We start from the raw sequence: 67,077 nt of genomic DNA, 5'->3' as shown, positions 1-67,077 counted from the left end.
TGATTTCTAAATGGGATGTTTTGATCATTTACATTTAATATGATTATTACTGTGGTTATGCTTAAATCTAATTTGTTTTTATCATGCCTTCTTTTATTTCATTTTTCATTTTTTTCTTCCTTTTCGGACAAGTTGAGTATTTTGTATTCTTTTTTTAACTCATTCACAGGCTTACTCATTATAATTCCTTGTTGTATTAGTTGTTGATTTACAGTTGGAAATATACATCTCTGGCTTTTCTTAGCCTACCAGTAAGTTATATTATACTATGTCACATATAGAAAAAAAACTTACAATAGTATGCTTTCATTCCTCCCCCACCTCACAACTTCTGTGTTATTATCATACATTTTACTCATACATATGCAAAGACTGTATAATTATTGATTTTGTTTAAGCAAGCAATTCTATTCTAAGAGCTTTAAATTATCAGAAGGGAAAATCATGATAGGCTCTGTATTTATTGTTTCCAGTGGGTTTTATGTCTTTATGAAGATACGTATTTCCATCTGTCACTATCTTTTACCTGAAGAATTTCCTTGAACATTTCTCGTAAAGTGGGTCTGATCCAGAAAAAGTACAAGTGGTTTTTACAGAAATAATTGGAAATGACTCCTAGAAGTTGAGTTGTTGATTTAAGTGATGTACATTATTTTAGTAAAATTTCACTGACATTCATAAAGGAAATGAAACATAAGTGCATGACTTCATAAATTTCCACAAAATAAACACTCCCAGGTAATCACATAGATCAAGAAAAATAACACTATAAGCAGCTCTAAGAACTCCTCGTGATTCTTCCAATCATTATATCCCACAAGGTTAACTAATTTCCTGACATCTAATATCATACTTCTTTTATAGATGTTTTACAAATATTATGTAAGTAAATGCATGTAGTAAATGTACATCATTGCCTGGTTATTATTTGTAATATTTGTGTTTGATTTTGGTTGGAGAGATTCACCCATGTTTCCTGTGTATCATGTCATGTTCATTTGTATTGTGCTCATTTCCATTAATGTATCTTATTCCAATATATCACTATGGCAAAACTGAGTTATCCATAAACCTTAGATGAACATTTGAGTGCTTTACAGTTTTGTTTTTTGTTATTTGTTTTTTTTGTTTTTTTTGTTTTTTTTTTTTGCTATTTACAAGAGTGGTTTTTGTGAACATTCTTTTTCATATCCTTTGGTAAATATATAAACAAATTTTGATTTAGCATATGTCAAGAAGGGAAATTCCTTGGGCCATGTATGTTCACATAGTAGAACTTTGTAGATGTTGCCAAACAGTTATCCAAACTAATTGATAAAATTTACTCTCTCAAGGGACGCCTGGGTGGCTCAGCAGTTGAGCGCCTGCCTTCAGCCCAGGGCACATCCTGGAGTCTGCATGGAGCCTGTTTCTCTCTCTGCCTATGTCTGCCTCTCTCTGTGTGTCTCTCATGAATAAATAAATAAAATATTTTTAAAAATTTACTCTCTGAAAAGTGCTGTAAGAAATTTCCAATTCATGCACATCCTCAGTAATATTTACCATTGCCTGTTTTCCCTTTAGTCATTATGATAACTACATGGTAATATCTCTGTGGTTTCACTTTAATGGAATAAGTGACTGCATATCCTTTTTGAAGTGCGTGTTCAAGTATATTGTTCACTTATTGCTATTTTATTATAAATTTGTAGAAGCTGTTTAGTATTTGATTAATTTTTAATTCATATCATGTTTTTTAATAAGTAGAAATTCTTAATACTAATTTTCTCTTAGTTATTATTTGTCTCTTAGTTTAGCATTTCTTGGACCCTTCTAAAGGAATATATAGATTCTCCACAATTATCGAAATTTTCTGTGTTTACATGTAGAAACTTAATTTGTATCACTTATACAAATTTAATTGAATATTTTGATATTCAATGAGAAATTGTTACTTATGCATCAAAAAACATGTTCATTGTTTGCATATGCATGTACAATTGAATATTGAAAATAAAATCCAACAAATAATTGAGCAATAATTGAAAAATAAGCAATACCTCTCTACATTGAGGTTTCACATTTGCCATAATCAGGGATTATTAGTGGATCAGGGATGGTTACTGGATGGATCGCTGTTGTAACTTATATCTTCCATTGGATAATTTCTCAACTCATTGGCAAATAGCACATTATAATAAGTTTACAATATGATTTTATATATGTAGCTTAAATTTCGCATATACTTGAAGGTGGGATTACTGTCTTTCTGCTTGATATACGTACTGTTCTTCTAAGCATTGTGATATGACAGGAACTTACATAACATCTTTTCAATCTAGTCTAAGAGTGGTTGCCCTTCATTTGCTTTTCAATCCTTTTTATCATTTTTGCATGCCTAATCATTTTTGTTTGAATGAAAGATGTGCATATACATTTTGTAAAGACTCTAAGTGACATTCATTGAGAGAGGACTCACCATGTTATATGTTAAGTAAATATTACCTTAAATTAGTCAGAAATAGGGATCCCTGGGTGGCGCAGTGGTTTGGCGCCTGCCTTTGGCCCAGGGCGCAATCCTGGAGTCCCGGGGTTGAGTCCCACGTCGGGCTCCCGGTGCATAGAGCCTGCTTCTCTCTCTGCCTGTGTCTCTGCCTCTCTCTCTCTCTGTGTGACTATCATAAATAAATAAAAATTAAAAAAAATTAAAAAAAATTAGTCAGAAATAGAGCTGTGCCATTTGGATTATATAGTCCGAGTACTGTTCTCTTTAATTCTGGTTTGCATGCCATTATTTTGTGTCTAGGATTACACACTTCAACTGAGATCTGATTTTCTGTGGCCCTTTTTGCAATCAAGTTCCAACCTCTGTTTTCCGTTTTCTCACTCCCAAAAGCTGCTTGATAACATTTAGTCTGTTTTCAGAGGTGTTTACTTTAGCTGTTTGCTGCTAACCTTCCTATTTTCAGGATTTGGTAGATTTCTTTAGGGGAAATAGCTGTGGGTTTTGTACGTAAGCAGCCATTCAACTTCTTACTCTGACATCAAGAAACCACCAAAAGTCCTGTCAACTTTCTTGTCCTCCAGCAGCAGTCCTGTACCAAGCAAAGCACACATTTCTCAACCTCTTGCATTTTCCATATTTCACACATTTTTATGAAAGAAAGGGCTGCATGACTGTAACTCACTTTTCCTTGGTTCTTCACTATGCGTTTCAGGATCTTACTGCTTTCACACTTCTTGTATATCTTTAATAAGAGGATTTTAATATTTTATCTAACTTTTTTATTGTTTCCAGCAGTAGTATTGGAATGCCACAAGCTATTATTCCTATCATAACTTATATTGCTGACAGATGTACTGACAGATTGCATTTGGAGAATGGATGTACAATTCATATTTTCTCCAGCATTATTTAATAGTGTCCTTTTTTACTGCATCAAAATTAGCAGAAGTTTGTTTTGTTTTGTTTTTCTTTTCATTGTTCTCATGACATGATTGAAGATGGATTTCATATAGCTACAATTTATTTATATCATACTGGACTCAATTGGTGCATAATTTTATGGTAACCACAGGTTCCTATTCAGTCAAGATTCATATCAGGGAATCCTGAAATACTTTTATAAGTATAATTTACATACATTAGTCATAAGAAAAATCTTGTTTAGTTTTAATAATATCACATTTTGGAGATTCATTAGGAGATAATGATAAGGTCAATGTTTTGACTAGAAAAGAGGTAAAAATAATAATTCAGAAAAACTTCAACCATTTAGAATCTTTGAGAAACTAGGTACAATTAAATTAATAAGAATCTGAATTCAGAATAGTTATAAATCATATATTATTTCCACATACATTAGAGTAATAAAATGTAGCTGGCTTTTCAAAATTCCTTATTATCCTCACAACAAGTTTCCATAAAACATAGTGTAAAACATACGTAAGCAAGACTTTTCTATCTAAACGTTTATTTGTAGTTTCATTGGTAGTATAATAGAAATTTTTTTGGACTTAGAATGTAATCCAATGCATAGCATTGCTGAATTATTGGAATAAGATTTTATTTGTTTGCACTGAGATATGCCTGAGAGCAATTACCCAACTCGTAGTTTATGGAGCCTTTCAGTTGACCAAAATAATAAGTGTTCTGAAAAATATAATATCCTCGACCTTTAATTTTTTTTTTGCTTGTTTCTGAGTTTGAATACTATGTTATAGGCAAGTTTTTGATTAAATCTGCAGTCACTATGACCAAAGTTTCTGATCTTTCCTTGAGTTCTTTTTAAAACTGTTTTCTGCTCAATGCGACTTTACTTCAGGTTTAGAAGGGATTTTTCTGTGTCATACAGAGATTTTTACACTTTCTTTCTTATTAAGACTGACAAGTTACCAGGAAAGTTATGGCAACCAAACAAAAATATCACTCTGTTTACTTTAGAGAGTTATTTTTCTTTGATCTTTTTGGATGATGTACTTGAATTTACTTCTGTTCCACACCTGAGAATTTGCTCATCTGATATTATTTTTTGAGGGTTTTTTTTCTTCATCTGCTCATTTCATTGCTGTTACCACAAATATACCATGACTTTCAGAGTTTTCCCATTTACTTTACACTTTGCAAAGGGATTTTTGTCCTAAGAAAAAGCTTTGGGAAATATTAAATATCAAGTTATGATGTATCAAATTTTAATACATTTAAGAAATCTGTTTTTTTTTTCATTTTTATACTTGATGTTACACAATTGGAAGTATATTGTTTACTGAATCATAATTTTACTGAGACTGAGTTACTTAAGTTAACTGTCATTCAAAATGTTATATAATACCCTACAGGTTACTCAGTAGACATTATAAATAATATAGTTAATTTTGTTAGTGATCTTTAAAAAACCTTGAAGTCTTATTTTATTGTGGCTTCAACTACAGCATGGTTCAGTCTTATAAATAGCAGTTTCTATTAAAGTAGTACATGTTTTCTTAAAATACTGATTTTTCAAATGTTATTGAACCATGAGTATTCTTTTATAGACAAACATGCCACTAATTCAAGATATAGATGTAGTTTGTCCAACAGTGTCCTCAATGAATACACTTAGATGCTCTTTATTTTTCAATTATATATTCCAGAAACTTTTGATTTTTCCAAAAATGTACTTACTAGGAAATCAGATGATGCATAATAATGACATATTACTTGTATTATTATTAAAAATTCTGTATACAAGTGGGTTCATTTTGCAAACATTAATTGAACAATCATATATCTGGAGCTCTGCTACACACTCTCCATTAGAAGTTTGTTAACTACTAGTAGCCACTTTAACTAGTTAATACACTGGGTAAGGAGAAAATAAGCTAACCCATGAATATACGATACTCTCAACTGGATGAGAGAAATTTAGAAATGTGCACTGACACTACAGGGAGCAAAGAAGAACCAAAGAAAATAATAGTAATAACAACAGCAACTACATAACAACACAATGAGAACAACAGCAATAATTAAGGCTGGTTTTCCAAATCTTATAACTGTTTTTAAAAACTTCTGATTCTGTTAGGAACTGCATTTAATAATAGAGATGCTGGCCTATAATGTTTACAGTAAAAATTCAGATCTATAGGATGATATTTTGATAAAATAGATCTAACATAATTGCTAATTTTAAGTTTATGACTAACATACTTAATATTGACAAAATATGTTTTTCTGCCACTGGCATTTCTATACATTTAAATATACATTTGATATAGAAGATATTTTGCAATATTGCCTGTTATTTACTTAAATTTGGGAGACAAATTCACAAGTGGATATTCTCATTTTGCAAATAGCAAAATGCAATGGTAAAATTAATTTCCTAGGTACAATTGAAAGAAAAGCATAACCAAGATTTGCATCACTATGAAGTTCTCTGCTCTCTTGACAGTTCATCTTGCTGCTCTATCAAAAAATAAGATAAGGGATCCCTGGGTGGCACAGCAGTTTGGCGCCTGCCTTTGGCCCAGGGCGCGATCCTGGAAACCCGGGATCGAGTCCCACATCGGGCTCCCGGTACATGGAGCCTGCTTCTCCCTCTGCCTGTGTCTCTGCCTCTCTCTCTCTCTCTGTGACTATCATAAATAAAAAAAAAAAAAAGTCTTTAAAAAAAAAAAAGAAAAAAATAAGATAAAATGGGCAGCCTGGGTGGTCCAGTGGTTTAGCGCTGCCTTTGGCCCAGGGCATGCTCCTGGAGACCTAGGACCGAGTCCCACCTCAGGCTCCCTTCATGGAGTCTGCTTCTCCCTCTGCCTGTGTCTCTGCCTCTCTCTCTATCTCTCTGTGTTTCTCATGAATAAATAAATAAAATCTTAAAAAAATAAGATAAACTGATTTATTACATGGTCAAAAGATGTGCTTACTTAATCGATGATAAAATTTAGTGACAGCCTTATACTTAGAGAAATTGGACATTGTAGGAACCCACAACTTCCAACTACTTAACTTCCACAGCAGGAAGTAACAATTAGCATTCACTCTATGACATTAGAAATTGAAATGCTCCTGGGATAGCTAATGCTATTTATTCTAAGGAGCATATGGTTCCTAGTGTTTGTAGTACTGTTGGATAAATCTGCTTTTTTTGGTCTGCTTTTTTACTGATACCCTATACAACACCTTTTGTGGCAATAGACAGATGGACTTATGCTGAAATTCTGGACACCTGTCACAGGCACAAATGTTAAATTGTCAAAAACTTAGATGAACTTCAGGACTAGAGATTCTCTAGTCTAGTAACTCTTGTTGACTTCTCATTAAAATACCTTTGAAAACTTGCCAAAATGAAAACAAATATTTTTTTTTCCACAGCAGTAGAAATAAGGGTCCGACATGCTGCAATATGGGAATAATTGTCACATAATACAGTGTTACTGGAATAAGCAAAACAATAAATGAGATAAAGGCACATATTTTGCATTTAGTATCGGAAAGGAGAAAAACACATAATGAGAAAGTTAAGAAACAGACACTTCACATCCCTTTCCTATTGCCGTAGGTTTGGAAGTGCAAAACTTACATTTACTTGAATCCAGTTTACTTGTTTTAAAGAATAGATTTCTGACTCACCAGAATAATTTCTCATAGCCCAAACTCTTCTTCTTGAGTGTCTATTTAGAGAATACAAGTGCCAATCTCTACCATGTCAGCAACTAAAACAAAATCTATGATTATACATTATAGCAAGAATGGAGACTAAACGATTCCTGGAAGCTGTATACTTTTTTGGATAGTTGTTCTGCTGTCCTATATCTAAGCTATGAAGAATAATTGCAAGTGGTTCTCAAAATCTGGGAAACAAGTAATGCAACAAGATATGCTCCCATGACATCCAAGTTTAAAAGTGCAGTAAGTTAACTCTAGATAGCTGGTAAGGGTGGCACATAAGAATATTGGATCTGGTTTGAGATAAGAAGAATCCTCTTAGAGAAATGACATGATCAGAAGGGAATTAATTATTGTGCACGAAGTTGGAAAAATGTCTCTTATAATTAAGTAAGCATAGAGAGAAAAAAAAACAGAGGCCATGTTTTGCATCAATAAAACATTTAAAAATGGAAAGAGAACACAAATTTTAGGATTTTTAGAGAAGGTCTTTCTCTGAATACTATTATAATCAGAAACAAAATAAAGCAATGGAAAGTTTTCTGGTTTTTCCTCTTTGCCAAAATACTCCATGGTGCCCCTATAAATAAGAATTCATTATAATGTAGAACAGATTGAAAGGCAAAAGAAAATCCTGATAAAAAATGAGAACAAATAATAATAAGAAAAACCAGCAGAGTCTAAAATTTTAGTAGCATGACTGAATTCATTGTTACAAATCAACAGAAAGGAAACTTAAGTACAGGAAAAGTGTAATCTGTATTTCAAAGGTCAAATAAAAGATGTTCTGTAACACTTAATAGAAAATTAAAATGTGGTCAAAATTATGACTGATGATAATTGATACGTATATACAAAACAGAAATCTAATTTTCGAGTAAAAGGTATTAACATAATTATATTGAGCAAAAGACGGGGTAATAATAATTAGAATTTTTATTGGAGAAAAATAAAATAATGAGCTGAAAAGGCAAACAACAGGCAAAGGAAAATTAGTTGAAATGCAAATGACAACAAAATTACCAGTATCCCTAATCTGTACCATTCTTATCTACATGTCTTAAACAGTCACTTAAATTTCCCCTGAAACAAAAATATCAAACCAAGAGTATAATTCAGAAAGTAAGATGATAGCATCAAGAAAGTAAAAAAAAAAAAAAAAAAAAAAAAAGAAAAAATCTAGTAAAGTAAGTGCAGCCTAAAACAAAATTAAGATTGTGGAGGCCAAGAAAATTAAGGCCATTCCACTTTGAGTTCAGCGCTAGCACAAGTACAGCCCTCCCAGGCCCCTGCGAAGAAGAGCTGAACTTTACCTTACTTCAGTTACAGGAAGAAAACAGCTTACAGCTTAGCGTCCTAGAAAGCCCCATATTAGATAAAAACAGAGCCCAAGCCAAGGGCAGGAAGCCCCTATTAGAATGAGAACAGAGCCCAGGCCAGTGGCAGGAAGCTCCTATTAAAATAAGAACAGAGCTCAATGCCCTTGAAGGCCCCATATCAAAACGTAAACAGAACTTGAGGAATTGCTCCCCCCCTTCTGGAGGTCCCCGAGACCAGTCCTTAAAACTAAGCTGAAACCCACCTCGGGGTCCAGGTCCCTGCTCCACTGCGTCGGGTATACTTGGACCCAAGCTCGAGCTTGTAAATAAACCCTCGTGTGTTTGCATCGGTGTCGGCTCCTTGGTGGTTCCTCGGATTCGCGATCTTGGGCACAACAAAGATAGTATTTTTTATTAGTAACAGTGCAAATATTAAAATACAATGATAATATTCAATTAAAATCCTTAGGTTCCTACTAAGAATGAGAGCACACTGAATTTGATTGTTCTCAAAGATGCTTGCAAGATGAGGGGCATATTTAGGAGAAGTGCAGGAATGAGAGAAGAATCCTGGAGAAGAAAGCAGAAGGCCGTTACCACAGTTTTGAAGAGGTAATATAAAAAAATGAGAGAGAGATTATCTGGCTGTGTGTATATTAGAGTTTTTAAGGTGAAGTGGACCACCTGAAAGAAGCTTTGCCTTTTGACTGAAGTACACATGATTTAGCAAATAGGGGAAGCTTGCCTGAAGGAATGAGAGAGAAGAAATACTTAACCCACTCAATTCCCTATCCTAGGTTTTAACAGCAGCTTTTACTACTTTTCAGTCCATTTCTACAAGCCCATTTACAATGTAACCCATATGTTTATGTGTTTTGAGTTCAGCAGGAAAGAAAGCTTTGCAACAGATTCCGACGGTCTGGCAAAGTGTTGTGACACTGGGGCATGGGATATACCAGATGGTGGATGAAGTGCCTCTGACAAAGGAACGCCATAGGCAAATTATTATGCATACCCCAAGGATTTTGAAGCAAATATAGGCCATCTGATGCAGAAATTTGTGGGGTTTTTTTTGAAAAATAATTCTGCATTAATACTGTGCCTGGTAGAGACTGTTTCGGTACGGACCTCCGGAATACCAAGACCTGGATGTCTGAGCCATCAAGCTATAAATTGAAGTGCTTTAACAGCACTCTGTTGTCAAGTTAAAATTGTGAATAAGAGGTTATAGAAGAGAGCAGATATTGGAGATATAACTACATTGCATAAGGAAGTGCCTCATGGTCTCAAATGTTCATGGAACATCCTCTGTGATTGCTTAAGGAAGCAAATGAAATCAGATCTTGTTTACAGATAGTGCTAATAAGCATGCTGGTACCATGTGAAAGTGAGCAGCTGCAAGAAAATCCTCCAAATGGGGTAAACTTTATATGCTTGATTGCTGACTTATCTAGAGGGAGAGATGAGAAGTATAAGTCTATACCGACTCATGAAATGTGGCTAATAGTTTGATAGATGGTCAAGGACTTGGAAAGAACAAGATTGGAAATTTGATGACAAGGAAGTCCTGGGAAGAGCTATGTTCACCACCATCTGGCAACTTGAGGTTGTTTGTTTCCCCTCAAAAATGCACAACAAAGTAACTCATAGACAAAGGAGTTTCTCCAATATCAGATGATTAAGATAATCTATTCTGCGGGTGTCAGTTATCTTCCCCAGATACTCTTTTCTTTGCTAATAAAGTCATTACAGTATCTTGATGACAATAACGAGGAGATCCTGTGTGAATTCAATAGTTTCCATTCAACAAGGCTGCGCTGGTCATAGCTAACGGAAAACTCTCAATGAGTCCCTTATATGGCACAATTCCCCAGGGGAAACAGCAAGTCACAAGAAAGCAAGTTGATTAAATTGAACCATTTCCATCATGACATTTTTACTTTTATTAGAAGATGCTTATCTTTTACGTATGTATGTACTTATGTATTTTATTTAAATTCAATTTGCTAAAGTATAATATAAAACCTAGGAGATAGTTACCTTTTTAAATATTTTAGAATTAATAGTTAACATTTGCTTGGTTAACATTAGTCAACATTACATTAAATTGGACATGTACAATTTAATATTTTCAGTATATTCACATGGTTGTGCAGTCATAATCGAAATTTTAGAGCCCTTTACATTCCCTGCAGCAATGGTCAGTGGTTATAATTTTTGCATATCCTCATCAACAATTGTTATTTTCCATATTTTTATTATAGCCATCCAGTGAATGTGAAATGGAATCTCATTATGATTTTGATTTGCATTTCCCTGGTAATTAATAGTGAGCATCTTTTCATGTGCTTATTGGCCATTTGACAATTCTTTTTGGAAATATGTCTATTCCAATATTTTAACTATTTCTAAAATTGGATCAAAATTTCTCTTTATATTCTGAAAACAATTTATTCATTAGGTATGTAATTGGAAAATATTTCCTCCCATTCTGTGGTTTGTCTTTTACTTTCTTGCTATTTAAAAGTATTTTAAAAACTTAATAAAACCAAAATTAGATTTTTCCTTTGTTTGTTGTGTGATAGATGTCATACATAAGAAACCAGTGCCAAATCTCAAGTCATCTTTATTTGTCCCAGTTTATTTTAAGGGTTTCATATTTTTAGCTCTTATATTTAGGTCTTTGATATATTCTGATTCAATTTTGCATATGGTATGAGGTACAAATCCAACTTTATTTTTTTGCATGTGGCTAATCAGTTATATCAGTATCATTTATTGAAATGACTTCTTGTCCCTATTTAGTTGTCGGATCATTCTTGTCAAGAATCCATTGATCATAGATACATGTGTTTATTTCTAATGTGTTTATTTCTAATTTCTAGTCACTCATTTATATGTCTGTCCTTAAACTAGTATCACAAAGCTGGATTATTGTAGCTTGGTAATAAATTTTGAAATTAGAAAGTGTAAATCCTTTTTTTTTTTTTCCTGTTCATGATTGTTTTGGCAATGCCGGATCTCTTGTACTTCTAGAAGAATTTTAGAATCAAGTTGTAAATTTATGAAGAAAAAAATCTTGGATTTTGATATAAGGATTGAATTTGTAGATCAATTTAAGGAATAGTGCAGTTTAAAAAATATATTAGTTTTCTGAGTCATTAACATGGTATGTTAAACCTCTACACATTTTAGATAATTTGTTTATTGAGTAACTTGCCTGAACTGATTCTGCAAAGGCTATTTCCCTTTACTGTATAGCCTTTTATGTCTCTGCTCAGATTTCTCCTCCTGTTTTATCTTTTCATGTGTCTATCTAGAATTTGTCCCACGTTGGTATAAGAAACTAATTAGTCAAATTTTGTGCTTAAGCCCTCTTAACTAGTTTGATTTTACTCTTCTTTTTAAAGACTTTATTTATTTATTCATGAGGGACACCAAGAGAGAGACTGAGACATAGGCAGTGGGAGAAGCAGGCTTCCTGTAGACACCCTGATATAGGACTTGATCTGATCCTGGGACTCTGGGATCAGGACCTGAGCCAAAGTCAGACAGATGTCCAACCCCTGAGCCACCCAGGTGCACTTATTTTACTCTTTATTATTGGATGTACAGGTTGGTTGGAGGATGCTGCCACTAAACAAGGTGTTTGTGAGTTTTCTTTATCCCTTAAGTTCCACCGTGGATCTCTAACTTGGAAGTTTCCTCTTTTCATCCCTTAGGTGATACATGAGTATGCACACAATCTTTCAGACATCCAAGGAGAATTATTATTTTATTTTTAAGCCTGCATTCTTAGGAGTCACTCTCTGATCAAAATAGCTTATTGTTTAATGTTAGATCAGTCTGTTTCTGCCCCTTTGGCCAGTTGGTCAGCCCCACCTTAATTGATTTCATGTGTCTTGAAGAATGCTCTCAAGTTGGCCTCACATATGCCTTGGTTGCTCCTGAGTAGGTGCAGGCTAACATATATACACAGCTTTTCTGAAACCTAGAGTTGACTATGATCCCAGGAAGGAAGGCTTTTTTTGTTGTTGTTTGTGTCTTCCATGGTTCAATGGTTCTTTCTACCAAATTTCTGATAGTTCCATGACACAAGCAATGTAGCCAAGCAAACAGATCCTCTGAATTGCTCTTCATCGAGCCCCTCATAGTTTTTAACAACATCCTTAAGCATGGCATTTTCCATTCTCTGATCCAAATAAAACCAATCTTCTCAAGCAAAGCTCTGGAACTCCTCATCATTACGGCCTGCCATTCTATCATGCAGAATCACTACACCACTAGAGGTAAAAGCAAGAACCTGCTTTTTTCTAAGATGATACTCTTGCTCTTTGAATGGACACTTGAATTTAGGGAATAGCAAAACTTGGCCTTAAAAACCTCTGTCTAATGGGGAAGTAAGCTGAGAAAGGGAGGTATGGAATCCCAATATTCTTTATCTGCTGTGATGAGTAGGGCTCAGTCCTATAAATATGCACTTGACTTGGGGAAAGGATATCTGCTCCTTTTAGCCATGCATGCTGGAAATGGAACCTCATGGAGGGCAAGAAACAATAGCTTGAACCTTTGAGGTGAAACTATAGACCCAGACAAGAGGCTTGGAGGATAGGAGAGCCTTGTATTAACAGTGACATATACCCAGGATAGAGTTTCCATAACATGGAAATGACAGAGGAGGGATGTGAGGTAAGACAGCAGACTATACTTCAAATGCTACAAACTTTTATTACTCTCATCAAGATGTAGTAGATTTTTATATCTGAACATTTTTCCCATTTATTATATGCCCCCCAGACAATTTTCAGAGACTTTTAGAGATAATGTTTTTATATTATTGAATGATTTTGCTATGCTGAGAAAAATATCTTGTTGTTATCCTTACTCTACTATTCCAGAAATCACATATTAAAATATCTTAATTTGAGGATATCTAGGGAATTTAATCAGTTAAGCAATAGGCTCATGGTTTCAGCTAAGGTCATGATCTCAGCGTCATGGGATAGAGACCCACAACAGTCTGACTGCTCAACATTGAGTCTACTTGAGGTTCTCTCCCCCTGTCCTTTCTCTCTCTCCCTTTCTCTCTCTTTTTCTCTCCCACTGTCTAAAATAAATAAAATTAAAAAAAAATACTTTGATTTTTCTCCCCTTCCCATGGTGTTTCTGCTATAATCCTAATTTATATATTTATAGAATGCTATTTGCTGTCTTTGTATTCCATACATCATTGCTTCTAAAATGAAGGTGTTCCTGAAATAACTCATTATGATTCAAGGCAATAGTACCTGGGCCACAGACTTTACTAGTCTAACTATGAGCCGAACAGAGTAGATGGTCTGAAAGGACAGTGAGATGACCATTTTGAATGCTTAGTTTAGTCCTAAATGTAATGTATCTGAACCAGTAACAAATAGATGGAACTGTTTATCCTGCAGTCAAATATGTGGGCCAGAAAACCAAATGGTAGATATAAGTATGTCTCATTTTACTCCAAATTATCCACTAAAAAATTGCTACACAAACATGTTCTTCTCTTTATGTGTAACATACATGTCTGCATGTATGTGGGTATGTGTTAAATATAAAATAAATTACCATTTTCTTTCATATTATTTTATTTTCTTATTATTTCATAAATGTGCGTATAGTACATGACCAAATATTTCACTAATTACATATTTAATAAACAGAATAGCTCACTGACATTTTGAAAGAGCTAGAAGAGGAATAAATATAAAAAAATATAAAGTGAGGGCAGCCCGGTGGCTCAGCCGTTTAGCACTGCCTTCAGCCCAGGGTGTGATCCTGGAGACCTGTGATCGAGTCCCACCTCGGGCTCCCTGCATGGAGTCTGCTTCTCCCTCTGCCTGTGTCTCTGCCTCTCTCTCTCTCTGTGTCTCTCATGAATAAATAAATAAACTATTAAAAAACATATAGAAAGTGGCACATAAGTTTGTGTCTGACTTTATGACAGGGGAAAGCATGGCTTTGGTGATATGAGACTTATATCATGTTAGGTGGTGATATGCTGTTGTTACTGTTTAAATTAAGAGATCAGATTATATATATATATATAAAACAACATAATTACACATATATAACATATATAGTATATATTTGCATATATATTCGTCTTCTAAAATATGTATAAGGAGATATTTGTATCTCTTGAGTTTATGAAGCATTGCACGACCCTTTATCTGGTTAACTCATTATCATCTCAGCTTACTTCTATCCAATGCAGAGAGCTCTGGTATAGATTTCTGAGAATCTCTTTAACCTGTGTATTTTGGGTTAAAATTTGCCAATAAGAGGAGCTCACAAGATATTTGAAAGGTGGATGGGAAAGGGACAGGGAAACTTATTTTTGAAGATAGTTGTGGTCAGACAAGATGGCCCTGTAGACTTTTCCATGACTTCCTGATGCTCTATCATGATAACTAGAGGTGTCAGATTTTGCAGTTCTCTATTATGAGCTTGTGTTTTGTTATTTTAAATATATTGGTGGTTTCACAGACCTCTCCACTTGTTCCTGTTTCATAACCATAGAGGTGCTATGCTCCTCAGAACTGGTACTAATGCCACTTTCTCATATCCTCTGGCTATAGTCTTTCAGATCTTCATACCCTAAGCTCCATCCACGTATGTATAAGCCCTTATTCTTACATTTATCCCCTTTATTCCTCTAACACATGTAGTGGTTAGTTTTTCTGATGAAGCTGAGATTAACATAACCACATATGTCCCCTGTAGTAGAAGCGTGGTCAGTTAATAAAATTCTCATATACATTTGCAACAATATGGATGGAACCAGAGAGTATTAGGCTAAGTGAAATATATCAGCTGAAGAAAGACAAACACCATATGATTTCACTCATGTATATTTAAGAAACAAAACAAATGAATAAAGGAAAAAAGAGAGAGACAAATCAAGAAACAGACTCTGAACTATAGAGAACAAATTGATGGCTATGAGAGGGGAAATGGGTGGTGGAATGGGTGAAATAGTGTGTAATTATCCAGATGAGTACTGAGTAATGTATAGAGTTGTTGAAATATGATATTATACACCCAAAACTAATATAACACTGTATGCTCAGTATACTGGAATTAAAATAAAAAACAATAAAATTTTTAAAAATTCTCATGAATAGCTAAATTTATTATTATTAAATGTTTGTATGACATTGATAAATTAGAAAATCAGTTCATGTAAGTTACATATATTTTTTAACAGAATATAATGTAAGTTGCCATTTAATTTAATGAAAAATATTTGCCAAACTAATCATATTAGGCTCCTTTCACAACTGTTTGGGCACTCTTGAATTCCACATGTGTGCTTTCTCCTATAGCCCTCTCCAGTGAAAAGGAGTGAGGAGGTGGGAATGATTGAATTCACGGAAGTTGTATTAATTATACATATTATAATAGCATTTAATAATTAAACTTGTTCTTTTGTATTAAGGCTCAGACTTGTGGATTTACATAGGGAGATATGTAAAGCTTTAAGTTTTGACAATTTTTCCCCTGGAATTCTCATGTCAGATAATGGTCCATTTAAGGAGATTCTGACCCTTTAGAATGGAGGCAAAGCAGTGGAAACAATGCCAATTCACATTGCTGAGGAACTGCTACAAAATGGGATCAAGAGGACTTGTAAAACCTCACGTGGCCAGAAGTGTGGCAAATGGATCTTAACCAGTAGCTTGGCGAGGCCCTTATTATTAGCATGTCAGTAACATGATTCTCCCCACATTTGGACCCCTTAGTTCTTTCATATTTGCCACAACATCATCAATACAAATTAATAAACTTTAACTTAATAATTTATTATTAGCAATAATTAATATCTTATTATTAACAAATTAATAAACCACATTTATTTGAGGCATATTATTTTGGGTTTTTTTTTCAAATAATCCAGTGTAAATCCTTTGCCAGACATCATGAGAAAAAGCAGGAGTGTAAATTCTTGCACATTCCAGTGGACATCCTTTTAGTTGTCAGACACCTAAGTTTGCTTATAAAGTCTGAGAGTAAATCAGTGATAATCAAGGAGCCTGGGAGACTAGACTAATCTAGCCAGGATGATTTCTAAGCATACTAAATATATAAACTGCCTTTCAGGTCTGTATTCTTGGATTTTACAGGGTGTACTTTGAGATCAATTGTTTTTAAAAGGGCAATAGTAAATCTGTTTATATACAAGTCTCAGCTGACTGTACCCAATTTATTACCAGGCCAACATAAGTCACTTACTCGAGTGTGCCAGTTGTATAAAAATATAGTAAAGTGAAAACTTATGGGGATTACAGATGACTAAAGAAATTCTCAGACATGGTGTATTGTTTGGTGTTGTCGATGGGTGAACACACTACAAAATGTGACTTTTATCCAGGATAATCATCAGTCAAGAGCAGTTATATTCCATTCTACAAGAGTAGAACTGTTTGAAGCATTTCCACTCTCACAATCTGATATTTATTTTCAGGCAACCCTCTTAAAAAATTCACTAGAGAATTGAAACAACTAAAACATTCCTCCTTAGGCAAACTCAGTAACCTGGAAGCTTTATACCTTCTAGCACAATTCTGAGCAAACTTCAAAATTATCATCGGTGTGCTGGTGAAACATTGTTGGGAGTACTAAACAGGACTATGAATAATATAAGTAAGTAACAGTTGGGCTTGGTGTTTTTGAGTTACTATTTGTTTCCTGAAGACTTTAGAAAAATTTCTCAACTCAAAGTCTTCAGCTCAGACTAATTTATTTATTGGTTATTTTTACAGATCAGAACAGTGACCGATATGTTTTTTCCTCTTGCACTTAATTTGGAACATAGATAATGTGTTTGTTGTGTATGATATTTATGTTGCTAACAAGCATTTTCTTATTTCCAATTTCATTAGCCTGGAATGCTCCCTTCCACTTTGTTTTTAACAAAGTGTGATTAATGCGGTTAAATAAAATGTGAGTGTGATTATCTCAGATTTAAAAGGTTTCCCATCTAACTGAGATCATTATTTGGATGTCAATAAGCATCTGAAACTTAACCATGTTCAAAATTAAAGTCTTTTCATCCACCTCCTCCTATTCATGTGATATATCTTACTTTCACAGTTTTAGCTATTATTATTATTAGAAATTAAAATGTAACAATAGTTCAAAACCTTGGTGTACTTTTTACTTTTTCTTTCTTACACATTTATAATTCAATTTGTCAGCAAATCTGGTGGGCTGTAGATTCAAAATAATTGGCCATGATCACTGGCACTGTATAGATCTGGTCCAAGTCACCATCATCTCTCACCTGCATTGTTAACGGTCTCCTCACTGGTCTTCTTACACCGGCATTACCCACCTTCATTCTAGCCTCAATACAACTTCAGTGATCCTGTCAAAGTGTTTGGCACTCTTTTGTACTAAAGCCAGCAAAGCTTCACATTTCCCATAGAGAAAAGTCAGATTTCATATAAGTTCCAGTGCAATCTCCAGTGCCTATCCTTTCCCGCCATCTTCTTTCCTATTTGACCTCATTCCTTGTTGCTTGATTACAACCACCACTCTTCTTGCGCCATCTTGGCTTCATTGCTGGTTCCTTACATATACCAGATATTCTATTACCCTAGTGCTTTTGCCCTTTGAATACAATATCTAAAAATTTGCTCCCTCATCTCCATCTAGATTTTAGTCCAAATTTACATTTTTGTAATGAAATCTTTTCTCTCCTCCATATTTAATATTAAATAATTCCCACACCCAATATCTCTTCTGAAGTGTTTTAAACTTTCCATATCTGCTTTTTACAGAACACTTATCACTACCTAACATCATTTATATCTTACATTTTTTTTGTATTATCTTTCCCACTAGTATATAAGCTCCATAAGAAGTTGTTATCTGTTTCTTTTGTTCAACAGTATATCCCTAAGGATTGGAAGACTGGCTGGCACAAAATAATGGTAAATTAATATCTATCAATGAATAATTTAATGAAATATATTTTTTAATAATCATGGACCCAATGCAATTAAAATGTATTTCCTATTCGATAATGGTATGCAATATTAAGAGCTATTAAAAAGGATACCAAAAGTATACAGTTGGGCAATGTATTGCTACCTACAAAACATTTCGAAGCACACACCATCTGAAACACTAGAGACTCCAGTGTAGTTTGCAGATTTCTTCACTCCAAATTATCTCCCAGTGTTTGAGGTTTTAAAATTATTATCATTATTTTTAAAGATTTTATTTATTTATTCATGAAAGATACAGAGAGAGAGAGAGAGAGAGAGAGAGAGAGAGAGAGGCAGAGACGCAGGCAGAAGGAGAAGCAGGCTCCATGCAGGAAGCCTGATGTAGGACTTGATCCTGGGACTCCAGGATCACGCCCTGGGCCGAAGGCAGCTGCTAAACGGCTGAGCCACTAAGGGATCCCTATTATCATTATTTTTAAAGATTTTATTTATTTATTCATGAGAGACACACACAGAGAGGCACAGACATAGGCAGAAGAGAGGCAGGCTCCCTGCAGGGAGCCTGTTGTTGGACTTGATTCTAGGACCCTAGGATCAAGATCTGACCCAAAGGCAGACACTCAAGCACTAAGTCACCCAGGTCCCCCAAGGTTTTAAAATGGTCTTAAAAAATATTCTTGCTTTTCTTTTGGCAAAACTATAGCAGCTAATTTATTTTTATCTATAAAATTAACAGTAAATTTATAATTCTAGTTAGTCATTATTTTCATAAAAGAGGCTTTCTTATGAATACCATGACAAACCTTTGAAGTGTTGATATTTAGTGTGGTCCTTCATCACTAGGTAGAGTAAAAGGCAACTCATTATAAGGGCACACAATTTAAGATACAAAATTATGCTACACTTAACCAAAAATTGGGTATTTTCTAAGTTTTATGGGAAGATAGAATACTTACACCTTGTATGCAACAGAAAAATCTTTCAGTAGAGCAAAAATACAAGTAGCAGCCTTTGGAGATTATTATAATAGTTTTATTATTTAAAAGCAAGAATAAGAGGCACTGGGTGGCTCAGCGGCTGAGCATCTCCCTTTAGCTCAGGTCATGATACCATGGTCCCGGGATCGAGTCCCTTGCAGGGAGCCTGCTTCTCTCTCTGCCTATGTCTCTGCCTCTCTCTCTCTCTTTCTCTCTCTCTCTCTCTCTCTCTGTGTCTCTCATGAATAAATGAATAAAACCTTAAAAAAAAAAGGAAAAGCAAGAATAGGAGTTTGATGTATCCTAATACAAATGGTTCTAAATTACTTAAAGCTCTTATCTTAGAGAGCTACTTAAGCAAAGTAACACTGGCTATAAGAAGACAGTTTAAAATAAAAAAGGAAGATAATCCATTTGGTTGGATTCATTGATTGTTTTTACTTTGAAAATTATGTGCTGAAGCAGGCATCAGGCTACTCAAATGTTGCTTCTGACACACAGCTACTATACACTGCTGTTGAAAAATGTGAAAAATGCCTTCATCAGCTTTGTAGAGTTTGTGTTCTCTTTCTTGAACCAGAGCAAATCATGCCTTCTTACTGCTTTCCATGTTTCTGTCTTCCATCTTATAATAAGAGAAATCAATAGATTTGAACTTGATACCAAAGAAAATTACATTCAAACCTTGATTTTTCTCTATAATTTTATATAATTTGCATTAAAATAAATATAATTAATGGTGTACTGTAAAGCGCAACATTGTATACTTTTTGATACAATAAAATAAAACTTTAAAGAATATTTAAGGATCTCATTTTTAATGTCAATTATCAAGAACAATCAGGACGTTTTTTTGAGACCGCAAAACAAATTCTAATAGAAAATATTTTCCCCGCTGCCAAAAACTAGCAGTGCTGGATTACTCTCAAGATATGTCACTTTTTCTGGCCTGTTTAAAATGTTTATTCTTGGCCTCTAAAGCCCTTTTTTTAATATAAAACTATATAGTTAGTAAGTTCCTTTCCACAGGGAGAGTCATTTTTCATTACTAATTATAATGCAGAATTTCTGTAAAGTTTCAATAAAAATATCTAGGAATGTAGCAGGAGGTTTTGCTTGTTTGTTTGGTGTAATTTATAGCAATTCAGAGATGTCTCGGTAGCTCAGTGGTTGAGTGTCTGTCTTCAGCTCAGGGCATGATCCCGGAGTCTGAGATTGAGTCCCTGCATTGGGATCCCTGCAAGGAGCAGGCTTCTCCCTCTGCCTGTGTCTCTGCCTCTCTCTCTTTCATTCATGAATAAAAAAATAACATATTTAAAAAAAATAAAAATACAGAAATAAAGCAATTCACATAACATAATTTAACTTCACACAAAATATTCTTTTATGACATTGAAATTTAATGTTTATCAACCTAGGTATTATAGTCAGATTTAAATTATCACTTAAAAATACTTTTAGTAGTGAAATAGCATATACATTTGAAAGAAAACATTATTTAAATTATTTTTGTGTCTCTCTTCTTTTACAAAAAAGTAAGCCTTTTTTAGGTTATGCATGGTGGTTCTTATAAACTAAGAGCCAAAGATTAGCTGAATCTTAGATGGAACAAGGACCTAGAAAACTATCATAGTGAGAAAATACAGATGCATTGTCTCTTGTCCTCTCCTTTCTGTGAAAATAGGCCTCATTCTTCTTAAATATTGCAAATTGGTGTGTTTTTTTTTTGCTTTTTTATTCATATGATAGGATATGATTGCTCCACTCTTCCTAAATTTATGTAATATAATGCTAGTCATATCAAAAGTGAGTGAAAAGTGTCGATCAAAATTCTGAGTTTCAGAGAAAGAGAATATGATTGCTTCACTTGAATAATGTTTCCAGGGATGGCCAAATTGGCTTGAGGCAGAGAAGTAAAGTTTATAAAATTTACACATGCCTGTCAAGGGTTTATCTCCACAGATCTAAAGGTATCAAATTTGATAAATGAGATCTGAGTGTCATATAGCTATTATTAAATTACAAACCAATTTTAATCTTTTGAGATTAAAATCCTGTAGTTCAAAAAGGATACTTTAGGGAAAAAAAGATGGAATTGACATGTTAAATTTCATATGTTCTGTATGTGGCAGGAAGACTTAAAGAATTTTTTGTGTTTCTAGGCCCATGAATCACAGAATTTTGAAATAACAACAATACTTACAACTTCAACAGAAAAACACCCATTCAAAAATGCAAACAATGAGGATTATGCACTCTGGTGGAACCCGGGCTCCAATTTTACTAGTTGTATTCTTATGGACATGTTACAAAACTTTGGTTTTTTTTCCCTAGATATTTTATCCTAAAAGCCAGTTTCTTAAGTCCATAGGCTTTTTGGGAAAATTAACTCATGAAATCAGCACCTTGATGGGTTTCTGTAAAGTAGTTTACATGCAAATGGTAAATAAGCAATGATGTTGCTATAGCAAGGAATTTATCCATACTACATTTTCCCTAACATTTTAAAATATATTTTTTGTTCCTCTGGATAAAAGCATCCACACTCAAAGTGAAATACAAACTAGAAATGTCAAAAATGTAACACAGTGAATACTTTACATGATATCCAATCATCTCATGCTCTTTTTGTTCCTCAGTTTGGCACCAGATTCTCTTCTGGATCTGCTTATTTCATAGTTCCAGCAGATTTGTACACTTTCCTCATGTCTCCATAACTAAGCAACCACAGTAATTCCTTGCACCTTCTGTATCAAGTCTCTCCCCCATTTTATTGATTTTAATGTAAAGTATATTATCTACTGTGGTATTTGTAACTTATTAGGAATGTAGCCTGTTTTGTATATAACCTAGTATAATTATTAGAGTTATCGTAATTGTCGGTTCTCCAATTACAAAAATGTATATGATTTAAGTTTTCTGTTCTTCACCTTATATTTAATGCATATTGTGCAGAATCTGAGGTTTCGCTAGAACTCATTTATCACATGACAGCAGAAATAATACATCGAATAATGCTTAGAATATAGAGAACACTCAAGAAATATTACTTATTGTTACCATTGTGCTCTTTCTTTCAAAAGCTAGTACTAAATCAAAAGGAGAAGCAAACAAAATACTAATCTAGTCAACAAAGATTAACTGATTGCTTTTTAAAGTAAAGGCATTTTGCACGTGCTGTGAGTGCAAAGATGAATAGGACATTATCTCTGCCTGGAGGAAGCTCACAAATATATCAGATATCATAACATTAAATGTCATTATTAAAGCATGAATAAACTTCTATGGGCAAAACAACGTAGATTCATACTTTCTAGTCAAGTGGAAAATCCATGTGACACTTTATTGTGGAGCAGGCAATATGTGACAGACTAGCAGAGGGTCTAGATTTGTTCTTATCTTTTTTTTTTGTATATTTTTTTTATTTGAGTTCGATTTGCCAACGTATTGTATAATACCCAGTGCTCATCCCGTCAAGTGCCCCCCTCAGTGCCCATCATCCCGTCATTCCATCCTCCCACCCACCACCCCTTCCACTATCCCTTGTTCGTCTCCCAGAGTTAGGAGTCTCTCATGTTTTGTCACCCTCACTGATATTTCCCACTCAGTTCCCCTCCTTTCCCCTATAATCCCTTTCACTATTTTTTATATTCCCCGTAGGAGTGAAACCATATAATGATTGTCCTTCTCTGATTGACTTATGTCACTCAGCATAGTACCCTCTAGTTCCATCCACATCGAAGCAAATAGTGCATATTTGTTGTTTCTAATGGCTGAGGAATATTGTAAACATAGACCACATCTGCTTTATCCATTCATCTTTCGATGGACACCGAGGCTCCTTCCACAGTTTGGCTATTGTGGACATTGCTGCTAGAAACATCGGGGTGCAGGTGTCTTGGCTTTTCACCGCCTCTGTATCTTTGGGGTAAATCCCCAGCAGCGCAATTTCTGGGTCGTAGGGCAGGTTTATTTTTAACTCTTTGAGGAACCTCCACACAGTTTCCAGAGTGGCTGCACCAGTGCACATTCCCACCAACAGTGTAAGAGGGTTCCCTTTTCTCCGCATCCTCTCCAACATTTGTGGTTTCCTGCCTTGTTAGTTTTCCCCATTCTCACTGGGGTGAGGTGGTATCTCATTGTGGTTTTGATTTGTATTTCCCTGATGGCAAGTGATGCAGAGCATTTTCTCATGTGCGTGTTGGCCATGTCTATGTCTTCCTCTGTGAGATTTCTGTTCATGTCTTTTGCCCATTTCATGATTGGATTGTTTGGTTTCTTTGCTGTTGAGTTTAATAAGTTCTTTATTAATCTTGGAAACTAGCCCTTTATCTGATATGTCATTTGCAAATATCTTCTCCCATTCTGTAGGTTGTCTTTGAGTTTTGTTGACTGTATCCTTTGCTGTGCAAAAGCTTCTTATCTTGATGAAGTCCCAATAGTTCATTTTTGCTTTTGTTTCTTTTGCCTTCGTGGATGTATCTTGCAAGAAGTTACTGTGGCCGAGTTCAAAAAGGGTGTTGCCTGTGTTCTTCTCTAGGATTTTGATGGATTCTTGTCTCACATTAAGATATTTCATCCAAAAAAAAAAAAAAGATATTTCATCCATTTTGAGTTTATCTTTGTGTCTGGTGTAAGAGAATGGTCTAGTTTCATTCTTCTGCATGTGGATGTCCAATTTTCCCAGCACTATTTATTGAAGAGACTGTCCTTTTCCCAGTGGATAGTCTTTCCTGCTTTGTCGAATATTAGTTGACCATAGAGTTGAGGGCCCGTTTCTGGGTTCTCTATTATGTTCCACTGATCTATGTGTCTGTTTTCGTGCCAGGACCACACTGTCTTGATGACCACAGCTTTGTAGTACAACCAACTACAAATTTGGCATTGTGATGCCCCCGGCTCTGGTTTTCTTTTTCAATATTCCCTGGCTATTCAGGGTCTTTTCTGATTCCACACAAATCTCAAAATTATTTGTTCCAACTCTCTGAAGAAAGTCCATGATATTAAAAATAAAAAAAGTCCATGACATTTTGATAGGGATTGCATTGGACATGTAAATTGCCCTGAGTAGCATAGACATTTTCACAGTATTAATTCTTCCAATACATGAGCATGGAATATTTTTCCAACTCTTTTTGTCTTCCTCAGTTTCTTTCAGAGGTGTTCTGTAGTTTTTAGGGCACAGATCCTTTACCTCTTTGGTTAGGTTTATTCCTAGGTATCTAAAGCTTTTGGGTCAATTGTAAATGGGATTGACTCCTTAATTGCTCTTTCTTCAGTCTCATTGTTAGTGTATAGAAATGCCCTTGATTTCTGGGCATTGATTTTGTATCCTGCCACGCTGCCAAATTGCTGTATGAGTTCTAGCAATCTTGGGGTGGGGTCTTTTGGGTTTTCTATGTACCATATCATGTCATCTGCGAAGAGGGAGAGTTTGACTTCTTCTTTGTCATTTTGAATGCCTTTTATGTCTTTTTGTTGTCTGATTGCTGAGGCTAGGACTTCTAGTACTATGTTGAATAGCAGTGGTGAGAGTGGACATCCCTGTAGTGTTCCTGATCTTAGGGAAAAGGCTCTCAGTTTTCCCCCATTGAGAATGATATTTGTTATGGGCTTTTCATAGATGGCTTTTAAGATTCTGAAGAATGTTCCCTCTATCCCTGCACTCTGAAGAGTTGTGATCAGGAATGGATGCTGTATTTTGTCAAATGCTTTCTCTGCATCTATTGAGAGTATCATATGGTTCTTGTTTTTTCTCTTGTTGATATGATCTATCACATTGATTGCTTTAAAATACTTTTTTTTTTAAACACATCATTCCGGTTTCTTTTTTTTTAAGATTTTATTTATTTATTTATGATAGTCACACAGAGAGAGAGAGAGAGAGAGAGGCAGAGACAGGCAGAGGGAGAAGCAGGCTCCGTGCACCGGGAGCCCGACGTGGGATTCGATCCCGGGTCTCCAGGATCGCGCCCTGGGCCAAAGGCAGGCGCCAAACCGCTGCGCCACCCAGGGATCCCGATTGCTTTAAAATTCTTAAACCAGCTTTGCATCCCGGGGATAAATCCCACTTGGTCATGGTGAATAATCTTAATATACTGTTGGATCCTATTGGCTAGTTTCTTGTTGAGAATTTTTGCATCTGTGTTAATAGGGGATATTGGTCTGTATTCTCCTTTTTGGTGAAGTTTTTATCTGGTATTGAGGGTTTAGATTTGAAAGCTGAAGTCGGACTCTCAGTAAAATTTGAACTTCTGGTAAATAATAAATACATTTTTAGTATAAACGTCATAAGCAATATTTGGGGCATATTTATGCTAAAACATATCTGCTGTTTATTACAAATTCAAAATGGCCTAGAGTCCTGGATTTTTGTTTGCTAAATATGGCATCCTTAGATGACACTCAGAAAGAGGAAATATGTTTGCAGAGGCAGTTGGTATTGAAATAAAATAGATGGCTTAGAAGATCTGAAGTGTGATTTGAGGGAGAAATATTTTATATGCAGTGATTAAATAACTTATGAAATTTGGGTTTGGATTTGTCAGCACTAGTCTAACAGAGATTCAGGGCATGAAGGTGGACTCAATGTATTCTAAAGCTTTCCCTCCGCAAAACACACAGATATTGGATAAAGAGTATAACATTGTTATACTCCAACAACAGCAAGGGAGTGGACCATGGTCCTGCTCATCACTGTTCCCCACAAAAAATCAATAAAGTGACACTAACAAGTTCACAAGGATTGAGATGCAAATACTATAAACCTAGAAATTTAGAGATTAATATCCACAGGAGAGAAACAAATTAGAACCAGACATTGCCTTGTACAAAGCTGGATCATTAACCTTGAGAACCACATAAAGAGGAGACTATTCCTCCTCCTACTACTCCATACGATTACAATTTTCAACCCATAACCACACTCATTTTCTTTTTACTTGTTTACATTTCTGGACCAAAAGCAAACTTACCTGAGTAACTGAAATATTTGTTTTGTGTGATTTATTCTTTGCTTCTCAATTCTAGGGTTCATTATCATATGGCAATATTAGCAGAGAATACTCTGAGAATTAAAATGGAATTCAATAAAAGGATCTGGCAAAACACAACATTTCTAAGGAAAACTAGATTAATGCTATGAACCGTAAGTTTATTTGAAACCGGCATCCCCATACAAGCAACTATTATGCACACATATGCATCTCCTTGGAGATGAAAGAATGCTATGTAAGATTAATGTCAACATGAAAACTGCCTCATATATTATGGACTTTGCCCATTTCATTATTGTGCAAATTGAGAAAAGCCAGGAAATTATTTTCAACATACTTTCAATGCATTCAGAAAATGTTGATAGCAAATTCCACTTGAAAACAGTAAAGTTATGAAGTTTTCAGGGTTATTTTCTGTGCTCTTACAGTGATTTATATAATCTCCAGAGGAGCCTCGAAGCCTGAAGGCTAAAGAATATACCACAGTGAGTGTCATGCAATTCATCCACAGATTGTTTTCACTTGCCCTGTATAAGTTGATTTATGTGTCAACTTACCTAAGCTCTTGTGCCCAGTTCTTTGCTCAAACCCTGGCCCAAATGTTGCCGTGAAGGTATTTTGTAGATGTGACTAACATTTAAAATTTATCGATTTTGTTTATTTATTTATTTTTTAATTTATCGATTTTAAACAAAGAAGATTATCCTCCAGAATGTGGGTGAAACTCTCTAGACAAAGGAGTTAAGAAGAAAAACAGATTTCCCAAAGTAGAAGGAATTTCGCCTCAGTTTCCAAGCAGCTAGCCCGCCTTATATTTCAGAGTCAAGATTCAGTATAAACTGATGTTTTATGTTAAATTAAAGCATAGAAAGTGCAGTTATTATAAAACCAAGAATTAAATGGGATTAGTTGGAAATCTGAAATCTTACACGTTTTATACATTGATGAGGCACTCAGTTCTCTGGGGCTGGAAAGCACACAGGTATTCTATTCTTAATTATTTGCTCAGGCAATGTGTTTATGTTTAATTATATTTAAATACTCAGATTCTTTTTAAAAAATAGTCCAAAATATTCATTTCCAAATGTAATGCTTGTTATTATATAATGTGTTGGTTTATCTGTGTGTTCTCTTGTGCAGTCTAACATATGCATGACATCCTGTGCTAAACACTTTCAATTACTTAAACTAATGTCAATCAAGTACAATATGTAAATATATTTTCATTTTTTCCCTTTTTTCTAAATTTTGGAAACTTTTAATTATATTAAAAGATTAATAATATTTTTAAAGAAAAAATAATAGACAAATATATTTCCTTTGACTCTTAGTTTTGAATTTTCTTCTTAGCTAATATGGAAAGAAAATCCTGGAATTCCTTCTGTTGATGGAGCTTGCCAATTGCATGGTTAATTGATTGTTCAGTATGGGTAGTGTTATTATCAATATTGTTATTGTTTTTACTAGCTTTGGTCTTTCAAAAGCTATATCCTCACTTACCAAGGGAGTAATTCTTTATTTAAATTACAAATTAATTTATTTGTATATATACAGAAATATTGCAGGTTTGGTTCCTGATCACTATAATAAAGCAAATATCACAAAAAAGTGAGCCAAATGAATTTTTATTCCATATCTTATATAAAAGTTGTAGTATATGGTAGTCCATTAAGTGTGCAATAAAATTATGTGTAAAAAATATACATATCTTAATTAAAAGATACTTTATTGCTAAAAGACATTAGCCATCATCTGAGCTTTCAGCAAGTTGTAATTACTGATCACAGATCACTATAACAAATATGGTAATAATGAAAAAGTGTGAAATATGAATTACCAAAATGTGACACAGAGACACAAAATGGTGCTGATAGATTTGCTCAATGCAGGGTTGTCACAAACTTTCAATTTGTAAAAAAATAGAAAAACACAATATCTGCAAAGAATGATAAAGCAACGAACAACAAAATGAGTTATGTCTGTATAGAGGTATATTCAGAATGGATGCTTAAGAAATTAATGGTTCATAAATGAAAAATTACTTTATAAATTATAGATGCAGTAATTTATCAAATAAACCAAATAGATTGAATAATTTATTAAAATTACATATCAGTAGGTGAATTTTGCTCTTCTTAAAATCTTAATGGAGAAAACTAAATATCTAGGATATAATCTATTGATGAATTATAATCTTAGATGAAATAATACATATTTAGAAACTATGTATTAGGTATAAAATAGGTCAATCTGAGATTTAATCCACAAAAGGAGCAGCATTTAAAAAATGCAAGGATAATTCTCTTCTCATTACCAGAAAGTGTGAGAAAAACAGTTAAATAAATCACAAGATATAAAATAGACACTTATGTTGTTTATGTTTCTGAGTTTAATGTGTATTTGAGGTAATTACATAGCATGTGGCTTCCTTAACATATTTCCAAACTATTTGAAATTAAAGATACAGCAAATATAAATATACACATACATTTTTGTACACATATATGCACGTTGTAGAACATATATTATTGTACATCATAATGAAGAAAATAAAAATTCACTTTTTCTAATACATGAAATTTGTCACTTAATCTTTCTAAGACAATTTATATTTACTGGGAAATTTAGATGAACTGGGCTCTGTACTTGAATGAGGACATCAGAGATACTACAGATAAGCTCTCTGATTTGGAATCATTAATAATTACCAAAAGAAATATAACATAATGAAGTTTTCAATAAATATTTCACAGAGGTGGATTTTTTCTTTTTTATATTCAGCTGAGAGAATAAATAAGTTTCCAGAGAATGGAAAGGTAAGTAAAGACATTTTTGCATTTGATTTAAGAAAAAATAATCTATATTCTAGAATATCTGAAAAATATGCATCTATGTATTTTTGTGCATATGTGTTTATATTTGAAATATGGCTGTTTATATGTGATAATACACAAAACATTATTTTTACTTACAAGTGCGCTTAATACCTAATGAAAATGAAATGCAATATTGTAACTGATAACAATATTATATTTGTAATTTTGATGATACCATTAAAACATATTGATTTTATAGGAACTTATTTACCAAAGACGGTGCAAAGGATCCTATAAATTCCAGTTAATTTAATTAAAATAAAGCAATATAAACATATTACAGCAACATGGAAAATGGTGATAATTATTCTAGTCTGCAGGAAGTGGGACTACTACACAAGTAGATAAAATCTAAAACTAAGTGGAAGGTTCTACTCAATTGGAGCAAATCATTCCATGCAGTGAATATTCTGAGCAATGCGGGATATTTGAAAATGAATGATGAATTACAAAAACTTGGTCAACAAAGATATGACTGGAGCCAGGAGTATAATGTTCTATAGATGGGTAATAGGAGAGGATATGGTAATAATAGTGATGATAATAATTTTTGAAGCTCAGATAAGTTCAAATTATAAAGACTATCATTTGGCTATTAATTTACTGTGAAAAATAGGAAAAACATAAAACTTTAGTTCAAAGATGCATGAAATTTTGTGTTATAAATTGCTACCTAATACACAGTCTTTAAAGGAAATTTTTTTGAAAAGTATATCAAAATATCTATAGAGGTACATAAATGGTGATTTGTTGGGGAGCTTGAATGGCTCAGTCAAACATTTGCTTTCAGCTCAGGTCTTGATCCCAGAGTCCTGGGATCCAGCCCATGTAAGGATTCCTGCTCAGCGGGGAATCTGTTTCCCTCTCTCCCTCTTCTCCTCCTCCCACTTGCATGCACTCTCTCTCTCAAATAAATAAAAAAAAATCTCATAAAAAATATATACATACATACATACATAATGTTGATGTTATTGTTAAGATAGTGCTAACATTTTATTTTCATGAAATTATTTATTATGAAAATATATATTTAGAGACATGGGTGTTATATCTATATAGAAGGAAATAAAGATGCAAAAATATATAAATAGGGAAGACAGGATAAAAAGGAGAGGTGAAAGAAATGAAAAGAGAAAAGAAGGAAGAAGCAGTCAAAGGAACAAACCAAAATGACTAATAGGGGGAAATGTTTGAGTATGCTCCAATATAAATGCATATTTATTAAATTAAAATGCAATCTATTAAATTTTTAAAATTGTTTTTATATTACCATGTAATTCACATTTTATAAAAAAAAAATCATTAGAGTAGAAATTGAAATTTCTCCTTATATAATTGAAACACACTCTTATACTACATCCCAGGGCCAACCACAGTATTTAGATATATCCTTTCAGATATTTAAATACATTTGTTATATGCATACAGAAATATATGTTGTATATATGCTATATATTAAAGGGGATCATATTAGTGATACTAGTATTTAGCTCTCCAAGAAGACTTTTTAAAATTTTATAGAAAACTAAACCTAAATATATATCTCCATGAATTTTCACAAACTGAACAGCTATGAAACCAGGAACAAGATTAAGAAAGAGTTTTGCCCATACTCAAGTAGCCTTTTCCTATCCTTCAGGTTACTACCACCACTTTCTCCTAGACAAGCAATATTTCAGTTTCTTACAGAATATGTTTAATTGTTTTATACTTTATATAAATTAACTCATGTAAAGTAGAGGCTTTTTTATCTGGCTGCTTTAACTCACCTTTATGCTTGTGAGATACATACACATTGTTGCACATAGTTGTGGATCATTCGTTCTCATTTACTAGATATGCCAGCGAGTGATTATACTGCAATTTATGTACCCTTATTTGTCATCCTGCTGTGCTGATATGAACACTCAGATGCCCGTCATTAGAGAATCGATATACCTGTTCTGTAGGCTCTATACTTAGAAATGGAAATTCTGATTCACAGGGTTTACATACGTCCAGCTTTAATAGATCTTACCAAACATTCTCCCAAAATGGTTTTACCAATTTACTCTCTTCATTTATATATGAGAATTCTGGTAGCAATACATCTTTGTTTTGTATGCATTTGTCTTTTAAAAATTTTGGCTTTTCTGATAGGCTATTGTGGTGTCTAATGTTACATCATTATTTGCAAAGTCTAATATATATTGGACATTATTTTTTAGAGCAGCTTTATGTTCACAGCAAATTTTGGAGACATGTATAGATATTATCCAAATATCCCCCTTCACACATGGATAGTGGTATATTTATTATGATTGATGAACCAATATTGATAAATCATTACTGCCCAGAGTTAATAGATCACACTGTGATACCTTCTTCATGTACATTCTGAGTTTGGACAAATGTATAATGACATGTCTCTACCACTTCAGTATCATATAGGAAAGCATCACTACCCTAAAATCCTTTGTGCTTGGCCTATTCATCCCTTCTTCTTTCCTAAACCCTGGACACCTCTGATCTTTTTAATGACTTCATAGTCTTTTTCTTCTACACAATGTCCTATAGTTGGAATCATACAGTAGGTAATTTTTCAGATTGGCTTGATGCGCCATAGTTTATTTATCAACTTAAAAACATTTTGGTTGCTTCAAAGTTTTGGCAGTTATGACTATAAGCTGTTATAAATATCCATGTGCAGGTTTTTGTGTATATATAATTTTTCACCTCACTTAGATAAATACCAAGGAGCATGATTGCTGATTGTATGGTAAGAGTGTGTTTAGTTTGTAAAAAACCACCAAATTGTTTTCCAAGATAGTTGTGCCATTTTGCATTCTCACAAGGTATGTGTGGGAGTCCTCTTTGCTCCATATCTTTGCATTTGGTGGTGTCAGAGTTCTGGATTTTGGCCATTGTGAGAGGTGTGTAATAATTTCTCACTGTTTCTTTTTTTTAAAAAAAAATATTTATTTATTCATGAGAGACACAGAGAGAGGCAGAGACACAGACAGAGGGAGAAGCAGACACCCTGTGAGGATCCTGATGCAGGACACCATCCCAGGACCATGGGATCATGCCCTGAGCCAAAGGTAGATGCTCAACCACTGAACCACCCAGGTGCCCCAACTTCTCATTTTTTTAATTTGCATTTCCCTGATGACATATGATATGGAACATTTTTTATATGCTTATCTGTCATCCGTATATCTTCTTTGATAAGGGGTCTGTTGATGTCTTTGCCTATATTTTAATTGTGTTGTATGTGTTCTTATTTTTGAGTTTTAAGTTCTAATAAGTTAGAGCTAAGACCAAAGGAGAGGCTCCAACAATTAAATAAAGTAAGTTTAACACTAGCTTGCACAAGACTTAAAAAGAGAACTAAGCAGGAGTTATACCACTAATGACATAGTGAGTCATTGATATTTTTTATATGAAAAGAAATGGAAAAACATTGAATGGTTTTAAGTTAAGAGTAACATAATAACACTTGAATTTTTGGAAAAATTACTTTGAAGCAAGACTGAATTAAAGTGGTTTTACAATTAGAGCAATTAGAGTCAAGGAAAACCATTATAAGGTTTTATCATAATTTAGCTGAGAGAGCACACTTTTACCTTCAAATTATTTTCACTCAGAATATTGAAACTATGGTTTATTGTTTTTTAGCATACAACCAGAAAGAGAAATATCCAATGACACTTTGAGTCCTGTTCCTTTTCTTGGTTACTGATTTTCATCACCTTCGACTATGAATATAGTTCTTCTGGTTTCTCTCTCTCCCTCCTTTTCTGTATTTGATAATCTTCTCCTTTCAGTTATTTCACGAACTGAATTTGATAATAAGTACAGAAACAAAAATTAGGGCATTTAAGATTCTACTTACTAATAATCTCATCATGGAAAATTTATGACAAGAAAATATCTCTGAATTAAAACAACAAAGACATGCACATTTTTAAAAGCAACTGTTCTACCCCTTTTGAATAAATTGTAGAAATATTAATCATAGAGGTAAAACAAAAATAAGAAATCATCTTCTATAATTACTTATAGAAAATTAGGGCCCATAAATTTATAATGATCATTTATTTCATACCTGACTTTTAGTATTATGGATCTGCTTTTATCATTACCCTATGGATATTTGTCCAAGAATGAATACACATCTATCCTTTAACAAAGATGCTGATCTTATTTAGTGTAATTTTTTTCTCCAGTAAAATAGAACTTTTTCCCCCCTTTATTGATATCTCTAACATAGTAGGGATAACAGAAATCATGAAATTTGTCTTTAAATTTTGAACATGTTTCAATAATCTGCGAGCTCTAAGACTATTCATTTAACTCAATTTTGCAGAAAATTCTGAAGGTCTATTCCATCGCTGACTCCCAAAGGTTAGACCAAGTTTGAACTTTAAGCAATGAACCTTTAGAGTGAGGGCATATTGAATTATAATTTGTCATTTTTCAGGAAAAAAAGTACCTGTTGCAAGAAATAAATAGGAACTTAATTGTCTCACCTCACTTGTGCTTGAGAGGACAGCTTGTCATTCTATACAGGAATCCGGAATTTATTATCACTGGGTTAGATAAAGTAAGAAATCATCAAATATTCTCATCAGAAAATATTCAACATATGTATATTCCAAGGTTTTTGTTTATTTTAAATAGAACAATTCAAGTATTAAGGCAGCTAATCTGGTAAGAGTTACATACAACAGTGTTTTATTTTTAATGTTTTTTAAGGATTTTATTTATTTATTCATGAGAGACACAGAGAGAGGCAGAGACATAGGCAGAAGGAGAAGCAGGCTCCCCATGGGGAACCTGATGCGGGACTCGATCCCAGGACCCCAGGATCAGGATCTGAGCCAAACACATGCTCAACCACTGAGTCACCCAGGTGCCCCCTGATAAGAGTTATATAAAGTAAAACCTGTTTACTGAGTTAAGCTAAATACTGACCCACACATTTTATCTGATGTACATTGGTGACTTGACTGTACTGCTTTATTTTATATGGATTTCAAAAATAATATTTCATAGAAGCAGTAAAGCTTTGTGTGTGTATGATCATTTGAATTGACAATGCATTCTGACACTCATTTTATTCTTCACAGAAACCTTGGCATTTATCTTCTCAAGCACATTAATGTCCCTATCTTAACTGGCATAAACAGAAAGTGCATTTATAATTAGAGGAACTCTGCTTCTAATGAGTGATCTGTTAGTTTTGGATACAAAATTCAATTCTTCTGACAGTTCATACATTTTTCTCAAAATGAACAAAAATTTATTAGATAAATGAGCACCTGCTAACAAGTTAATGAAATAATAACATAAGATTCACATGAACACAACACTCAAATTGGCATAAAATAAGAATGGTGTCTGCAGGTGTGAATGAAGGAATTGTTATGTAGGCTCTGACCATTCAAAAGAGAATGATTAAAAATGGTGAAGTGATTTTGGTGGAGCACTAGATTATTACTTCTCAGAGTGGAGACTAAATTGAATTGATCAAAATTCTTACAGGCAGTTGCTGTGCGAATTCTATGCACGAGAATAGAAAAATGCAATGATTGGTTATATAAAGTAAAATTATGGAAAAATATAAAAATTTGAACTAACTTATAGATTATGAAAAATTAATCTGCATTGGAATTATTTACACTTTTATCACTTCTTTAACAACTATTTCAACTCTATTTTAGAAGTGAATAAGCTATAGGATAAATTTAGAAAAAATGAGTTCTCTCATCTTTGATTTTATGGTGAGCCTACAACTATTCATCTTCTTCATTATGTTTCTTTTACAATTTCATAGATACATTCTAGGAAATGTTACATTAGGAAAAAAAATTACCTAAATTTTATTCTTGAATGGTACTTTACTTACTTTTAAGTGTGTTGGATTTAAATACATATAATAATATTAATGACATTATTAAACTATATTATTAAAAATCCATTATATTATTAAACTAAGTTCAAAATTGGTCACATTCCAGGGAGATTATTTCATCTCCAACTCTAAGTTTATCATTCCTCTCCAATTTATATCAATCTATTTATCCCTTTAGTGTTTGTGTGTTTTAAAAAGTTTGTACTTGATGTTAGACATGTTATTTTTAGAGGTGGGGAATTTATTGGTATTTTATTTTATGACTCCCTTGTTCTAAAACAAAACATGAAATAAATATTATATGCCAGTGCCTCATTGGAACTTTGTAATTAGGGTGCAAAAAGAGAAGGGGAAAAACAAAAAAAAGAGAGGTAGTGGTGTATTACTAAGCCAGACAAAGCATTGCAAAACACAGCACGTGCTTACATACATGTACCTTCTTCAGAGAGGGTATGAGGAATCATTGTAATGTAGAAGGATCTATTATCAAAGGAAGGGAAAGAAAGCTATATTTGTAGACCATTCTTTCTCAAGTTCTTTTTTTCTGATCTCAGTTTTTCCCCCATAGGACATTAACTGCATTGCTCTACCTAGCTTTAGTACTCAGCCTGTTTGGTGAGACTGAGGAATTTTGTCGTATCAAGATCATGTTACTCGTCCATTTATTTCCTTTGAACAAGATCTTGAATCTCATGGCTCTTTAGGAAGGAACAAATCTAGGAAGGTAAATACAGAGTTCTCTAATCTTTCCTAGTTTTGAATATTATATTTAAGCAATACATACTAGGCAATATGTCTGTCCAGTACAATATGGATTCTCCTGATTGAAGTATATTTGGTAGTCAAATGTCAACATCTCTGTGAAGGATACACTTAGGAGCAAAAAGTTGAGCCATGGGGTCTATTATATTCAGAATAACAGGATATGAGAATTCTCCTTCCTCACATCTTCCCAAAACCTGATATTGCCACATTGTTGTTTGTGTTATTAAGTATTTTTCTAGGCTTCTCTTACAACTTTAGTATTTCAATGTAGTTTTAGTTTGCATTTTCTTGATGACAAATGATTTTGAGAACATTGTTTAGAGACTTTTTACCATTAGTGTGCCTTCTCTTCATGAAGTATGATTTCAAGGTTTTTACCTACCTGGAACATTGAGGGAATGTCTGGTTTGAGTTATGTAATTATATCACTTATATACTTCAACTCTGAATCTATTGCTAAATAAATATGTTGAAACTAAATATCTCAGAACATAACCTGCATTTATTCTCTCTTAATAGATTTTTTTGATATACAAAAGTTGTCAAATTTAATATAATCCAATTCATCAACCTCTACCTTTACAGTGATGTTCTGTTTAAGAAAATGTTACTGCAACAAGGCTATGAAAACATTCTTCCTTATTTCTGGAAATGTCATTGTTTTGATCTATAATCTCTCTGGAATTGACACCTGTGTTTATTATAATTTCTAGATCTGAATTATTTTGACTATGAATAGCCAATTAATATAAATACACCATGCTAACTAGCAATAAAGGGAGATATCCTCAACTTGATAAAGAGCTTCATACTTAATGGTGACATTATACTTAATGGTGAGAAATTAATGCTTTCCTGCTAAGATCAGGAATAAAGTAATAATGTTCCCTTCTCACCAGTCTTATTCAACATCATGCTAGAAGTTCATCCTAATGAAATAAAACAAGAAAAGTATACAAGTTCAGAAGGAGAAAATAAAAATGTCTTATTTATTTATTTATTTATTTATTTATTTATTTACTTATGTATTTTACATAAGTCATGATTGTCTATGTAGAAAATTACAAAGAATCCACAAAAAACTTTCTGAAGTTAATATAGAGTTGTATTAACTATATTTTTTATTCATTCGCCTATGTATTCAGTTATTATTCTTTTTAAAATTATATTCTTGATGTTTTGGAGCCTTGCTGACAGGTGAGATGCTTTCCTCGGAGCTGGTCAATTCTTAGACATAGGAAATGGATGGTACTTTTCATGTGGAAATTAAACAATCCAGAATTCACACTTCCAATGATCTCTATATAGCTTCTTCACTACCAGAGGCAATATTCCTATCTGCCCTAATCATCCTAGTGCCTCCTACCAGACAACTAGAAGCAACAAATACCCTAGAGCCCATTGGAATTCAAATTAGCCAGTCCATTAGAAAGGACTAATACCCACCATTTGCTTCTTCGAAGTGGTTGGAACTGGAGGGTATTATGCTGAGTGAAGTAAGTCAATTGGAGAAGGACAATCATTATATGGTTTCACTTATACAAAGAATAAAAGAAATAGTGAAAGGGATTATAGGGTGAAGGAGGGAAAATGAGTGGGAAAAATTAGAGAGAGTGACAAAATATGAGAGTCTCCTAACTCTGTGAAGTGAACAAGGGGTAGTGGAAGGGGAGGCAGGCAGGGGGTTGGGGTGACTGGGTGATGGGCACTGAGGAGGGCACTTGACGGGATGAGCACTGAGTGTCATACTATATGTTGGCAAATCGAACTTCAATTAAAAAAAAAAAATTAGCCAGTCCTAAATTGTTCTACCCTGCTTTCTCTTGTATTTCCCCTGGAAACCACAGTAAAATCTTCTGTCCATGCTTTTCGGACACTTTCTGCTTCTTGGCAGAACATAATGCTTCTTCATGTGAACTCATGTTGTGTGGGATGCCTCTTATTCTTGGGTACAGTGAGTTACAAATTATTTGTTGAATGGCAGTCATTCCTGATCTACTGGTCTTAAAATACACTGTCTAAAATACATAATAAAACCTGCTTTTTAAAACTGTAATCATAGCAAAATTATAAGATAAAATGTTAATAGGCAAAAGTCAATGGCTTTCTTATATTCCAGCAGTGAACAATGAAAATTGAAAATTAAACACATATCATTTATATAAGCACCCCAAATAAGAAATTTTTAGATATAAATAAAATATGTGTAGGATCTGTACAAGGAAAAATACAAAACTTTCATAATAAAACTTAGGAAAGATCTAAATATTTCGAGAGATATTCCATCTACATGGATAAAAAGACTTGATATTATCACAATGTAAGTTCTTCCCAATTTAATCAAGACCCAGAATAGTGAACACAATATTGGAGAAGTAGAAAAAGGTGGAGGACAATACTTGACTTTAAGACTTACTATGAAACTACAGTAATCAGTATTCTATAGTATTGGTGAAAATATATACTAAAAGATTAATGAAACAGAATTGAGACCTTAGAATAGATCCACACAAATAGTTAACAGATCTTTGACAAAGCAGTAAAAGTAATATAATTAAGAAAGGATGCACTTTTCAACAATGGTGCTGAAAAAACTGCACTTCCACATGCAAGGAAAAAATGAATCTGGACACAAATTTTATAGTCTTCATAAAAATTAACTCAAAATGGATTATAGACCTCAATATAAAATGGAAAATTGTAAACTCCTAAAAGACAACGTAGAAGGAAATCTAGATGTCCTTAGATTCAGTGATGAGGTCATGGGTACATAACAAAAGCATGGTACAGGAAATAAAAATTGCTAATTTGGACTTTGTTGAAACTAAAAACTTCTGCTTTGGTAAACATACTGTGAAAATAATAATAAAGAAAAAATATAAACAAGCCACAAACCTGCAGAAAATATTTTCAACAGATACCTGAGAAAAGACTATTACCAAATATGTAAAGAACTATTAAACTCAATAATATGAAAACAAAAAACCCAATTTGAAAATGAGCAAAGTATTTCAACAGACATCTTGCCAAAAAAAGATATAAAGATGACAAATAAACAAATCAGAAGATACTCTACATCATATGTTATCAGGGAAATGCAAATCAAAACAATAAGAAACTACTATACACATATTAAAATAATTAAAATCCCAAATACTGACCATACCAAATACTGACAAAGACACAGAACAACAGGAACTCTCATTCATTGCTAGGAGGAATGAAAAATGATCTTGTATGTTCTACTCAATTTTTCTATAAACCCAACACTTCTCAAAAAAAAAAAAAAAGTCTCTTAAACAACAACAACAACAACAACAAATGTAGCTTTTCCTACTGCATGACTATAGTGTCTTCATCTTATGTGAAATGACCTTAAGTGCTCTGGTCTGTTTTTCTCACTCCCCACCCCATTCCATTATATTAAGTATTCATATAACCTCGTGCCAATACCATACTGCTGAAATTACTGTATTTTAAGTGTGTTTTGCTATCCACTAGGTTAAGCTTGTCAATTTTCAACTTTTAAGAATCTTTTGTTGGTCTCATCCATTTATATTTTCATATAAATTATATCAGCAGCACATCATTTCCCCCAATATACTTTGTTCTAAGCTGGCTGTGTGTGCTATCCAGTTATTTACTCTTGTTTGCAAAACACTAAATATCACCCCTTACCAAATCTTTACCATAGGCTACAAGGCTATCCATGATCTGTCACCATAGTTCTACCATTTATTCACTCTGCCTGCCTCTCTTTTCTTCAAACCCGTGAAGCACAGTACATTTTATGGTGTTTGCTTTTGCTGGACACTCTGCTTGTTCTACTACTTTACCAGATTTGCACTCCCCTAACCTTCTGTTATTTGTAAACTATTAGTTATTATAACAACAGAATTTTAAATTTAGTGATGCAGAAAGATATCCAAAGTATATTGTTAATTCAGTAATCCATGTATCAAAGCATATATATTTATAAACATGATTTTCTAAAAGCAAAGGAATGAATGCATATATACTGGAATATAATGTAAAATAAACTTAATAAATTATCATCTAGAAAGCTGGTCCCTTAAAAGAAGATTTTTAGTTGCAGTTTTCATATCTTTAATTAGGTTGTTTTTTTTTTTGTTTTGTTTTGTTTTTTTTTTTGCTAAGGACAGAAAATAATTTTACAACACTATAAACTATTTTTAAAAATAAGCAGTTAAAACATTTCTCATCACTTGGTTTATTGTGAGGGGAGAAATTTTGGTATTGCAGGGTTTTTTGAGCTCCATGTCCAAAAGATAGCTTCCCCATTACCACAATTTCACCACCAGGAAAGAAAGATATTAAGCTGTTGTCATTTAATATAAGATAGTACCTCATCACTCAAGCAATGTATTGTCCTCCATTCTAAAGGGATTTTTATTCCATAATAGTTTATAAAAATGGAATAATTTTTAGGATAAAAAGGTGTCTAACCTGGCAAAATATGTGAAATTACAAATGCTAAAGCTTCAGTATGTTATCCAGAAATTGAAATTATAAACACAACACTATTCATTGAACTCTCCCAAAGAACAAGATTAATTTCAATAATCCTTCTGCTTTAAACATCATCAGCATGTGTAAGATTAATCATGTTTCAGTGAGATGTATTGTTGGAATGTTTGATGCATATTAATGTCCTCACAGTTGTGGTTATTTATCTTCATATTCAAAAGTTCTTGCAATCTTAGCATTAATAATGTGCAAAGTCATTGCTCTACAAAATCTCCAATTATGCAGAACGGAACCACTTTTTAATACGGGACATGCATCTTAAAAGTATTTACTCTTATGTAACATCTTCAAAAGCATTCCAAAAAATAAACTAACTTTGTATCTTTCATAATATGACCATCTCAAGAAAAACAGGCACTAATGAAACTTCAAATGTCACTTTTCATTTTGTTAATGAAGATGTTAATACAGTAGCTTCTCCTTATCCACGGCTTCTCTTTCCATAGTTTCCGATACTCACGGTCAACTGCTCTCCAGAAGCAGATGATCTTTCTTCTGACATATTGTCGGAAGGTAGGTAACAGTCTAAGGTGGCATGTCATTCTCCTCACTTCATCCCATCAATTGGCAGTTAATCTTCTCACATCATCACAAGAAAAAAGGTAGGTGCAATACAATAAGATATTTTAGGAGAAAGAGACCACATTCACATCACTTTTATTACAGTACAATGTTATAATCACTCTAATTTATTATTAGTTATGGTTGTTAATCTCTCACTGTGTCTGATCTATAAATTAAACTTTATCATTGCTATGTGTGTATAGGAAAAAAAAAAAAACATAGGCTATATAAGGTTCACTACTATCTGTGATTTCAGGCATCCCCTGGTGATTTTGTAATGTATCCACTGCAGATAAGGGGAATTACTATATATTGAATTTATCAATATCTGAAGTTACCTTTAAATATTAAAATATGAAATTTTTAGGTTGTCTAATCACCAAAGCATAACAGTAAAATTTTATGCAAATTCCTCCACTTTTTGATTTCTTCAATTACCATCTAATACTGAAATCTTCATATATGTTTATTGCCAAAGAGACCACACTTTTGAACTTCAAATCTATATAATTACTGCATAACTAATTCTCCAATTGAATGTCTTACAAATACCTTATAAAAATGTGTCCCCAAAGAGTGCTTCTGTTACCATTGTTCTTTTTTTTAAGTTTTTATTTATTTATTGAGAGACACACAGAGAGAGAGACAGAGACAGAGACAGAGACAGAGACAGAGACAGAGACACAGGCAAAGGGAGAAGCAGGCTCCATGCAGTGAGCCCAATGTGAGACTCGATCCCGGGACTCCGGGATCACACCCTGAGCTGAAGACAGATGCTCAACAGCTGAGCCACCCAGGCATCCCTGCCACCATTGCTCTCATAATATTTTCAGTGAAAACCAATGTTCATAACAGTACAATATTTTTGCTCAGACTTAAAAGCAAAAGATTCTTTATATGATTTCTTTTATATAAACTCTACATACAATTCACATTTAGACTTCTTAAATTTCTCTTGAATCAACCACATTTTTTTTCCTTGTTAACTGCTAACAATGTATCAAGATTGCATCTTTCATTGCCTATGCCAAATAAATATTGTCCTACCAGTCTACACATATCAATTCTCACTTAATGGGATCCCTGGGTGGCACAGCGGTTTGGCGCCTGCCTTTGGCCCGGGGCGCGATCCTGGAGACCCGGGATCGAATCCCAAGTCAGGCTCCCTGCATGGAGCCTGCTTCTCCCTCTGCCTGTGTCTCTGCCTCTCTCTCTCTCTGTGTAACTATCATGAATAAATAAATAAAATCTTTAAAAAAAAAATCTCACTTATTGTACTGGGAGTAATTCTCAAAAAATATATAAAACTATAAAACATGTCTTTTAACTTCTTTCTTAAAATACCCCAGAGAGTCCTGTAGTTGCTCTTAGAAGATATTCTAAAATGCTTAAACTACCCTACAGGATTTTAAATGGTTAGCTCTTTGCTCACTTTTACAGCCATACCTACCATTCTTCCATTTTATTATATTTTGGCACCCTTATTTCCCTTCTCTCGGTTCATAATCTTGACATGAAATCAATTTTTTAATCACCTCTTACAAAACTTTTCCTTTAATTATGTCCTAAATTAATGTAAACCTAACACTCTATTTCATATCATTCCAAAGTGCTTCCCTCTAATCTTTTCTATTTATGTCTATGTTTCAAATATTTCTCACATCACTGAAGCCATTTATTTTTTTGGTCTCATGCTTCTATTTTAACATTAATATCATCAGTGACCATATTTTTCTTTTGGTTTAATCATCTTACCTCAAAACATTAATAATGTCTTTCAACTCATTTTCATTTTCAATGCTACAACTGTCATCCGGTTCCCATCATTTTGCTCTTTTAGTCTAATAGCCATGTTCCTATCCTTCTGTCAATCTCTGAACCTCATTGATGTGAGACTTGTTCCCAGATGCTAGAAATAAGATAGTGAACAATACTGGTATGTGTCTCATGACCTTTATATCCAAATGGAGGAGATGAACAAGTGGATTAACAGATAAACAATAATTAATGAACTATTGCATGCCATTGATCAGACTAAACATCATATAATGCAATACATAGAAACCTTATAACATTTCTTATTTTTACAATATGCAAATAGTTTTAGATTACCTTATTGGATCCTTCCCTGGAACATTCTTTAATTTCATTATTACTTTAATTTTGTTTAAGACACAAACAAGAGTCAAAGAGATTACTGATTTTCAAATGTCCTATAGCAGGTGACGTGTTGATGGCAATTATGGATATGGATCTATATTATTTCCCTGGCCTGGAGAAGCATGCTTCCCCACTCCTGGTTAATCACAGTGCCCCTCTGCATCCCTTCTATATAACCTTGAGTCCAGGTAACTCTAAAAATATGGAGCATTTAAGTTGCACTTGATTTATATTCTTAAATATGGTTCACTATTGTTGTGGTGGTTGTTTGTTTGTTTTGATTTTTTGGTGAGTATGCAGGGAGTTCATTTACTGGACTTTCTTTGTATTAGTTATTACCAAGATGAAAGTGATATTTTTTAAATAAATAAAAACATTCCAGTAAAAATATGGTTAAATTTACAGGGAAAATATGATACTACCAAATCAGTAACAAAATGAATGAGATGGTAAAATCATAAGACATTCAATATGATATTTTTGTCCCCTTCAATCTACACTTATGGAGAAACTCTTAGATTCTGGCTAAGTTGCATTACTTATGGAGACAGAATGGTGGGGCAGTTAGGTTAAGCATGGGGTAGGAGACATTGAGCATGTTATTTCTTATAATTGACATTGTATTAGGTTGGATTTCTTCTCACATTTCTGAAATAACTATTCAAAATAATATTCATGCTGTAAAAGGTGCCCTCTATAAACTGGTAAAGACACTATATCTGCATAAAAATCCCTTCTGAAAAAGTTTGTTTTGGTTCACGTATCAAAAGTTAGACCATGGAAGATCAAGAAGATTTGATTTAAGAGTACAAATACAAAGAAAAACATAACATTGTCATATATCTATCTATGATTTGCATGAACTTTCTCAGATATCACCAACTCAGTTAAAACTATCATTTAGAAGAAAGAATATAAAAAATAATCTGGGCTTTTTAAAACCTGTGTATTTATCTTTGAGATAGATAATAATAGGTAAGGTTTAATAATGAACATAACTTCATTTTGAAATTAGATTTAATTCTTGCCAAATCATTAGACTAATACAAACTTTTATTGTAAAAGTATTCTCTTTAGAATAATCTAAGTTTGAGTGCATTTCTGGTAATCATTCTTAATAATGGTTATAAATCATTTTTTGAATGCTGTTTCTCTGCCAACCACCAAGCTATTTCTCAACAAATTCACCTAGTATCCATATTATTTGGAATTTATTATTATTATTATTATTTCCTTTTTTAAGTTAAAGAACATGAAGCTCAAGAAATGAAATTACCACCCTTAAATTGAATAGCACACAATTTACAAGAAGGCACTTGAAACCAAGACTTTCTATTCTAAAATCTATGTCAAAAGGAATAAGTATTTAATATATTATAAAATCCCACGATATAAATTGTCATTGGTTTTCAGATACTATTTTAAGAAGCATTAAAATTAAAATTAAATTATGAATGATTATGGGATAGATAGGCAAATAAAAAGGGTATTAAGGATTAAACAATAATAATTATTTGAAATGTAAGCATTTCCTTCTAAAGTCACTACACATTTTAATTTATTTGTGTATGTTTAAAGATTTTGACACAAGGGCATTTGAGTGGGTCAGTGGTTGAGCCTTTGGCTAAGGTCATGATCCCAGGGTCCTGGGATCAAGTCACGCACCAGACTCCTTGAGGGGAGACTGCTTCTCCCTCTGCATGTGTCTCTGCCTCTCTCTCTGTTTCTCTCATTAATGAATAAATAAAATCTTATAAAAGAAGATTTTGACACAGATTTTAAAATATGGTATATTATTTTTCTAGAATGCTTTTTTTTAATTAGATATGACAAAAATTCAATCCATGTATTATCATTATGCGTATAATTCTTTAGGCTAAAATTAATTCTTGGAGAGCCTTATCCTTAGCACCATGATTTTATGACATTGTATAATCCAGATTTTATATTAATGTTATCAGGATGACTTCTTAAATGTGTAAACCCATTCCCAACTAAAAGAGGGAGAAATTGAGGAACCTCCATACAGTTTTCCAGAGTGGCTGCACCAGTTCACATTCCCACCAACAGTGTAAGAGGGGTCCCTTTTCTCCGCATCCTCCAACATTTGTGGTTTCCTGCCTTGTTAATTTTCCCCATTCTCACTGGGGTGAGGTGGTATCTCATTGTGGTTTTGATTTGTATTTCCCTGATGGCAAGTGATGTGGAGCATTTTCTCATGTGCATGTTGGCCAATGTCTATGTCTTCCTCTGTGAGATTTCTCTTCATGTCTTTTGCCCATTTCATGATTGGATTGTTTGTTTCTTTGGTGTTGAGTTTAAGAAGTTCTTTATAGATCTTGGAAACTAGCCCTTTATCTGATAGGTCATTTGCAAATATCTTCTCCCATTCTGTAGGTTGTCTTTTAGTTTTGTTGACTGTATCCTTTGCTGTGCAAAAGCTTCTTATCTTGATGAAGTCCCAATAGTCCATTTGCTTCAACGTGGATGGAACTGGAGGGTTCCAACTGAGTGAAGTAAGTAAGTCAATCGGAGAAGGACAAACATTATATGTTCTCATTCATTTGGGGAATATAAATAATAGTGAAAGGGAATATAAGGGAAGGGAGAAGAAGTGTGTGGGAAAATCAGAAAGGGAGACAGAACATAAAGACTCCTAACTCTGGGAAATGAACTAGGGGTGGTGGAAGGGGAGGAGGGCGGGGGGTGGGGGTGAATGCATGACAGGCACTGAGGGGGCACTTGACGGGATGAGCACTGGGTGTTATTCTGTAAGTTGGCAAATTGAACACCAATAAAAAATAAATTTATTATAAAAAATAAAATAAAAGAGGGAGAAATTGGTTGGATATTTAAAGAGGTGTTATAATTAGAGGACATACTATTACCTGGAATTCTTAAGTCTGTGTTATTATAATTCAAAATATTCTGCATAAATCATCTTGCTTAGAAATGTTGATGAATGAGAAGTCAGAGTAATTTAAATGCCTGTACAAAGTACATACTTAGTGCTTCTTCACTAAGCATACTTTTATCATTCAATCCTAAGGATTAAATGGAAGCAAAAATGAGTTTAAGACAATTATTTGTAACTACTCCAGTCATATTTTAACTGCAGATTTTAAAGTAATTGCTTCGTATAAGAACGGAAAATCCTGAAAACATATATGTGTAAGAATTATGTTGTTTTCCATGGCAGAACATTCATGTTTAGGTTTTCAAGCAAAAAACATAGTGTGTGAATTTTAATGCAACATGTATTCTGCAAAACATCCTGATAATACTTTCAACATTGACTTTGTCATTAGATTTATCTCAATTTATTGATCATCCTATTTTTCTTGTTTATATTCCTTTTAACAGAACCTCAAATATACAAAACGAGTAGAAATTTAGAACAGTAAAAACATTTATGCACACATACTATTTACATGTGTGGTACAATGTTGCAAATACATACACATTTTCTATGTATTTATTTACATTCATATTAGTGCATATGCCTATGTATATATCTATATATAAATATGCATATATTTGCAACTGATTCTTGTAAGTAGGTGTGTTTTATTTGTATTCTTTTTTTTAAGATTTTATTTATTTATTCATGAGAGACACACAGAAAGAGAGAGAGAAGCAGACACACAGAGGGAGAAGCAGGCTCCTTGCAGGGAGCCTAATGTGGGACTCTATCCTGGACCCCGGGATTGCATCCTGAGCCAAAGACAGATGCTCAACCGCTAAACCACCCAGGCATCCCTGGCATCAGAATCTAGGAACCACTGAAGATTGAGGGTATGTGCTGGCAAATGACCTTGTTTGGTTTGGGACCTTGTAGAGTTGTACTCCAAGAGTAAGGGTTAAATGAAAATAGACTATACTTAGTAGGGACTTCAGTATAGCTTTGAATCAAGTTAGTACCACAAAAAAGGATTAATGTGATTTCAGACATCACATTTCCCAAACTTGACGAAGGAAGATAGCATCTTCCAAAGCCTCCAGATAGTTTTACAAACAGAAAATATTTTATGTATGAAAAAATAGGTAGATTAGGATATGAGACATATGAAAATAACCAACAGCAAAAAAAAAAACAATAGACCAGCAAGACATATAATTATGTTAATATGACATATTAACAAAAATATAATTTATAATCCAGTATGTTTAAGAATATTAAATACATGTTAATAACAGTATCAGGACTCTATAAAATATTTATGTCAATTACAAAGTGAATGTAAAAATGAAAAATGCAAAACTTGATTAACATTAATAATTCAGTATATAGATTAGACATTGGTGAAAAGTGAATTCATGAACTAGAAAATAGCCCAGAAGAAATTATATGTATTAAACCATGAAAAGTATGAAGATAGAAATATTGAAGAGAAAGAAGATCTAACATCTGAAATTGGAGTTCCAGAAAGAGTAAAAAGAATGAGGAAGAACCAACATTTGAAAAAATAATGGCTTAAATTTTCCAAAAAGAGGAATGCCTGGGTGATTCAGTGGTTTAGCATCTGCCTTTGGCTCAGGGCCTGATCCTGGGGTTCCGGGATCAAGTCCCACATTGGCCTCCCTGCATGGAGCCTGCTTCTCCCTCTCCCTGTGTCTCTGCCTCTCTTTCTCTGTGTCTCTCATGGATAAATAAATAAAATCTTTTGAAAAACTTTCCAAAAAGAAATAAACACGTCATGCAAAAATTATGAATATGAACAAATAAAACCCAGGATAAAATATTTAACAAAATAAAAGTATCATGTAGGCATATCATAGGAAAAGAAGTAAAAGCAAAATATAGAAACAGATTATCCTCTGAGGAGTCTTAACTGAAGGAATGAAAAGGAAAAAAAAATAAATACAGTGTAATAATGTTTTCTGGTATTGAACAGAGATGAATAGATGTTGGGTGGAAAGATGAATACAGGAATAGACCATAGATTATAGAAGATGATGAATGGATAGACAAATGCAGATAAATAGAATAAAATAAGTGTCAATAATATCTCACAGGTGATTGTCAGAGACTGGAGGGATGGGGAGTAGGGAGTTAGTTACTTTTTATAGTTACAGAGTCTCATTTTGGGAAATGAAAAGTCTTGGAGATTAGTGGTAGTGATTGTTACATAACTAAGTGAATATACTTAATTCCACAGAACCAAATACTTTAAATACCTAAAAATAGTCATGTTATTTTTTTATTGTGGTAAAACATACATATTATAAAATTTACCATTTTTACTATTTTAAGTTTATTAAAATAGTTTTAAGATACTTAAAAATAATTTTTAGTTATTGGAAGTGACCATTCCAATTTTTGTCTCTATAAATTTCACTATTTCAGAAACCTCATATAAATGGTATCATACAATATTTGTTCTTTTGTGAAGTATAGTGTGTCAGAAAGTAGCATTTTGTCTTCCAAACTAATCCATGCTGTAGTAAGCCTCAAAATGTCCTTCCCTTTTGTAACTGAACAATATCCCATTGTGTATATATTCCACATTTTTTGTTCATTCATTCATTCACTCATTCATTCATCATTGGGCACTTAGATTGCACCTTTTAGCTATTATGAATAATGCTGCTGAACACATAAAAAATATGTGAGTTCCTGCTTTCACTTCTTAAAATGGTAGTTTATGCTATGTTACTTTACCACAATAAAAAAAAAATCTAATGAGCATATTATTTAATAGATTCGACATAATAAATGCATTAACTAATAAAGAATAAAAAATAGCATTAATATTAGCTCTCCAAAGATTACCTATGTATTAAATAATAGATAACTCAGTGTCATTAACTTTTATATTAACTCTATAAAATAATTTTCATATTTCCTTGAAATAATTTCTCATCAGTCCTTTATGAACACTGTTTGTTAACAAAGTCATCTCTATTTCTTAATATAATATTTAGCTAATAAATATATAATCTAAAAAAATGTTCCTGATGGCTCTCACATGTTAAATTTCCCAGATTTAAGATATTAGTTCAATGTAATATCACATCCAATAACATCTATAATGAGTGCTTCAGAGGCAAAATAAATCTCTAGTTTAGGATTCAGATTGAGATATTTTGCACTCTACATTGGTTCAAATGATAGATAAATAAAAAATAATTTCTTATCCAGATTCATATGTTGTCACAATTCTGTTTGTCATTTCTGAAGAGATTCTAGTGGTCTCTAGAAAAATCTTGCTATCATTAAAATAATAATATAAAGAAAATACACTGTTTTACACACAAACTATAACATAAGAACAGTTTTGTAGTTCCTGTTGTGTGGCTGTTCAATTCTACCATCAAGCACTAGCAAAACAAGATAAATGGATTTCTGGCTAGATCCATTTTTATCACTTTTCCCAATTTAATAAGTGTACATTAAGTTATTTAATTTCCCAATCTCTATGTATTTCATATTTTATGAGCTTGTTTATAGATCCTTTATAAGGAAATGCATAAATCACAAGAGCCCAAATTGATTGCATGTATCTGTACAACCAGCACCCAAACCAAGAATAAGAGTATCATACCAAAAGTACTCTGAATATCCATCCCAGTCACCACTTACTCCAAAAGGGTACCCACTCCACTGACTTAACACAAAACTTTATTTTACTTGTCTTTTGAACTTTACCACAAAAAAAGCATGTGGCAGGAAGCCTGGGTGGCTCAGGTTGAACATCTGCCTTTGGCTGAGGGTGTGATTCCGGGGTCCTGGGATGGAGTCCCACATCAGGCTCCCCATGAGGAGTCTGCTTCTCCTTCTGCCTGTGTCTCTGTCTCTTTCTATGTCTCTCATGAATAAATAAGTAAAACCTTCAGGGAAAAAAAAAGCATATGGCTTTTACTTAATGTATCTAATTCTCTTTTTTTTTCAGAGTATATGTTGGGTTTCATCCATGTTGTTACATGTGTATGTAGTTTGTTCATTCTTGTTGTCATGTTAGGAGTTATTAAGAATATATTACTTATATTTAACTTAGTTAAATATAAAAATTAAAATATTAAAATTAATTATAAAAATAGAAGCTACCAAGAAGTTTTTTTAAAATAATTATAAAAATTACACTTTCACCAAAGGTGCATGACCATTCCTTTTTTCCACATTCTAACCAATATTCGAATGTTTTTGTCTTTTTAAAAAATTTTAGTCATTCTCACAGTGCTGCATTTTGATTATGACTTGCATTTTCCTGATGAGTAATCATATTGAGTACTGTTTCATATGTTTATTGGATAATTGAATAAATTTTTGTGAAGTGACTATTTTTTTTTCCTATTGAGTTGTCTCTTTTGCTTTTTGTATTCTAGATATGAATTTTTGTTGGATGCACATTTGAGTTGAGTCTTTCATTCTCTTAATGTCTTTTGATAAAGACATTTCTTAATTTTAGTATAGGCACATTTATTATTCTCTACCTCCGTCCTTCTTAAGAAATCTTTGTCTAGGGCAGCCTGGGTGCCTCAGTGGTTTAGTGCTGCCTTCAGCCCAGGGTGTGATTCTGGAGACACAGGATTGAGTCCCACGTCAGGCTCCTTTCAGGGAGCCTGCTTCTCCCTCTGCCTGTCTCTCTCTCTCTGTCTGTGTGTGTGTGTGTGTGTGTCTTCCATGGATAAATAAATAAGATCTTTAAAAAACTCTTTGTTGGGGATCCCTGGGTGGCTCAGCGGTTTCGCACCTGCCTTTGGCCCAGGGCGCGATCCTGGAGACCCGGGATTGAATCCCACGTCGAGCTCCCGGTGCATGGAGCCTGCTTCTCCCTCTGCCTGTGTCTCTGCCTCTCTCTCTCTCTCTCTCTGACTATCATAAATAAATAAAAATAAAAAAATAATAATAATCTCATATTTCTCCTATGATTTTTATTGATTTGCCTTTCATACTTAGATATACAGAATATCTGAAAGTGATTTTGCTATCCTACCATTTATTTTTTTTTCATTTTTTTTAAAAGAATTTATTTATTTATTCATGAGAGACAAAGAGAGAGAGGCAAAGACACAGGCAGAGGGAGAAGCAGGCTCCATGCAGGGACCCTGATGTAGGACTGAATCCCAGGATCATGACTGAGCTGAAGGCAGACGCTCAACTGCTGAGCCATCCAGGCATCCCTCATTTTTTTCTCTTTTTTTATGGACATTCCATTATTCATAATAATTTTTCAGAGAGAACATCCTTTTTCATTTTCAAGATTTATATCACTTTTATCACAAGTCAGATGACCATACATATGTGGATATCTCTCTGGACACCGAATACTATTCTTTTAGTTGATCTATTTACCTTCAGACAAAATTTGAGTGTTAATTGCTTAAACTTTATAACATGTATTGATATCTGGTACTGCAAGCTTCCAGTGTTGCCTTTCTTTTCAAACAAAATTTAGAATTGGATTACGAATTTATAGACACACACTAATACACATGGGATCTTGATCAAGATTGCACTGAGTCTATAAATCAATGCAAGATAATTGAAATCTTTACAACAGTAGTTTTCCATTGGAGGTATTTGGTCCCCAAAGGATCTTTGTCAATAACTAGAGATCTCTTTGATGGTCAGAACTGGGGTGCACCTAGTGAGATTGAAACCAAGAATACTGCTTAATATCCTGCAGTGAACAATGTGGCACCTCCCAACAAAATAAAATATTCAAACCAAAATATCAATGGTGCCATGGTTCAGAAACCCTTCTTTATAAGACTGTGTTCCAATCTATGAAAATCACATATTTATATTTGTTTAAAACAATTTTCATTTTCCTAAGCAATGTTGTGTGCTTTTTGTTATTAAAGTTTTGCACATCTTTTGCTATATGAATATATATATATTTTTTCGCTAGGAATTAGATGTGTTTTTTAAAGTTCCCCTAAAGTATATTTTATTTCATTTTTTAAAAATTTTTCATTGCCAATATATAGGAAATAAATAGATGGATCTGTATTGATTTGACATCTGTGATCTTGCTAGATTCACTTATTGACTTACTGTTTATTCTAGATAATTTTATACTTCTTCTATTCACAATCATTTTATCAATAACCAGTAATTAATTTATTTCTTGCCTATGAATACTAATGCCTGCTATTCATTATAATTTTCTTACTTTATTTTTTTATTGTCACCAATACACTGCCGGGCATAAGTGGGCTATAATGGCCTTCCTTATCTTGTTCTGATTTTAAGTGGAAATATGTCAATGATTCATTATGAGTAGGATATCTGATCTAGGGTATTTGTTAATATTCTAAGCTCATTAATAAAAGTTTCTTGGGAAAAAAAAAAAAAGAAAAGAAAAGTTTCTTGAAGGCGGCCTGGGTAGTTCAGTGGTTTAGCTCCACCTGCAGCCCAGGGCGTGATCCTGGAGACCCGGGATCAAGTCCTGTGTTGGGCTCCCTGCATGGAGCCTGCTTCTCCTTCTGCCTGTGTCTCTCATGAATAAATAGATAAAATCTTTACAAAATAATTTTGTGTATACATTTTCTTTGTGTTTACTATAACCAGATATGTGTGTGTGTGTGTGTGTATCCAAAATCAACTTCTCCTAGAAGTAAATCATTATTATAAGTTGTAGCTTCCATTGACATGATTACATTTAGTTTTCTTAGTGGATTGAATTGAGAGAGATGACAAATTCTATTTCATCAATATCCTGACTGTCACAACATAGAAAATATATTTCATCTATAATTATTCTCAGATTATCAAAATAGTTTTATTAAGAAAAATGTTTCTATCCTATAGGGTAAGAATAAAATTAGATTACTGTTTCTCATAATTCCTTTTGGGTTTTACATTTACATTTTTTCTAGATCCTTATATATTTATTCTTGTGCCATGAGGAGTTAAAGTATATAACGGGGGACCAGTTTGCCTTGTAAGGCATCTCTTCATTGTTATACTTATTTAAAGATGAAGGTAAAATTTCATGTAACTTCCAGCTTTCGACTTTTCTTGCAGGATTTCAGGGTTCTTGTCTCATAGAGATGAAGAATGAATTTCACAGACACAAAGGAGTGAAGGTAAGTGAAAGTTTATTAAGTGTAAGTGAGAGCAGAAAGGAAAGAAAAAAGGCTTCCTAGAATGAGAGGAGTCTGGAATGGGTTGCCACTGCAGGCTTTTCCTGGCAGTCTTTCGCTGAGAACTGACCCAGAAGCTTGTGGCCTTGAGATTCTTGTGCTGGCTTGGTTTGAGCAAGGACTACTACTATTCATAACATCTTTAATGGCTTACTTCTTTGAAGTTTGGTCATTTTCTGTGATTGCAAAGTAGCTGCCCAAAAAATATACTCCCTAACATCTAGGGCCAAGTGGTCTGCTTTGTTCCCTTATATCTGGTTTTGTCAGCCTCAACATCTCCTCACCTGGGATTTCTGTGAGCCTGATCACAGAGCCCCCTGCCTGAACCTAGAGCCTCCTCAGAGGAGTCAGGGCCTCCTCTCTCTCTCCCTGCCTAGACTTCAAACCTTTCCTTATTCACTTTGAAAATATCCATCCAAAGAGACAAAGGAAATAGTCGGTGTCAGGAGGGACCGTTAACAACATATTTTGTGAATATATTTTTGTCCCAAATTATATAAAAATGTGCAGTATCTTACTCCTCACACAAATGGACCATCTTCTCACATAGAGTGATACCACAGTATTGATTTATTGTTTGTGTTTATAGCAATTTACCTTGATTACTACATGTCTTTCAATGTAGCATGACTTACCTTTCCTGATTTGAAGCGTAAGTTGTAACATTTTTATTGGAGTGGGTATGTCTCATTAAAAAAGAGTGTAGTTTTCGTTTTTGGCATGACCTTGTCATCTGAGAAAGCATTACATTTTAACGACATATAATTTAAAATGCCTTTAGGTGTGAGTTGAATTTACTGAGATATTTTTAAGAGTAATTACTTACTAGAGGTTGTCAGAGCACTTGTAGAGTATCAACCTTCTTCAGGGCAGATATTTGAGACTACTCAAAATGAATTAACGCTTCTACTATTAATGTTTGATAGGAGACCACAGTGAAAAAGATGGATGCTTATATAATTGACATCCTTAACATTTAGAGCTGAATACTTAAATGCCAGAAACATAATTCTGAATAAAATGTCAGGACCTAACTCAATAATATTTAATGATGTAGTAGGGAAGGAATGAACAGAAGTCATCTTATATTATTAATGAAATTATTTAAAATAGGCTTAATTGTCCCCACATATTGTTAAGAAGCTTTTATTCATATTATTGTTTTTAAGAATAATTTGTTTCAAATATTCAACCATATGAGTCTGGAGATGTCAAATATCTTTCTGATTCACATGATTGAAAAATACTTTTATCAAAATGTAAACAGCAATTGCACTTGGTCAGCTAAATATTTTAACTTATTACAATTGGTACAGTATGAAATCCTACTTCATTCTTGAGTTTTTAGTCTTGGTTAATGGATTGATCTTTTGCTAGTTAAATGATATGGTTAATAAAACTAATTTATACTAGTAGGACCTAGTAGGCATATGCAATAAAAATAAAAACAAATAATGCTGAGATAAAATACATTCAAAATTTATTAAGAAAACTAATAATTAATTAGCATAGTTGAAAAATAACTAAATGAATGATAGAAAACTATATTATATACCAATATGGCCCATAATTTTTATGAATAATTCTGTAAAAATTAGGGTCAAGAGTTTTAAGAGTTATTTATTTCATTTTTAATTAATAAATTAAGTGGTGCTGTGGGGGTTTTAATGCAAAATTGCTTTTTGGAGAGTATATATTAAAGAATGCTTTTTGCAAAATCTTTACTTACTATATACTGAGAGCTGTAAGAAATTTAGGGCAGATTTATAGTTCAGCTAGTCATTTTGCTAAGCCTCAAATCCTGTCATTATAATCTTAATTACCTCTATAAGTAGAAAATAGGCTATAGTGTGGTGATCAAATTATATTTAACCATGTCCATCAATGCAGGGAAGGTTCCTGAAGAGGATTCCTGGATAAGGTAATGAATAATGCTCTTGCTTCAGACAGTAAAAGAAATACTTGTCAATATTAAGCATGGAATTCTGGAATTATAATGACAAGTAGTAAGAGATAGTCAAAGAAATCAACTGGTATTGACTAGTTCTAAATATAGTCATCTTTTCTGGATCTATCAAGGCTACAAAACAGTTAACCAATCTTCCTGAAGTCAATGTTCCCTTTCATAGTGTTATTATAAGATATATTAATGACTCTCAAATTGAATTCCAGAGAACCTTTCAGGGGCTTCAGAGGTCAAAAGTAGTGTTATGATAATTCTTTTTCACTCACATTTTCTCTTATGGGAACTGTGGATTTCTTAAAAAGCTAAAAGATGAGTGTAATAGGCACAGAGCCAAGGCAAGACATAGGAATTCAGCTGCTTTCTTTAAGTCAGCTGGAAATTTAGGAAATTTTATTTAAGAAATTTGCTGAAATGTAAAACAATGTCACTCTTTTCATTTTTTTTTTTTGCTTTGGAAAGTATAATTATTTCAATAAACTGCTATTTATGCAATGAGTTCATTAGTATTTTAAGGGGAATAATAATTTTTCAGTTAACTCCTAATACAAACTTTAACAGATCTAACATATGAATAAAAATTATTTGGACTATTAGAGTGCCTGGGTGTCTCAGTCGGTTCAGTGTCCAGCTCTTGGTTTTGGCTCAGGTTGTGATCTCAGAGGTTGTGAGATGGAGCCCTGCATTGGACTCTGGGCTTGGCGAGGAATCTGCTTAAGTTTCTCTCCCTCTGCTCTGCCCCCACACCAGCACATGAGTTTTCTCTCTCTCTCAAATACATAATCTTTTTTTTTAAATAATTCTTTGGACCCTCAATATCTTCTAAGATTGTAAGGAGTTCCCAAGATCAAATAGTTTGGAAAAAAAAAAAAAAAGGATCAAATAATTTGGGAATGACCTTTGTATAGAATCTTTAATGATTGAGTTATTATTATTATTATTAGTTGTTATTATTTGAAGTATCTTTTCACTCTTGCACCACTAGAGAGCCAGCGTTTTATTAATTAATTAATTAATTAATTAATGTTAATAATTTTAGGATGTACAAATGCTTCTCTATTATAGGATAACTAGACTTTCCAAGTCATTTACATTTCTAGGAAAAGACTATACTGCAAATGGCCACTCTGGTTCCTGGGAAATTCTGTATTTTTAGCCCTATTAGTTATCATTATTTAATTACACAAGAAAGCTATTCAAGTATAATACTTATAGATAGCTATTCCATTAAAACATTTCCCAATGTTTACACTATATCAATCAGGATATTATATTTATTTTCTTCTATGTGAGCAAATCTGGAAGAAGGGGAATGCTGTTTCCTCATTGTATCTCCAATGCATAGTACATTTTCTGAAGTAAAGTAGATGTAGAGGCTGCGTTTAGGCAAACAGATTTGAGCAATGGAATGTGGAAAGGGCTCACAGAGCCCAGCTGACTGAATACAACAGACAGGTCCATCAGGGGACCCACCTCAAAATGTCCCTAGCAGTAACTGTCCAAAGGGCTATTTAGAATTAGGCACAGTTGCCAAAAAAAGGGAGATTCAACACATTATCATACCTCTTCAACTTCCCCCTTAAAAGCAGCCCCCGCCCACTGCCTTATTGCAGATAGCCTCTCCTTCGCTGTCATGCTCACAGCTCCCTTGCTGTATATTTAATAAACTTTTCTCTCCTTTGTCCTTCAAGTGAATTCTTTCACCTCCTACGCTACAGGCTTCCAGCTGATCAGTCACCACATATTTGGGGTCCCCCTATCTGATCAAGAGATACACCATTTGGACACCACAGTAGATCCTCAAGTATTGGATAAATTAATGACACCTGTGGCAGAAATGCATGCATTATTTACTATTAATCTTTAATCATCTTGAATTTGTTAACCTGATTTACCAGATTTACACTACTGCCCTCTTCTTTTAGAAAACATACCTGTCCATTTCCCTTATTGTTTCAATGTATGAACCACACATATGCAGAAATTATCTTTCAAGGTTTTAAAGGAGTTTTTCAAATCACTTTTGAAATGAGTCTTTGCTTCCTTACTGCCAACAAAGGCGTGATATTCAAAGCCTTTTATTATCCAATGAAATTTAACTCTCAGAAATATAATTTTCCAGTGTCCTTTGAGTCATATCATGTTCCTTTGCACTAGGAAGATTAATATTCTCCCAAACATATCAATAACTCTGACAATTCATATTTTTCACACAAAATAGTAATAAAATAGAGTTACTATTCCAAACATTTTAGTTGTATCTAATTTGCTCAAGTTAAATTTCTTAATATACAGTTTGTTTTATGATCCTTTTTATTACAGTAACACTATTTCCCAGTATCACTTAATAGCTATTAAGAGATAGCACTTAATTTAAACTAACTTTACCTTTTCTGTTGGATCTAAATGAATATGCATTCATGAATTTTATGATAATATGGCTTAATGAAATGTTATTATATAATTCTTTGCATAATGTCCTTTTATCTCCTCTCCTCTGAGCTGTGTATTTTAACTGTTCTTTGAATTTATAATAAAACAGATCAAGAATGACAAAGTAATGTGTTAATCTCATTTATTTAAAGGATAAATAATTTAATGATCCATATCCGCTCATCAAATGTCTAGTGATCATATGACTTCCAAACTTTCCAAAATATTAAAAGCTGGTACAGTCCATATATATTTTTTTCATTAAGATACCTATCTGAAGAGAAAATGAAGTTCATTACAGTTGCACTAACTTCATTGAATGGCAATTTAAACAACTGAAATTTTGCTATACAATGTCAAAGGGATATTATGCACTTTGAAACTTCAACTTAAATTCCATCAAGTCAAATTTGTTGTAGTTTAATTGACATATTGAATTGGCCTTTATTTCCTTATCTACTATCTGTAGTTAGGAATATTCAGAATATTGACATCAAGATCCTGCTGATGTATTGGTATATGAAGTTATGAAACGGAATATAGAGAAGTTTCTAAGCTTGGAAAAAAAATGGAGAAAAATCCAACGATTTTACTAATGATTTAGGAAGAAAGTTTATCTTGAGACTCTGTCCAACAGAGAAAGAAATAGCAGAGCTTCTTAGCAACATCCTTAGTGGTAACAATTTGGCACTTGAAGCATTAGCTAAGGTTGTTCATCAGGGTGTCGCCCTTACTGACCCAAATCTGGATTCCGTAGAGTTCAACACTCTATAGGACATTTTAGAAATTTGGGTATAAAAGTTCCTGCTGACATTAAATCCATTCAAAGAATCTTCCCCTGTGGACATCAGTGTGTCACCATTTTAACTGGTATCTATGACATTCAGATAGCAGTGCCCCTGATAGAAGTTATCAACTAACCTTTTGCACACAAGACTTAAACACTCTCAGTTGGAGAGGACAGTGCTACTGGGACTCTTCTTACATGGGGACCAATATCCATTCATTTCAGCCCCTATCTCTAAAAGGAAAAGCAATGCAACACAGAACCAACTGATTGAAAACACCAGTTCTGAGGTGGAATTCCTCTACTGGTTTTCCATTTGTACTTGTAACAAAATAGTACAAGTGAAAAGAAAACCTATCAAAGTCAAATCTTCAGAGATATGTGGATATAATATATTCTAAGTTGTCCAGTCTGCTTGCAAGAATCTTTGTGTTATCCAAGGACTTCTGGACATATCTATCTTTCCAGAAGATACCGCATTCCAGTGGGACTCTTGCACTGCTCATGCTACACTCAGGGCCATGGGTAGGACAATGAGAGATTTAAAAGAATGCTTGCAAAAATATCCAGAAATGAGCTTGACTTGCCACAGTTGGTGCACCACAGGTAAAGCAAAGGCACTGCTGAAGTTAATTGGTGTGCCAACAAGGAAGGATTAATTGCATACAGATTAAGGAAATGGGTGGAGTCGTTTCTGAACCTCCCCATCAAAAAATCCAGCATGAGCAGATCCATACACACAGATAAACCATGTTTTCATGTACTTAGAAACCAAAGCATGAAACTATTTCCTACATTTCTATGTTTTAAAGATAGCCCTGTCTTGGGGAAACCTAGAGAGGTCAGAGGAGCCCTGGGGTTTGGGAGGGTGGGGCAGGACCAAACTGTTGCAACCACAGCTGGTGGAGCAAAGCCAGGAGGTGCTAACAAACTTGGCATGTCCTCCAAATGGGAGAGGTGAGGGCTATCAGTAATTAGAAGCTCCTCAGAGCAACTTAAATTCTAGTGTCCCAGGGAAGCTGCAGCTAAGAGGAGCACAGTGAGCATGCTGCAGCCCTGGGGCGAGCATGGCCACGAGGAACAGGGGGATCAATGCATTTGGGCCCATAAGGTTTTTTCTCGGTCAATTTTCCCCTTTTTCATTCCTGCTGAGCCTCCAACCCCCAGGTCTGATTGAATTCCTAGAAAGGCCTACTGCCTGCTGCCTACGGGAAGCCTACCAACCCTCCTGGAGTTGGGGCATTGGTGAATGGGAAAAACAACATTCCAGGAGGCAAGCTGGACAGGGGTCAGCTTGCTTCAAATTATCATTCTCATTATTTTCTGACCTAGGTCCTTTGATCTGTAAGAGGCCTGATTACCTTTCTTTGAGATTTGCAGACCACTGGCCTTGAGGAGTGAAGGACCAGAACTTTTTCAGGCCACATAAAACAGCAAGCCTGAGGCCACCTTTGCCCTCTGATTAGCCTAGCAATTTTTAGCAAAATGCTTTTCTTCCTTTCTTTTTTTTTCTAGGTCACGCAAATGACTCTACTGATCCCCCATTGTGTATCTGTAGAACTTGCCCACCCTTGCAGAAAGAACAGAGAACCCCTGCACATAATGAAACACACCAGATGCCTTGGCACAAGCCCTTAGCACTGAGATAATGTTTATGGCTTGCACCATCGAGTCTGCATATGATCAAGAAATTGTGGGATCCCTGGGTGGTGCAGCGGTTTGGCGCCTGCCTTTGGCCCAGGGAGCAGTCCTGGATATCCGGGATCGAATCCCACGTCGGGCTCCCGGTGCATGGAGCCTGCTTCTCCCTCTGCCTGTGTCTCTGCCTCTCTCTCTCTCACTGTGTGCTTATCATAAATTAAAAAAAAAAAAAATGTGCAGGCCACTGCACTCCCTTTGCTGATTTACTACTCTAATCCCCTTTAAAAACCCCTGCACCATTCAGAAATCTCAGAGTTGGCTTTTGGACAGAGTCCACCTTCTCCTCAGGTTGCCAGCCTCCTGAACAAAGCTCAAATTCCTTCTGATCAAAAACCCATTTCTTGAGTAATGGTCTTTCACGCGAAGGGCAGCCTGTATCAGTAACATTGCCACCCGATTTCCCTCTCTTTCTTCCCAGGCACAGGAGACAGACACCAGGTAGAGAAACCCCATTCTCAGAGCATGGGACACATCTAGAGCAGATAGAGGTTCTAATAGTTAAAAGAAGCCTGTAGGATTGGATGATCCTCCCCAAATTTGAGACTTCCCACCAGTGACTTAGGTGGTCCAATGTCCAGGAGGTCTGTGTGCTACAGAATGCTCTTAGCCAGCCCTGGATGATATGCTCTAAGGAACTGTCATCTAAGATCATGAAAAGGAGCAGATCCTGCTGGTGCTGGAGCTGGAGCCCTCCTACCTGAGGAAGTCAAAACCAGGCTGCCAGAACAATGTCTATAGATCAGAGCAGAAGCTATAGATGTCCTGAGGACATTGTAAACAATCTGATAAGACAAGGGCAATGGATGAAAAGAAAATTAAGTTTTGGGGGGCACCTGGGTAGCTCAGTGGTTGAGCATCTGCCTTTGGTTTGGGTCGTGATTCTGAGGTCTGGAGACCAAGTCCCACATCAGGCTCCCTGCAAGGAACCTGCTTCTCCTTCTGCCTATGTCTCTGCCTCTTTCTTGGTGTCTCTCATGAATAATAAATAAAATCTTAAAAAAAGAAGAAAATTAAGTTTTTTAAGTGGGAGTGGCTAAGATTCAGAAGTGTGGATACATTGCCTTTGATACCCAACTTGAAGGACCATTTTGCTGTCCCAAGGAACTCCACTGAGGTTTACGCTTGCCAGTTTCAGAGAATTATCTATTTCCCTCTAATGGGTTTTTGATCCTGTGTTTCTGAGATACTTGGTTTTTCATTCTTCCTACTTTATTCATTTTCTAATGAATGTAATTTTTTAAATTCTTGTGTTTGACTCTCAAATACCACCTTTCTCATAATATACTCAGTAAATAGTTACTGAATGTCAGATTAAATGACTTGGACAAGGGGGTTCCTGTGATCTCTGCTTTAAGATTATAAAAAAAATCCTACAGAATAACTATTTTTTAGATGTTTAAATTATACAACTAATGCATACATTTTCTTTTCAAATTAGAATGCTAATTTGAGAATGAATTTGAGTCTGTGTGTGGACCAACTAGGAAAAAGAGTTTTTATCACTTACTGATGTTTGCCATGAGTGTTTTTGGTGTGAGTGTGAATGTGTCTTTATGTTTGCCTATGTATTGATTGGCAGACATACAGTTTTATGTTTCCTTAAGGGACTTATGTCTTCTAGACTGCCTTTTCCCTGAGATGAACTTATTTCCTTACTGAAAATGTTGAGGCTAAGTCACAATTTTATTCATATGGAATTTCAAGGAGCCCCAAATAGTCAAACAATCTTGAAAAAGAAGACTCACACTTCCCAATTATAAGCTACATTCCTCAAAACATGTGATACTGATATAAGGATTAACACATAGATCAGTGGAATAGAACTGAGAGTCCAGAATAATGCCAGACCAACTAGCAACTAATTTTCAACAAGGATATCAGAACCATTAAAGGGAAGGGAGGGAGGAATGGACTTTTCAACCAAAGGTGTTGGGACAACTGGATATCCACATGCAACATCATGAAGTTGGACCTTTATATCCTATACATACAAAAATTAACTCAAAATCAATCAAATATCTAAATGTAAAGCTAAAACTATAAAACTCTTAGAAGAAAACCCAGGTATAAATCCTCACAGCCAAAGATTATGCAATGGTTTCCTAATATAATATCAAAATCATAAGCAACAGAAGAAAAAAATGATAAATTGAATCTCATCAAAATAGAAAATGTATATCAAAGGATGCTATCATCCTTTGATAAAGTGAAAGCCCACTGAATGGAAGAAAATATTTGGAAATTATATATCATTTAAGAATCTAGTATCCAGAATATATAAAGAACTCAATAATAAGCTATAAACAGTCCAATTAAAAATGAGCAAAGAAAACGGATAAAGGATTTCAATCATAAACATTTCTCCAAAGAAGATATGCAAGTAACCAAAAAGCACATGAAAATATAATCAAAATCTTTAGTTATTAGGGAAATGGAAATCAAAACCACAATAGATACCATTTTACTCCACTCGTATGGCTAAAATTAAAAAATAAAATCTAACAAACAAACAAAAAACAGAAAACACCAAGTATTAACAAGGATGTGAGTAAATTGGAACCCATTTATATATTGCTTCTGGGAATATACAATAGTACAGCCACTATGGGAAACAGTTTGGCAATTCCTTAAGAAGTCAACTAAAGAGTTACCATATACCCTAGCAATTCAACTCCTAAGTATTACTCAAGAGAATTAAAGACATACATTCACACAAAAACTAACACAGAAATATTCATAGCACCATTACTCATAATAGCCAACAAACAGAAACAATCTAAATGCCTTTCAACTGAAAAATGAATAAACAAAATGTGATAAGCCATACAAATGAAATAATATTAAAGCATAAAAAGGAATGAAGTACTGGTACATGGTGCAACAGGAATAAACTTCAAGAACATCATGCTGAATGGAATAAGTCACTCCAAAGACCATTTATAGGAAAAGTCCAGACTAGGAAAATCTACAGAGACAGAACATACATTAGTGGTTGCTTATGTTTTGGTGACATGAGATTGGGGGGGGGGGGGGGAAACTAAGTGTTTTAGAGTTTCTTTTCAAGTTGACAAAAAAATATCCTAATATTGTTTGTGTCAAATGATGCACAACTCTGTGACTATGTAAAAGCCATTGAACTGCTTTCTTTAAATAGGTAATTTATATGGAATGTGAAAGATATTTCAAAAAGCTGTTTAAAAAAAGACACTATCAAGGAGTAATTCTGAATGATGACATTTGGTTTTTTTCCATCCTTGGTCACTTGGCTGAGCTCTGGTAATAGTAGATAAGGGATTCTTTATGAGACACTTATCTAGTAGAAAAAAAAATATTAATCTCCTAGTTGTTGCCAAGTGTTTCCTGGGGAACCACATAGCCTCTTTAGGCATGAGGCTCCCTAATTTACACCAAGATAATTTGGGGTTTGGGAGGAGAAAACAAAACTAGGTAACTAACCTTTGTTGAGTATTTGAGGGCAAAGAAAAACTCAGTAGAGAGAGGTTTCTGCAGAAGAGTAGGATGCTAGAACAATCTTGAGTAGAAATGATGGACAAAGTTGATAGAAGTCTGATATTTAGCTTCCAGTTATCTGCTAAATCACACTGTGATGTAAACCTCTTACCCCTGACTCAGCAGTAACACTCTACTGTCTTTTCTGTTTGATATTGAGAGGTATGAGTTTAAAAATTAGGGACTTAAAATAAATAAATAAATAAATAAATAAATAAATAAATAAAGTAGGGACTTGCCCCACATATGAGTTGCTATTGTGTTGGAGACAATGGGGCAGTGGCTGTGCATCAAATGGAGAATGAGAATTGAACAGAAATCAGAGCTACCAATAGCCCAGGAGACATAAGACTGATTCACAATCATCTTCTTAAAGGGCGTTTCTAGGTGTTTGAATAAATTGAATCTGTATATTAAAGAATATTGTGTTATATATGCAATGGAAAGCCAGTCTAAGTATGAAATATGCTGCAGGGATGGGGCATCTGTTGATTATAAGACCTCAAAGTTGGGGACAGGAGAAAACGTGGAACAGAAGAGACAATCACTATGATTGGAAGGAGGATTGCATTCAACAATAAGAATGCCAACAGCAGTAGTATTGTATAGGACAAGGGAGAGACACAATATTATGGAGGCTTCTGCTGGCTGAGCTTGGAACCAACCAACATGACATCATGTTATGTCACATCATGACATCATCACTGACATCAAAGGATTCTGGTGAGACAGCACAAGCAGGAGTTCTCCAAGCAAATGCTTTAGATAGCATGGCCCTCCATGGTCCTTAGAGATGCTTCAGTAGCCTCTAATTTATCAGAGAAGAAAAATCCCCAGTAACTAGATGATTGCAAGAAGATCCGATCATAGAGTTTCCTTCAGAGGCGAGACAGGTGTCTTCCTAACTCGCAAAGTAGAGAATTAAGCAGAAGTTGAGACTTGATCTAAATGAGGAGAGACCAAAATGAAAGAGTAGGAGATACAACTGACTGAGCATTCTGGTTCTAGTTCATTGGAAGGAGTCATCAAACTCATGAGGATGGGAGCTGGGAGAGGAGTTGAGAACAGTGCTCAGGGCATGTCTTGTCCAGAATCTTGTTTCTTATTTTGTATCATGTGAGAATTGTAGAAGGACCTGCTATCAGGTCCCTGGGGGTCGTCAGGACAGGGACATCAGGAGCAGGAAGAGAGACATCAGTGTCCTTCTCACCTGCTTCTCAGAAGTGCTCTTTTGTTTCCACCACTGGGAAGTTAATGGTCAATCCCTTGTGTCTTTTCTGAAGTTGGGGAGTAATTAGAAAGAAAGATTCATGTTTCCAGAACCTCCACCATCTCCCCAGGCCCAAGAGCACAAGTTCCAAAAGAGTAAACAAGAGACAAAGCCCTACTGACCCTAATATGATCTTTAGGAAGATGATAAGAAAGAAAAAAATATAGTTTCATCATATTGATAATCAAAATTAACCTTCCTCTATTAAGGAGCATTTTTTCATTACATGTTCATAATAATGTTAATGTCAATGATTGAATGACATGCAGCAATTAAATAGATGTGTGGAATTCTCTTTTATTGATATATAATTGACACATAACATTATTTTTTACATACTGTGTATTTGTATATATTGAATAATCACCAAAATAAGTCTGTTAACATCTGTCACCATACATAGTTACAAATTCTTTTTTCTTGTGATGAGAACTTTAAGATCTACTTTCTTAGCAACTTTCAAATAGATAATACACTATTATTAACTATAGTCACCAGGCTTTACATTAAATCTCCAGAACTTAGTTATTTTATAATTAGAGTTTTGCATCTCTTGACTTCCTTTGGCCATTTGTGAAGGTTCAGCCTTGTGTAAAAGTCTTTGGGGAAAAAAAGGCTTTCTTTCCCTCCAAATCAAGTCCACTTTATTTGAAATTTTTCACATGCCACAAGTTTATATGAAAATAACTGTTTAGGGCAGCCCGAGTGGCTCAGCGGTTTAGCGCCACCTTCGGCCCAGGGCCTGATCCTGGAGACCCGGGATGGAGTCCCACGTCAGGCTCCCTGCATGGAGCCTGCTTCTCCCTCTGCCTGTGTCTCTGCCTCTCTCTCTCTTTCTCTCTCTCTGTCTCTGTGCCTCTTGTGAATAAATAAATAAAATCTTTAAAAAAAATAGCTGTTTAAACTGGAATTTAAACATGGAATTTAGGAGTGGGCATCATAGTAAAATGCCAGACACCAGCAGTTCAACCAGACAGATGAGGCGATCTGTAGTGGAAAGTCAGGTGATGCATATTTGGTCATTTAGCACTTGGTCACAACACACTGTGGTCTGCTGGCCTCCTCCATCCCTACCATCTCCCCTCTCCTCTTAAAAATATGCTGAACTCAATTGTTTCCCGATAAAGTTGCATTAGGAATGGCAATGGTAGGAGGAACAGGAATGTTGGGACTGGAAACACTGCAGGGTGTCATGTGCCCCACCCATACCCACGCATGCACAAACAGATGCCCACACATGTGTGCTTACCCGTGATCAACTCTTATAGACACTCCTGCACATGTGCCCCCCACCCCCACAGTGAGAACAGCAATGCAGGCCTCTAGCTGCCACCCTATTAGGGTTTGTTGGAAAGATATTCCCTGGCAGGTTTATTCCAGCAGCAGCTTCTGCTTCAGACTTGGAGTTCTGGGCTGGGGGCCTCAGTTCCAAGACTTGGAGTTCTGGGCTAGGGGCCTCAGTTCCAAGACTTTACAATGTGGTCAAGCAGCCCTGGGTCATCCTTCAATCCTCAGGTATGGCTGACCCTAGAGTGATGCAGCCAATACCCTGGTCCTATGTGAATACAAAACCCCACACTTAGTGTTTTTGGAAGAGCTTTAGAAGGTAATTTAGATGACATTTAGACAACTTTGGCCTTTTCCTTTTGCTTTAGTTTTAATTTATGTTGGTATTTGTTCACCACATCAAGCAGATCTATATGTACTAAGCTAGGGCTGGCATTTTATAGATACTGAGGTTGATATATTATTTGAAGTATAATTTTAAATTCTGGAGATAAATGAAATCATATTTTCAATTCCCCAAAATGGTGATATGGACCATGGAAAGAAGGGATTTCAGGTTAAAGTACCATGGGAAAACACTGAAGGTACATTTATTTCCCCTTGGAAACTCACAGTGAGACTAGCATTTAAAGACTATCAGAAAGCCTATGACCAAAAACCTTGCTACATGGCATAGCTAAATATTGCTTATATTATTTTACCCAGGGAATACTTTCTCTGGAAAATGCTGAAAAGTATCCTACGAAAATATCTAATGAGACACTTAGTTTTTTTCAGAAACAGAAAATAGCTTTTTTAATTTAATCCTTGAAGTTGGATTTC

General features: G+C 34.2%; 1 pseudogene; it reads left to right on the top strand.

Moving 5' to 3' along the window:
- Positions 1–9,813: 9,813 nt before the first annotated feature.
- Positions 9,814–59,448, top strand: LOC112652172 (inositol polyphosphate 1-phosphatase-like; annotated as a pseudogene).
- Positions 59,449–67,077: the final 7,629 nt, after the last annotated feature.

The sequence above is a fragment of the Canis lupus genome, chromosome 13 (assembly GCF_003254725.2).
Source record: "Canis lupus dingo isolate Sandy chromosome 13, ASM325472v2, whole genome shotgun sequence".
Lineage (NCBI taxonomy): Eukaryota > Metazoa > Chordata > Mammalia > Carnivora > Canidae > Canis > Canis lupus.
Note: the sequence above shows the minus strand (reverse complement) of the source record. Positions and strands in the feature narration are given on the sequence as shown.